Below are 71358 nucleotides of genomic sequence, written 5' to 3' on the forward strand. Positions count from 1 at the left end.
TCAGCAGAACTATTGATTTTAATTATTAGATCTATATAAATGAATGGTGTGGGCCATGTACATCGATCTAACGCAAAGGAAAATAGATTTGTTATAGCTTCATCCGTACATATAGAGTACAAAAGACATTGGATAGTAGTCTAAAAAATCGAGATTCATTTTTCTTTCTTGAACTTAAAAAAATTAAGACTCTGATCGGTCACAGTTTTGCCCCCATCGACATTACTCGGGACACTATCAGTGTGACGGGGAAAATTAGCTTGGGACTACATGTGTGTATCACATATGGCCGAGCTAAAAGCTTTATCTACCAATTATTTTAGAAACTTAAAAGTTAAAAACTATTTAGTATTTAAACTATCATGGTTGTATAAATGGCTAATTCTTTCAAACAACAAAGATAAAATAGGGTAAGCATTGGAGGCTTCATATTTAGGATTATGCAATATAAATATAATCACTAAAGGCCTAATGCATGTTAGCTAAAATAAAATCACAAAGTGACCATTTGCATTATGTATATTCCTAATGTTTAATCATAAATTTTAGAGTAAAAATATTTAAATCATGACAACAATCATACCACACTACATAATAATCACACATGTGGAGTTATTTTTCGCAACGAAATTATGTTCATGCTAAGTTACATGGAGTCTCACACACTCTACACGAAATAATAAACTATCTCCCACACTGCGGAATCAATTTAGACTCGAGAAGGCTTTTTAGTTGAAATATATATTGTGTCACATGCACCCAAGGCATCCATTAATAAACAATGAGACAATCAAGTATACAGAGAAAAAAAGCAGGTGCATCTCAACAAAGGATACAGTAAGTTGTAAAATATGTAGCCAATTTGCTACATACCAAAAGGAACACCAAAAGTAACTATCAAGTTCTATTGATTGTTGGCAAACAATGATATGGGCACAAAGATTTGTATATACCATTATTTTCATAACCAATCAATGTGAAATGACAACATTAAGCCACTTTTCCAACTTTTTTAATTGAATGTACAATTGTGTTCATCACACTTCTAATCAGATGATTTCCGCGAGAATACTTTTCACATGTTCCTCAAATGTGTAGCCCCCTATGTGATGAGCCTTTTGCCTCGGACTCACCGGCTACCTTTAGAAATGACTTTTGTAATGTTTTTACACATAACTATTTTAGTGGAGTACTTAACCCACAAGGTAGCGTTGAAGCTTTTACACAGTGAACTATATTAGTGGAGCACTTAACCCACAAAGGTAGTATTGAATCAATCTACTCCCTTGGCTACAGGGAAAAAAGAAAGCTCATTTTACATCCTAATGATATTTTATTCTTTTAAACTTTTTACATAAAAGTAATATTTCGCTTTGACACATCAAGAGACGAAGGTCAATAATAATTAAACGAATACACAAAATTCGACGGCTTGCATGTAAATGCCTCTAAGGTGTCAATACAAAATCAATAGCATTTCTTATAACAATATGATTAGAAATTTCCTACTAATTTTTATTTTAAGACTCATATTGACTAGGTATTTTTTTCTTAAAAATACTGTAGGATCCTACGTATGAGAATCACTATCTAAGATATGTATATTTGATCAATTTAAGAAGGAGATAGCAAGATGGTAAAAATTATATATTTATGAGAAATTAAAGTTTCTCAAGATTTTTAAAGAAAAAATACAATGAATATTCCCTCACTTTAATTTAAACTTATTTTTGTTAGACCTGTTTTCGCAACGAAATAAAAACATGCCCGCGCAAATGCGCGGGCTACCTTCCTAGTTCATAGAACAATTATCCTTCATAATACTTCCTCTGTTCCATAATATAAGGGATTTTCAGTTTTTGCTTGCACTGTTTGACCACTCATCTTATTCATAAAAATTTTGGAATTTTTTTTGACTTACTTTATTATCCAAAGTACTTTAAGCACAACTTTTCGTTTTTTATATTTGCACAATTTTTTTTTGAATAAGATGAGTGGTTAAACAATACAAATAAAAACTCAAAATCTCTTATATTATGGGACGGAGGGACTACTAGTTGCAATATTTTTTATAGTTTTTTATATTATCTGTTAGTAGATGTTTTTATATACCTGTCAGCGTATGTTTTTTATGTGTGATGGGATGTGTCGCCGCGTCATCGTGCCTATCTGATCTTTCTTCAGTGTTGCATGCATGCATCATCCTTTTTTCCTGCGACCAAGGGAAGGCTGATCTGAAACTGGCGTGGCACCAGCCGTGTTTCATGTAAACATATCGCAGATAGCGCAGTACAACAAAATTAATCGAGCTAGGTAGGGCATAGGATCGGGTCGATCGAGGCGAAGACTTATCAGAAAATGATGGCCCGGCAGCATCGCATTCGTATGATGGCCTACCTAGCTGGATGGATTATGCCTGGATGCGGCTAATCGATCGGTGGCAACAACTACTCCTCCTCCGATTAATTAGTCCCAAAAATCTTTGAGAAATTTAATCAAACCAATAATGCACTGAGCCACTCACCTGCCTATAAAAGACGAGCCTCGCCGCGGCCGTCGGAGAGATCAGCGAGCAACACAACCGCCACACCCAGCTAAGCGCCGGTCGACCGATCGATCGATCGATATGGGCTCGCTGAGAGGAGGCGGCGGCGGCGGCGGAGGAGGAAGAGGAGATTGCAGTAAGCAGGAGGAGACGGAGAGGGTGATGAGGAGCGTGGACGCGGAGGAGGCGTGCGCGCTGCTGAGCTCGGGGAGGCACCAATACCTGGACGTGAGGATGTGGGAGGACTTTGACAAGGGCCACGTCGCCGGCGCCCGCAACGTGCCCTACTACCTCTCCGTGACGCCGCGCGCCAAGGAGAAGAACCCGCACTTCGTCCAGCAGGTGGCCGCCCTCTACCACGCCCACGACCACATCATCGTCGTAAGTATTTAATTTTCCATCCTCTTTCGATCTATAGCTGTTCTTCTACTGATCCAATTAAGTGCAATATTGCTGGGTAACAATTTAGAGATTATGGATTTTATCATTTATGTGGTATTGTGGTGGCGGTGATGATGCAGGGTTGCCGCTCCGGCGTCCGGTCCAAGCTCGCCACGGCAGACCTTGTCGCCGCGGTATGTACGCCCCTGCCTTGCCTTGATCTACAAATTTCTCAGCTATTCAGTGAAGGAATTGAATTGAATATATGCGCACGCAGGGATTCAAGAACGTGAGGATCCTTGAAGGCGGCTACCTCTCCTTGCTCCGCGCTGCTAATCAACAATAACCGCACCCGAGCCTGATTTTTTACCTACAGATCATGCCCACTAATTATATAATACTACGGAGGAGTACTACTTTTTCTTCGGGGGTGATTATATACTAATACTATACTTGTCGCTCGCTACAGATTATTGAGATGTGGCAGCTTGATTATTGCTCAAGACAAGACGACGATCGAAGCAGAACATAGTTCAAGATGTTTCCGATCGATCCATCCATCGGTTGAATGTATATGCGACTATATATGTTCGGTCGGTCAAAATATGTAAATAAGTCGACCTTAATTGCTTGAGAGAATTGATGGAGCACTATACCGACTGTTAAAATTTTCAATGAAAAGCTAGGTAAAATAACTAGCTTGAGATAGAGGTGTTTTGGGGATACAAAGGTGAAATGGAAGCGGAGATCGGGAATCTCCTTCCCAAATTCCATTTCTCCAATCCCAATTCCCTAACTTCTTCTTCCCGATCTCTGCTTCAATTTCACCCAATTTGTATCCATAAAACACTTTTATTCTCAGGTTTTTTATTACCTCATTGTCCGCTATCACGGAACCTTATATTAATGCTGGTGGCTCCGTACAAGGCTCGCTACTCCTTCCACAAGGTTCACTATTTCCGCTGCGAACCATTTTGTGGAAGAAGTGACAAGCCCGTACGGGAGTAGCGGTGGCGACTCCCATCTTCTCTCCCGGCGTGGTGGCCATTTGGAGCTCAGGGACCACCCCTATCTAACCGCACGGAGCTCATGGGCCGTCAGGTCTAGCGGCCATGCTGGATCCGGCCAGGTGCAAGTGCGATGGCTACTCCACCATGCCAATGACAAGTAGGAATTGCAACGTGTGAGGAGTTGGTAGAACGTCTCTGCATAATTCTCTTTGCCCTTTTACATCAAGGAAAATAATAAAATAACAATAGGATGCATGTGTATATTAGTGTGATACACAGTATATTATACGGAGTTTTACATAAATTTGGTACTAAATTAAAAACTACGTAAGGTTTTCGGTAGTTATTTTCGTCCGTCTCTTTTTTTTCGTTTTTTTTCTTTTTTTCGCTGCTTTTCTTTTTTTTTCTGTTCCGCTCGCTTTTTTTCGCTTTCTTTTTTCTTTTTTTCCTTTTTCCGTTCCGCACGTTTTTTCTTAGCCTTTCTTTTGTCCTTTTCTCATCCACCCTTTCTCTGTCCCTGTTTTTTTTTTGCCATTTTCTTTTTTTTCACCTTTCTTTTTTTCTATCCACTCTTTTTAGTAGCTATTTTTTTACGTTGCTTTTTTTCATAAGCAGGTAAGGATTCATTTTTTTTCTCGGCCGGTTATTTTTGGCGGGACCAAACCCTAGCACCCGCCGTCACTACGATCTTTCTTCCCTTGCTTTCCCTTCTTCAATTAATTGCAAAAATCGATTTCCCACTGCTCCATTATTTTTCCCATGATTTTTCCTTTTAATTCCGCCTTAATGTACTGGATCGAATCTCCAATTAAAAGTCACCGTTTTTATCCCGAGTTTATGAATATGCTCCGATTTTGATAAAAAAACTAAAAAAGTAGATCGAGTGTATCAAAAGCCCTCAACCAATTCTGGGGAGATCGAGAAAAATTCGATCAAATTTGATGGGAGGATAGATTCTAGCATTATACGGACACGAGACAGTCTTCCGGATATTGAAGACGTAAGTCAGCTCTGTGAGTCTTTTAGAGATTGAAGACGGTAGTCAGCTATGTGAGTTGGGCCTACACCTCCACTGGGGTAGGTTAAAGAGAGACAGGCTAAGGAGAGGAAGTTAGCAGGTTAGGCTGAGACTGAAAAGGAAGGAATAAATAAGCTTTTAGCCCAAAACAAAGAGGATAATGTGTGCGATCCAAAAATGCTTTTACCCGTTACAACGCACGGGCATTTTTCTAGTCCGGTACTAAATTTAGAAAACTATATTAACAATTATAGTTATTTGTTGTGAACTTGTAATCTCCGTTAAGTATGAATTTTGTTAACTTCTAAACATGATATTTGACTATTTTTTTTCATAAAAGATAAGTACTACCTCCGTTTGTTAATATATGACGTTATTGGCTTTTTTATATATGCATTTGACCATTCATTTTATTCATAAAATTTGTAAACATAAAAAAGATATAAATCATGCATAAAAATATTTAATGATAAATTGTCACAACAAGATGAATCATTAAACATATTTAAAAAGTCAAAGTCAATGACATCATACATTAAAAAAAGCAGACTACAGATGATCATATATTTTTGTTGGGAATCACTTTGCCATTAGACACACTCAAATGATTGCTGGGTCGATCATTGAAAAAGGGGACCTCTTCGAATGTGTTTGGTTGGAGGAATGTGATGGGTTGAGTTGAAGCGAACCCGTTTTTAGGGTGTTTGATTTGGAGATAAGTGGAATGGCAGTATGGATGGCTAGTTTCCCTAACGTAGCATCCCAGTCAACATGAAGAAAATAAAAAAACATGTGTGAACCCACATGTAAGTGAGTCAACATGCAACCGGGCCCACAAATACAGGGTTTCTTATCGCTCCAATCTCATCTCTCTCATCTATCCTCATTTCTTTCCATCTCTCTTCCCTCTTCCCCATCTCTCGCTAGGGCAATGACCATTCGGGGTAGGGGTGGTGACGGATGGCGCCGGTGTAGGGAGGGGCGTCGATGATGCTTCCCCTTGCTGTGGCTGAGGCGGTGGGAGAGAGGAGACAAGGCAACGGCGGTGGAAGAGCCAACCAAAAGATGCTCTCATGGCACAGGCAGCTCGGGTTCATCCTAGCCGCCGCGCTCCACCATGCTGCTCAATGCGTCCTCCTTCATCGGCCATCCCTCCTAGGCCATCATCTAGCTCCACTCAATTAGGTACTGCACTAGTGGATGGCACGATGTCGCGGTAGTGAACGTCATCTTGTCGAGCCGGAACACCTTCACCCCCTCCAAATCTCCAACAATGACGAGCACCCGGTCATGCACGAAGATGACCCGAACAATGGCGACGATGTAGCCGATGCCGATGTCGTCGCCGCACTTGAGGTTTTCACTGGATAGCGACTCGGGGTCCGGGTCTTGCTCCACTGCGAACCGTGCGCACTGGTTGTTGTCGAAGAGTTTCACGTGGCTGGAGATCATGTTGGACCTCACCGGCGACGAGGAGTTGGTGCAGATCGGGATGATTCCGTAGCCCTTGAGAATCTGATCCCATATGCTGCGAATTCTCTCGGTGTCATCACCGTGTATACGAAGTTGAACGGCACGAGCTCGTCTAAATCCACCATTTCATTGCCTGGCACTCCCCAGAGCCAGCGAGCACATTGACATCCTTCCGGTAGGGATGCAAGCGGGTTTTTTTAGCCCGCTTATCTCACTGCTAGCCTATTTTTTCTTCTAAGTTTTGTACTACCATATGAGAAATGAACTAGCAAGCGGGTAGCGGGACTACCCACTTGCATCCCTCTCCTGGCATGGAGGAGTGAGGAGAGTGGAAGTAGAGGAAGGAGGTTAGAGGCCACTTGCATGTGGGTCCCATATATGTTTTATTTTTATTTTTCTGACTAGTATAATCCGGTTTTACATGTTGAGGGGTAAAGATTTTTAGTATTGTGGATCAGTGATATGATTGATTTAAGGAAAAAGTACACCGAAGGTCCCTCAGCTTGTTATCGGGATACAAAAACGTCCTTGAACTGCAAAACCAGATATGCGGGGTCTCTTAACTATGCAAAATCTGTCACCCGAGATCCTTCGGTGGTTTTGACCCCGGTTTTGGTCTACGTGGCGGCTGAGTCAGCATGGGGCCCACGTGGGCCCCGCATGTCAGGTGTCCACGTCAGCCTCCTCTCCCTCTTTCCCCTCTTCTCTCCCTTCCTCATCTCTCTCTTTCTCACTTCTCTGCAAGCGACCGGCGAGGAGGATAGCACGACGGGCAGTGACTGGTGGGGAGAAGGGCAGCGCGCGGTGGCCAACTGGGACAAGGGGAAGGGAGAAGGGGCGGCGCCGGCAGCCGATGGGGACAAGGCGATCGACGGGGAGAAGGGGCGGCGTGCGGGAGGAGGCGGGCTGCCGATGACGGCGCCGCGGCCGCGTGGAGCGTCGCCTGCCGCCTCCGCTTCCGCTCCACTCCGCTTCGCTCGCACGCCGCCTGCCGGCCGCATCCTCCCATCAGCGCTCTCCGCCGCGGAGAGATCGAGTGCCGCCGCATCTTCGACGGAGAGCCAGACGAGGCCAACGGGCGCGAGGCGAGAGAGGAGATCCGGCCGACGACGCGGTGACGGGCGAGGCCGAAGCTGGCGCCGCCCGAACTCCTCCAGCGCCGCCGACGACGCAGACCCCGGCCGCGCGTGCAGCCGTGGGCGCCCTAGCGCCGGCATCCCCGCTCTGCGAGTCCATCTCGAACGACATCCACAACTGCTCCGGCAATGTGTGCATGTACGAGGCGTCCACCAATGCCGGGGACACCGGCGGCAAGGTCGGCACCGACACCTTCGCCGTCGGGACGGCCAAGGCGAACCTCGCGTTCGGGTGTGTCGTGGCGAGCAACATCGACACCATGGACGGGTCTTCCGGGATCGTCGGGCTAGGGAGGACGCCGTGGTCGCTCGTCACCCAGACGGGTGTCGCCGCATTCTCCTACTGCCTGGCGCCACACGACGCCGGGAAGAACAACGCGTTGTTCCTCGGCTCCACCGCGAAGCTCGCCGGCGGCGGCAAGACCGCCTCGACGCCGTTCGTCAACATCTCCGGCAATGACCTGAGCAACTACTACAAGGTCCAACTCGAAGTGCTGAAAGCCGGCGACGCGATGATCCCGCTGCCGCCGAGCGGTGTTTTGTGGGATAATTATGAAGTGAAATTTTGTGGTGTTTTGCTTGAATTTCAGGTTCTTTTGTCGAGGGTGAGCTTCTTTGCTTCGCAAGGATCAGATGTTGCACAAGACGATGTCCTTGGGATGTACAAGCAGACTGCTGATGCCGTCATGTGCATTCTCCTGCCGGATTCAGAGACCGCCGCTTTCACAACAAAAGGTAAGTTCCATGATTCAGAAGCTTAAAAAAAACAATCTCAGGTTCACCATTTGTGTAGCTGGTAATAACAATGCAGTAGTAATTCAGATGGCTTGCAAAATTTTATTTCAGGTGGTTTGCTGTATGTTGCTGAGTGGAACTCACTCCAGCACCCGGTGGCATCGGCGTTCCTCGCCGCCGTTTACAGCGACTACATGCAGAGCTCCAGGAAGACGGAGCTAACCTGCAGTGGGCAGGGCTTCTCGCCGAGCGACCTGCGCAAATTCGCCAAGTCCCAGGTAGTAACAAGATTCAGAATTGTCCATGATCCAGAGTTCACAATTATTCAGACTAACATATGTTCAGAGAGAACATAAATGTTAAGAAATGCAGTACGTAAATGTGATCACGCACTGATCAGTGATCTTTGTTCTTGGCAGGCGGATTACTTGCTGGGCAGCAACCCGATGAAGATTAGTTATCTGGTCGGGTACGGCGACCGGTACCCGGAGCGGGTGCACCACCGCGGCATATCTATCCCGGAGAACGTCGACACCGGCTGCGACAGCCACAAGTGGCTGGAGACGTCCAAGCCTAACCCAAACGTCACCACCGACGCGCTCGTCGGCGGTCTGTACAAGAACAACAGCTTCGTTGACGAGCGCGACAACGTGATGCACAACGAGGCCACCACCTACAACTGTGCCCTCGTCGCCGGCTTGCTCTCCGCCCTCGTCTCCACCACCTCCCTCCAGCGGCAGCACCGTACTGCAGGCGGCGGTGGCGGCAGTGGCGGTGGCGGTGGTGGTAGGCGACGCCCCACACAGCCACGGCGCCGTCATCAGCAGCCCGCCTCCTCCCGCGCACCGCCCCTTCTCCCCGCCGGTCGCCTTGTCCCCATCGGCTGCCGGCACCGCCCCTTCTCCCTTCCCCTTGTCCCAGTTGGCCAGCGTGCCGCCCTTCTCCCCGCCAGTCGCCGTCCGTCGCGTCATCCTCCTCGCCGTCAGCTTGCAGAGAAGTGAGAGAGAGAGAGATGAGGAAGAGAGAAGAGGGGAAAGAGGGAGAAGAGGCTGACGTGAACATCTGACATGTGGGACCCACATGGATCCCACGCTGACTCAGCCGCCACGTAGACCAAAACCAGGGTCAAAACCACCAAAGGATCTTAGGTGACCAGTTTGCATAGTTAAGGGATCCCACATATCTAGTTTTGCGGTTCGAGGATGTTTTTTATCCCGATGATAAGTTGAGGGACCTTCGGTGTACTTTTTCCTTGATTTAATAGGGGTGAAAACGTATAAGGGATTCTCAAAAAAAAAAAAAAACGTATAAGGGAGTAAGTAGACTTATTCGTTTGCTGAACAAAAGAGGAACCACCAATGGGCCTATCTGCTAACTTCACTAGGCCATGGCCCATTCACTGCATCCAGTCTTCCTCTCCAAATCGGTAGCGAGCAACCCACCACGGCACCACCAGCAGCTCTCTTCCCCAGTTCTTCTCCTCGATACATCTATTCATCCATCCATTGCCGGCGAGGCGACACACACACCAACAACTCCGCCGCCGCCGTCGTCAACCTCGCCAGCCCCGGTAAGCCCCAGAATCGAGTCGGTATGATTCGAGTTTCCACGAGCATATGTTCTGCTCCAGCGGGGCCGTTGGCTACCAAAGCCCCGAATATTTCTGCGGGAATCCGACCGGCTTTCTGAGTTTATATATAATTCGTAATTTCATATGGCTTAGGTTATTGATTAGACGCTTCGGGGTCGCGGAGATGAACTGCGAGACCTGTCAGCTGAAGGAGCTGGTCAGATCCAAATTCCACCACTTTTTATTGTTCTTTTCGTTTTCTTTTTTTTCTTTCATGGAATTATTGGTGTGGTTTTTGTGTTTACTTTTTTTTTTTTGTTGTGCTGCTTTGTTTTGGGTCGCAGGAACTGGAGCCTCGGGAGATCAAGGATGTGCTACGATGTGAGTCTTCTCTTCCCCATCTATATCTCCTTACTTTTCTTAAGGAGTGCCCCTTTGTTTCGATCTGCAGTCCCATGAAATCGTTGTTTTGGGTTGAATTGTTTGTGGACTAAAATATTTCTGTAATGTTGAGAATTTCAAATCATAGTTGGGATGTTGAGTATGTTGCATCCGAACACTTCTTCCTATTTGCATAATGGAAAATTATTGGATGAATGATGTATGAGCAAATGAACAAAGAATTGGATATTTAGTTAGTGTTATTGTTAGGTTACTTATTACTTGGGAAAATTGTAACCACATTGGGATTTTTTTTTGTTTTGCAACATATATATACATATTTGTTTACTGTTGGATGGCAGTACCAAGTTCACAGCTTTTTTGCACCTATGGTTTGTCATGAATTTTGCGATAAGGATTTGTGAAACTAGTGTTTATAGTTCTGCACTTCTGCTGTTATACAGTGTAATTAGATTACGCCATGATCTGATTTCATTAGATACTGTTTGATTTCATTAGATCATTCCGTAAAACAGATGATAACCTAGTTCAAATTCCTTTATGCTTTGAGGTTTGAGCGGCATGGAATCCTGTTATAGTGTTATGCTGTTGCTGGCCACCGCATAACTCAATGAACTTCGCTTTTGTTCGGGCTTAATATTCCGTTATCATTGTTCCACCTAAACAAACAAAGTAATCTTCCATTACACGAGCAATACCCATCCCATTTTGATTATTTGTTAAGTAATAAACTGAGAAGTCGAGAGCAGCTTATCCTTCCTAGCATCATCTAATCTTTGCTGATTGATATGCTGCTTTTGGCTGTGCTGCAGGCATTTTGCATACCATATTCTTCCACAGAACCTTGAGCCTTGTTCGGCCCAAAGACTTTGATTGTGATTTCTTTGAGATTACCTATGTGAGTATTTATCCTGTATAAAGGTCTTGAACTATTTAATGTACTGAATCTATTTGGGTTTTCTATCTAATGTTTGCTGGCACTAAGCACATTTCATGGCTATCAAATGAAGTATGAAATTTATTACCTACTGCAATTGTCTAGCAAATGAAGTATGAAATTTATTTCCTACTGCAATTGTCTAGTACTTGTAGCAGTGAAATATAGCTTAGCAATTCGAATATCCTATCTGTGCTTTATGTTTGCTGCTGATTTGGTCTTAATTATTGCGATTGTCCACCCTGAACTGTGTAGCCTTGATGTTGTTAACAGTGAGATGTTATCACTTACTCCTATCAGAATAGGAGCTACATGATGTTAAGATATAATTAGATATTTAAGGTCCAGGTGTGACTGACACGTCACTGATGCATAATTAGAGCAAAAGAGCCATGGAAAAGATCAAACCAAAGATAATACAAGATTAATCTGTCACGATCCCAAAACGCCGGCGACGATGCTCGCCGGAGATTTCTAGAATCGGAGTAGAGGAAGAAGAGAGAAGCAGAGCACGAGGATGAAGAAGCAGAGGACGGGAATAGTTTTTCCTTTTTCTTTTCATACCCTTCAGTTCGATTACAGACTGGCTCATATAGGCCACACACGCAACTCACCAACCCATCGGTCCCACCCGTCCGAGTCTCACAGCTTTACATCCAACACTTCCCGTCTTTGCTTCTCTATTACAACTTTCAATTATACGCTTTCGCTGTCAAACAGAACCACTATAGCCCGTCAGGCAACAGCCGTGACAGGTTCCCCCCCACCAATTGGAGCTTGTCCCCAAGCGACAGCATCAGGAAACCTCGTGCGCACAACATCATAGTCCTCCCAAGTGGCCAATGCAGGAGGAAGAGAACCCCACTGTACAAGAACCTGAACAATAGCTGCATTACCCTTCTTTACCAGGCGGCGCTCCAACACAGCAGATGGAATCAAATCGGCAATATCCAACTGAGCAGCAGTAGGCAATTGAGCAAACACCGGCTTAGTATCAGGCACAAATGACTTCAACTGGGAGACATGAAACACCGGGTGAATGAGGCTGTCAGCTGGTAACTTCAAACGGTAAGCAACTGACCCAACAACAGCCAAAATCTCAAATGGACCAAAGTATTTGAAAGCCAATTTTGGAAATGGCCGTGCAATCACTGAACGTTGAGCATATGGTTGTAACTTCAGAAGTACCAAATCACCCACTTGAAAAGAACGAGCAGTCCTCTTAGCATCAGCAAACTGTTTCATCCGGTTTTGATCCCTGGCTAAATGATGCTGTAACATGGTAGAAAACAACTCCCTTTCTTTCAACAAGGCTGATACTCCAGAAGAATCATCAATATCATCAGAAGTCTGTTCAGCATCATCAGTCAAAGGAGCCGGGAGGAGACCATAAGTAGGATCAGTGCCATAGAGTGCTTTATGTGGAGAGCATTTCAGAGCCGAATGAAAACTTGTGTTATACCAATACTGAGCAAGGGGTAACCAAGAAGACCACTTAGTGGGAGCTGAAGCCACAGCACAACGCAAATACATTTCCAAGCATTGATTCACCCGCTCAGTCTGACCATCAGACTGAGGGTGATAAGCCGTGGTAAGATTCAGAGGAATTGCAAAACGTTTGAACAGATGTTGCCAAAAGTGACTGGTAAAAATCTTGTCTCGATCAGAAACGATAGACTTAGGCATACCATAAAGAGAAGCCACTTTACTGAGATAATTATCAGCCACTTGGACAGCAGTGAATGGATGCTTTAAGGGGAGAAAGTGTGCATACTTCGTAAAGCGATCCACCACCACTAATATAACATCAGAGCCCTTGGACAAAGGTAATCCTTCTATGAAATCCATAGATATATCCTGCCATGCACCAGTAGGGATAGGCAATGGTTGCAACAATCCTGGGGACGAACAGTGCTCATGTTTGGCCTTCTGACAAACCACACATTGTTGTATAAACTCTTCTACTGAATGCTTAAGACCTTTCCACACAAACAATTTTTTAACTCGGTGATAAGTAGCCATTACTCCAGAATGACCTCCAATAGCAGAATCATGAAACGAAGAAATGATTTTAGTGTGCAGGGCAGAGTTAGCTCCCAACCAAATACGACCTTTCTTTTTTATTAACCCATGAACCAGAGAAAAGCCACTTGCATTAGGTGACATAATAGCCAATTCAGTGAGTAGAGACTGAGCTTGATTATCCACCACATAAGAATTCACCACCTCTTGCACCCAAACAGGTTGTGCTATAGAAATGGCCTGTAAGGAAAAGAAATGCCCCACCCGAGAAAGTGCATCAGCAGACTTATTTTCAGCACCTCTCTTATACTGAAACTTATATTGTAAACCAATGAGCTTAGTCATAGCCTTGCGCTGTAATTCAGAACCCAGTAACTGATCATCTAAATGGCACAAAGATTGGTGATCAGTCCTTATGACAAACGGCCCCCTGAGTAGATAAGGTCTCCATTTATCAATAGCCATCATTATTGCCAAGAACTCCTTTTCATAAATAGACAGCTTTTGATTGTTAATCCCCAATGCCTTGCTATAAAATGCCACCGGGTGTCCTTCCTGAGACAGAACAGCCCCAATACCCGTAGAACAAGCATCTGTTTCAATTGTAAAAGGCTTGGCAAAGTTGGGCAAGACTAAAACAGGAGTGGAGCTCATAGCAAGTTTTAAAGAATCAAAGGCTTTTTGAGTGTGTTCAGTCCAAACAAACTTGACGTTTTTCTTAAGAAGTACTGTCAATGGCTTAGCCAAAATGCCATAATTCTTGACAAACTTCCTATAATAACCAGTCAAGCCTAAAAATCCCCTTAACTCAGTAAGATTAGTCGGGACAGGCCATTGCAACATCACCTTGGTCTTTTCAGCATCTGTGGCAACACCAGCAGCTGAGATGATATGACCCAAATATTCCAACTGAGGAGCAGCAAACGAGCATTTAGATAGCTTTGCACAAAGTTGATGTTGCTGAAGTAGCTGTAGCACACATCTCAAATGCTTTAAATGGTCAGTCCACGACTTACTATACACCAAAATGTCATCCATAAAAACGAGCACAAACTTCCTCAAATAAGGAGCAAAAATAGAATTCATTAAACACTGAAATGTGGCTGGAGCATTAGTCAATCCGAAGGGCATAACTCGGAATTGAAAATGTCCATGGTGAGTCTTAAAAGCTGTCTTAAACTCATCAGATTCCTGCATCCTTATTTGATGATAACCACTGCGCAAATCGAGTTTAGAAAAGAACTGAGTGCCTGCTAACTCATCTAACAACTCATCGACAATTGGCAGAGGAAACTTGTTCTTAATAGTGAGATCATTCAACCTTCTATAATCAACACAAAAACGCCAAGAATTGTCTTTCTTCTTAACCAACAACACAGGAGAGGCAAAGGGACTGCAACTTGGGGAAATCAGACCAGCTGACAGCATCGTAGAGACCTGCCTTTCAATCTCATCTTTCTGAGCAGGAGAATATCGATATGGCCTGGCATTAACAGGGACAGAATTAGGCAGCAAGGAAATAACATGATCTAACACCCTGTGGGGAGGCAGAGTATTAGAGTCCTGAAACACAGACTGAAACTCTTGCAGTAACTGTTGTATTTCAGGAAATGTAGAGGCTGAATTGTCCACTGACTGAGAGGGTTCCACAACAGCCATTGCCCAGATATCATTTCCTTTAGTCCACTTCATAACCTGAACAGCAGAAACTTCACTGACAGGCCTTAACTCATCTGAAGTCTGTATGCCCTTCAAAGTAATGACTGAACCGTTATAAGAAAACTGCAACTGTTTTGCTGCCCAATCACATGTCATTGGACTGAATTGTGTTAACCAATCCATCCCTAACACCAAATCATAACCCCCCATAGGCAGCACCCTCATAGGAAATGAAAACTCGTGTCCCTGAACCCACCAAGCAAACTGAGGAACCTTGGCCTCACAACAAAGAGTTTCTCCATTAGCCACTCGAACAGAAGTAGGCTGAATAGATTCAGTAGACAACTGCAATCTGTGACAAAGGCCAGCATCAATGAAGCTGTGAGTGCTGCCAGAATCCACAAGAATAATAATCACTTGATTTTGAACCAAGGCACGCAACTGAACTGTATGAGAGGGACAAGTACCCGCCATAGCATGCAAAGACAGACTAATACTATCACTAGAAACATCCAAAGCAGTAATAGCATCCAACACTTCATCAGATAATACTTCAGACTCCTCCTGAACATGCAAAGCCTTCAACTGAACACCCTCTTGTTTAGCACACACATGACCAGGAGCATACTTCTCCCCACATTTAAAACACAAGCCCTGAGCCCGCCTATACTCTTTCAGTTGCTGTGCTTTCCACAATTCACCAGGAGCCAACTTCAGCTTATCAGTGCCCCTAATAGCCACATGCTCTTTCTTATAATGCCCTTTCTTAGTGCCAGTCCCCAACTGAGCAGACTCATGTGCCAAAGCAACCAAATAAGCCTGAGAAACAGAAGTAGGCTGTTGTGCCTGCACTGCAGACCTCAACTCATCTTTCAATCCCAACAGAAAATGCCTAATCAAAAATGTATCAGACAACAGTGGATCATAAAGCCTAAGCTGATACACCAACTGATTGAACTTAGAGCGGTACTCAGTCACCGAACCCGTTTGTGTCAACAATAACAGCTCATCCATTTTCACACTTTCCAAATTGACTTCAAATTCATTTAAGACTGCTGTCTTCAGGGATTCCCAATTATGCCAGCCCGTCTCTAACTTCCAAGCCTGGTACCAATTTGCTGCATCCCCAATCATATTCAGAGAAGCGGCAGAAACTTGAAAACCCTCAGTGATTTGATAAAACCCAAAATAAGTCTCACAATTATCCAACCAAACCCTCACATCGGTGCCATCGAAACGGGGAAAATCCATCTTAGGTGTCCACTGGCGTCTAGGCGCAGAATCCCCACCCTCGGAAGCAGACAGCGAAGGGGAACTGGATACCTGCGGTGGCCGACGCCCAAACGGTGGTGGTGGTGGTGGTGGTGGTGGTGGTGGTGGTGTCAGCGAAGTGGTCGCCGACGAAGCCCCCCGCGGAGTCTCCAACAACGGTGGTTGCCCGTGCGGAGTTGATGGCGCCGCCGAACTCGGAGCCGCCGCCGCCGCCTTCAACACGCGCGCGACTTGACTCTGCTCTTGTTGAACTTGCCCTAATGACGTCATCGAGAGATCCATCTTTGCTTGAACCCGATCCAGTCTCTCCCCATGAGAGACAAGCTTGGCGTCGATCTCCTCCAAGTGCTTGGTGATCACCTCAATGTTCTCCACCTTCCCCGCCAGTCGCGTCAACACCTCCATGACACGCTCCTCCATCGCCTCCATCGCCGCCACGACTTGACGCACCTGCACACTTTGCTTAGCCGGAGCCGTTGCGTCACCTCCTCCAAACCCGGCGAACCAGACGCGAGATTGACGGCGGCGCAACCCAGAGGGCGGCCACCAACTCGGCCACAGGAATTACCACCAGACGGTCGAGAGAGTGCGAGGGAGCAACAGGACCGAAAGCTCTGATACCAAGTTGTCACGATCCCAAAACGCCGGCGACGATGCTCGCCGGAGATTTCTAGAATCGGAGTAGAGGAAGAAGAGAGAAGCAGAGCACGAGGATGAAGAAGCAGAGGACGGGAATAGTTTTTCCTTTTTCTTTTCATACCCTTCAGTTCGATTACAGACTGGCTCATATAGGCCACACACGCAACTTACCAACCCATCGGTCCCACCCGTCCGAGTCTCACAGCTTTACATCCAACACTTCCCGTCTTTGCTTCTCTATTACAACTTTCAATTATACGCTTTCGCTGTCAAACAGAACCACTATAGCCCGTCAGGCAACAGCCGTGACATAATCATAACCATATAATGGTTTATCTTAAATATATATTAGCAATAGTCATGTCTCTTTTATGGATGTAATGCCTTCTATTCTCATTCGTGGTAGCTTCAGATGAGTGTCATGGCACTTGTTTATGCCTTGAGGCACGCAGATAGCTTGTGGCAAGCTGTATTACTTCTTAACCATTATGAGCTTACCTGCTCTATGGTTGCTGATCACCATAAAAATTATATCCAGAGAAGTTCTGAATTGTTGCATTAGACACCTCTCTCATTGTCTCGTTTTATTGTATTGATTTATCTGCATGACCCAACTCTGACCATGAGGTGGTTCAGCCATCCAGAGCACATGCTATGGTTTATTATGACCTTTACACCATACGACCTAATGACCTAGGCTAAGATAACCCAATGCATATCCTCCATTACATCCACCTTCATGTCAGGCCAAGACTTTGTCTCATGCTTCTGGCCCATTGTGTCATTCAGGCCACTCTATTGACTGATCCACACATGTACTCCATCCGTTTTTTAATATATGATACTGTTGACTTTTGTTACAACCTTTGATCATTCATCTTATTTAATTTTTTTTTGCAAATCTTAAAAATATAAGTAATGCTTAAAGTTCTTTTAGTGATAAATCAAGCCACAAAAAAGAAAAAGACATAAGCTTAAATTTTTTGAATAAGTCGAATGGTCAAACATGATATAAAAAATCAACGGGATCATATATTAAAAAGAAAAAATGGAGGTAGTATAATGTAGGTACAGGCCAATCCATGCTGTGCCACTCAAAATTACAAATGCCATTAAATGTCATTCGCTCCAAAAATCTGAAAATTCTCAGCTCCCACCTCATCAGCTCAAATCTGCATGGTGCATATTACAGACTATAGCTTATCTGCACCCAACTGGCTTTTTTTCTGACAAAGCCATTACTGGTGTTATATTATACTCTCGCTCCATTCGCAATTGATCATCCCATTACGTTTGTGCAGCGATACCAAGGAAAAAATAAATCAAGCAGTAGTTATCATCCATCAAGCATGTAAGCCACAATGCTGAGCGCCAGTTCAGTGGCCCGCGCGCATGGCCAATTAACTTTGCGGGTGGATTTAACTAATCTCGCAATAATCACTCAGCATTAAATTCATGCATCATGCAAGCAATAAAAAAGGAGCGACGGTTTAATTAATCCCCGGATAATCTCTCCGCATTAAATCCATGTGCAGATGCATGAGATAAAAAGAGAAATATGCTGGCTTCCAACGTTGTGCAACAATAAAACCAGAATTTTTCTTTTCAATATGATGATCAACTGCGAATGGAGGGAGTATGTAGGAAAAACGTACAGAAGCATGAAAAAAAAAACAAAAATGTATGTGGTAAATCTTGCAATACTTTTCGCACCCCCTATGCCCTATTGCCAAGCCTCTTGCACTGTGCCATCAGATAGATGATGATTCTCTTCTCTTCAGAAAACCCTTGCACCCATCAATCAGTATCACCGCATGGATTTGAATTCTGCATTCATGGGTAACCTACTAGGAATCTGGTCAGCAACATGTTTCTTGGTCGACTGCTGACCTGATAAAAATGGATTGTCATTATATTTTGTATAATGTTAAGTCTTTGTGCCATGTATAAGAACATTTAGAGTATCACTAATAATGAAGTGTCTATCCAAAACCTAACTATCCATGTAAAAGATTTCATGCTGCCTTTCGCATTTTGGTTTCAGTTTCACTGTGTAACATTTACAAACATTGGTACGAGCTTGTTTTGTTTCTACTTTTAACATAATTGCGAATAGTGATGTTTGGGGCATCCTCCAAGATCTGAATGATTATCTGTTACTACCTTATGCGTGTCTTGTGTGGTCTACAATATGTTTTTGAGAAATATGATAGGAAAGAACCAACTGAGTTAAAAGTGAAGTGTTTAGATTAGATGTTCCTTAAAGGATCATAATCTTATGGCAAATTATGCTACAGGACACTGTGACTTCGTGGTTTTAGCAGTAGGATACCGCACGAAGTGACTTTTGAGGGAAGACACTCTTGAAAGTGGGATATTTGCTGGTGGACAACGGACAACACACCCATTAAAATAATAATTTTCGGTTGAAGAGGAGAGAGAAATCGTGAATGACAAAAAATATCCTTGGAACCACATGTCAGCTCTTCAATCTCTCTTCTCTCTATCCCCTCCTTCCACACTTCTTGGTCGGTTGGCGCGAGTCAGGCCGGTGCTGATCTCTTGATCCAGGCCGGCGCTGCCGCCTCCTTCCGCTCCTCTCTGATCGGCAAGCAGACATCGGCAGTGGGCGGCGTTCATTCTTGGTTCATCGCCCAACGCATGTTGATTCTTGCAACACCCGGTTGGCGAGGGATTCTTGCGACTCCCGGCAAAGGAGCTCCCCGATGGTTCTTGCTGCGGTAGAGCTCCTGACGGCAGCAGCGGTGTGGTCCCCAGCAGAGCTCCCGGCGGCACAGGTGTCGCCCGCGGGTTCTTGGAACTAGGCGCCCCGTCGTCCACGACAATTCTTGGCACGGCGGAGCTTCAGCGGCAGAGGCGGTGTCAACTCCATGGGTTCTTGGCTTGGCGGAGCTTCGGGCGGCGTAGGTTTCACTAGCAGGGATGGCTGGCCGGTGCAAACCAGTGGTCGCTGCGACAAGTTCCTGTCTTGGCGGAGGCATGAGAGACAGCGGAGTTCTTTGTGGCCAGAATGGAGGGGAAAGGAGGACAGTTCTTGGTGGCAAGAAGAGAGATGGGAAACCTGACATGTGGAAGGGTATTTCAGAACTTTCACGCGATTTCGGTCTCCTATTCAACCAGAAAAGAATATTCTAATGGATGCGGTGTCCATGAGCTAATTTCCACATTTACATAGTGATTTCCCCCAAAAGTCACTTAGTGCGGCGTCCTATAGCTAAAACCGTGAAGTCACGATATCCTATAGCAAAATTTGCCGTAATCTTATTTGGCGTTGAGGGGATCGGATGTCTACTATTGGTCTAACGTGGATAGGCTGTTTTTCATGGATTCACAAATGCTTCATTATGCTATGAGGTTCCTTAGATTTATTATTATTGTTGTTGTTTTGTGTAGGTACAATGTGGACTTCCTGAATTAGAAAAGGAAGTTGATGAAAAGATTAACCAGTTTGTTGCGTGGGTAGAGAAACATCCAAATCGGAGTAGTCAGGTTGCATTTCCCATCTCTTTGTTCTGCAATTTTCCACCTTCAATGCTAGACTTGTATTATCTATTCTCCAATTTAATTAGCATATAAGATGAATATGTCAGGTTTGCCTCTCCTTTTTCGATGAGAAAAACAAACTCCCAAGCTGGTTTGGCAACAAAACAGAGCGTATTTATTGGGAACAGTGGTTCATAAATTTGCATGTAATAAGCCCAAAAAGGCATGGCAAATCACATAGCTCTAAAGCACTAACAAATATTGGAGGTAATTTTACTAAAAAAACACTTTCATCATCTTTCACAACGATATCCTTAGTTTCCCACTATGGTCACATGTGATGCACCATTACCTTAGGGCAAGCATTGGAAGAGAGTAGCTCAAGACGTGCTGCCTTGGAATCATCAATTCATGAAGTACTATTCCAGATCATAAACTTTGCCAATGAGAAAAAGGACCATATTCCTCCAATCCCTGATAGAATATTCAATCATGAGATCTCCATTCCAAGGTATGTCCTATATATGTCTCATGATAAGAACTGTCCATATTGGTCCTTTTTGTTGAGATTCTTTACATATATCTGGATCCCCAGGTGACACGTTTTCCTTGGACGTGTTGACAGCTCCTCGGATTCTATGTTTGGATGGAACACGGATGTTCTTAGGAGAGTGTTGAATAGTGGGCATCCATACTCCCTCTAGCTCAAGATGGCCAATGCTGCCAGTTATCATCACCTTTAATGCTCATAAGGAACAAAGTTTGTGTACATAATCATGTGTGTATTTCATCTGGCTTGTAAATATTTAGGCTAATTTGGTTCTTAGTTTATCAGTGTCGCACGTTCCATAGAGAAACAGGTTCTGAGTATTGTGCAGTAACATTAGATGGTTCATTGTGACGGGATAGAGGTTACTGTCAATTGAAATGTGTATCCCTCTTGCAGTACCAATTGATCTTGTTAGTACCAAGCAAAACCTTGCATTATACTGCTATTACCTGTAAATAATGAATCATCCCAGTTGAAAACAAGCTTGTAAATGTGTATGCGGCGTTAAAGGAAAATACAGTTCTGCAAACATGTACACGCCGTTGGATCAAGAAGCAACAGTCAAGATTGCTTGCTGTTGATCTGCTACTGCAGTAGATTGGTAGTAGTCATAATATATCCTAATTATGTTTTTGTTTTCCTTTTTTATCATTTACAAAAAATGGTTATGAACTCTGTCCTTACTCAATTGACAAAAAGATGTAGATCTTGATGCCAGCTGACGATCCCCTCTCCTTTCTTTTCCTTTCTATTTTCCATGTTGTCACTTTTCTTGAGGGCAAATGCATAGGAATATGCTCATCACAGTTTCTACCTAAGGTAGAATATTCCAGTGTTGCTGACAAGGATGGCTCAATCAAAATAGGAAACCTGCTGCCATGCAGGTGTTGGCACTTGGCAGTCAAAATTTGCATGGGCTTTAGAATTCGTCTTGGTAGATGTACTAGCTTGGATCAGCCTCGGAGACTGGTTAATTTGACTCGAGCGAGTTTAATAATATAGTCTCCAAAAATTAAAATATCATCTATAATCAATCTAATAGTTCACTTATACAATAGTTAGTTGTAGATATGTACTGCATAATTACTATCTACTCCATCTATCTCTCTCACATAGGGGTGTTTAGATCTCACATAGGGGTGTTTAGATCCAGGGGTGTAAAGTTTTGGTTTGTCACATTGGGTATTATATAGGGTAAGCATGGGGTGTTTGGGCACTAATAAAAAAAACTAATTACAGAATCCGTCAGTAAACCGCGAGACGAATTTATTAAGTCTAATTGATCCGTCATTAGCAAATGTTTACTATAGCACCACATTGTCAAATCATGAAGCAATTAGGCTTAAAAGATTTGCCTCGTAAATTAGTCGTAATCTGTGCAATTAGTTATTTTTTAGCCTATGTTTAAATACTCCCTCTGTTTCAGGTTATAAGACTTTCTAGCATTGCTCACATATATATATATATATATATATATATATATATATATATATATATATATATATATATATATATATATATATATATATATATATATGTGTGTGTGTGTGTGTGTGTGTGTGTTAATGAATCTATGCACACGTATATGTCTAGGTTAATTAACATCTATATGAATGTGGGCAATGTTACAAAATCTTATAATATGAAACGGAGAAAATACTTCATACAGGTGTCCAAACTTTCGATGTGATAGAGTGTAAAATTTTTGCGTGGGAAATAAACATGGCCATAGTTTGTTGGAGACCGTGTTGTAGCTAGCTACTAATCTATAGCCCAATTTTCTTCTCTATCCTCCAAATAAGCATAAATATAATATAACAACTTGTATAGCCCGCTTACCATCTTATTGTACTCACTCTAATAGAAGGGTCCGCGTGGCGACACGTCGCGCACGATAATAGACGCATTAACTTGTTATAAGTAGAAAAAAATACGTTGATAAAGATAAATCGTATTTTATATTAGTAAAAAGCAGTACAATAATAGAGACAACTAAATACAAACCGATAAACTAATAAAGAAACTGCACACCGCAAAATTTGCAAGCAAGTTCAGGACATATCTCAAATTTGAACATATCCTGCACTTATCTGTAATTTTGCACATGGACATATCATTTTGAACGAATCACATGGACATATCTTAAACCGTGTACACATCCAGATCATATGATCATATCTCATGATTATAACGTGTTCCAAAAATTTACAAATTTCATACGCAGAAGTTCTGTTCACTGAACCAATATGTTCATAAAGAGCATGAAACGTGCATGTATCTAGTCAAAATCATCGGGGACAGACACATGCATGGTAAACCATAAGAGACTTGTACATATAGGAAAAAGAAACTACTATACGTAATATTATCCTCTGTTCAACAGGGGCATAGGGCACATGCTTGATTTTAGTAGAAGAATCCTAGAATTTAGAACTTTTAGTCTGAAGAAGTTTCTGTTAAAATATTCTACTCTGTTCAACACGACCACACGCAGTTCAGAAAAAATCATTCGAGCTGCACTGATGAACCAAAAAAATTCGCTATCCAACGAAGAAATTTCAGAAAAGTCATGGAAAACCTTCCTCCCACGTCGCTATCACGCTGGCGGCTCGGGGGCGAAACCCTAGCCGCCCACACCGCCGCAACCCCGCCCTCTTCTCCACCTCGCCGCCGCCGGAGCTCGCCGGCAGCGAGCCGGGAAGGCGACAGCGACACCAATCGAGCTCGGTGGAACCCACCTCGGCACAAGGAGGATGGCGTGAAGCCGACACGTCCCTTAGCGGCCGGAGGCGGAGACGGCGGGGCGGCGTGTGGAGGCGATGGATCTGGCACCTCTGAAGCCGGATCTGGCCCTCCCACGCCCGGATCTAGCCGGCGCGGCAACGGCAACCCACGTGCGGCGACGGCGCGATGGCCCGAGCGGGAGCGTGGCGGCCGTGGTGGCGGCCGGCTGAGGGCAGTGGAAGACCACTCGGCGGCGGGGCTACTGCGGCAGCGTGGCAGCCCGTGGTGACGGCGTGGCGGCCCGTGGTGACGGCGCGGCGGCTACAACGGTGGTGGCATGGCATCGGCGTGGCGGCCGGAGTGGCGCCTGCGGTGGTGCAGTGGCTAGAGTGGCGCCGGCGTGGCGACCGGGAGGCTGGGCGATGGTGGTGGCGCCAGCACGGACGCCACTGGTGGTGTGGTGGCAGTGCGCAAGCGCAAGGGAATGATGGCAGTACAAAGGGAGCTGGCGGCGGTGGGTCATCTTCCTCATTGCCGGTGGGCACCCTCGTCCTTCCTAGAGCTTCTCCCCTTTTTTGCGGGGAATTTCTAAGTTGGATTGAAATGACAGCTGGTTAACAGGGGAAACTCAGGCCTTCGATGAGACGTCCTCCAGTTCCGGGTTCTCCTTTTGCCAAAATCAACGAGGAGGCCAGCGGGTGGTGGGACGGAGGAGGCCTGGGCTAGCTTACAGGGGTGGCGACAAGGTGCAGCATCTTGTGTGGAAGTTGATCGGTGGAGGGGCGCCGGTGCGGTGTGGTGGAGGCCTCATGTTGCCACTGCCAGTGCGGTGGTTTCTGAGCTGACGGCCGACAAGCTTCAATGCAAGGTTGCAGGGGCTTCAGGCGAAAGCCTCGTCTGGTGGTTCATTAGGCCGGCAGCGGCTACGCCTTTGGGCGTCGTAACCCTCCCTTGGGGCGCTGTCGAGGATGCCTCTCTTCCTTAGCGAGTTTCTTTGGATGAAAACCACATCTTCCTTAGATGGGCGTGGCGGTGTCCTTGATGTCGTGACCTCCTTGAAGGCATCGTTTTTAGAGTCTCATGTTTGTGGTGTTGTCGTAGGCCCGGCGACGATGGCCAAGCATAGTGGGGGTTTGTGCTTGTGTGGTTAGCACATGAATTTTTGGTTGTGCACTTTGGTGTACTTCTAACCTCGACATCTTCTGTCGATTTTTTTTTATAACTTTATTCCTCCTTAATATACTCGGATGGCATCCTTCGGTTTTCCTGGTGAAAAATTTCAGAAAAGTGCTGCTACATGACAGGATGCGAATACTGCGAGTAATGATCTGCACCAAAAAAACCTTGAACACGAATCAATACTATAAAATTTCAAGAACACCTAGGGAAGCTCAGAAATTGTCCCGCCCGAATTTAGTTGATTATGAACTGAGCACTGCTCACTACGAAGCTGAAACCGAGCCACCAACCGTGCGTTCGTGGCGAGGAACGAAGCGGGCAGAGCTTGGCAGTTCCAGAATAAAGGGAGTAGGGACATTCCCAACCAGAATTCAAACAACAAAAAATCACCCAAAACTTAATGCGCACAAGCATCAACCTGAAATCACCTGGAACCAAAGTCAAATGAACCATCATCTGCTGAGATATGCACCTCCTATAGGTCATCATTGCAAAAAAGATGTTGTAATATGTTGCATTCTGAAGTCTAGTTTTGTTAAAATCTATAGACAAAAAAAAAAATCATCCAGAGCCTTCCAATCGAGCAAGATTCCGAACTGTTCTATTTCGAAGAATTTACTTAAATTGCTCCGTTCAACTAGACAACCTCAGAACATGAACTAAATCCAACAGAGAAATCCACTTGAACTGCTCTTTTCATCCAAAAAATTCAGAATAAGAACTTAGAACTGCTCTGTTCATAGGAAAACTAAAGGTTGACAGAAAATGCAAAAACTGTATTCCTCAAGAAGAAATTCCTGCGTCTCGAAACCAAGGAACTCCAATCCTCGCATGCATCTGGTAACACGTAAAAAAAAAAACAGAAGTTGCAATCCATCCCAAGGAGAAAGGTGCAAAAAAATAAAAAAGAAGCTCACCACCAATGTGTACCACTCATCTGCACAGGTACAACACAACTCGAGTCTGCCAGATGTGTGCGCCAGCGCCCACAACACGCGTACACTACACGTCTATGATAATAGTATTTTACTTTCACAAGTTGAGTTGAATTGTGATGGAAATGCACTCACCAATATATCTTCCAGTTTTAAACCACATTTTCATCTCTAATGTAGGGATTAAAATTTATGATTTTGTTGTCATATTTGAAATATTATTTTGGTGGAAAAAATTACATCACCATGTTTTTTTAACCCCATCATTACTGATGATCTATTGACGATCCCAATATTTGCCACAATCTGTTAATTGTGGTGGAAAAAAATACAGTTGAGGTGATGTATTTTTTTTTCATCATTAAAAGTCCAATCCCTTGGAGTATAATATAACATCCCTGTGTATAGAAATTATGCAAAGAATAGACGGCTTGTTTGGTAACTCGAGGGAAGGGGATTGGAAGTTTACACGAGGGAATTGATGATGAGATTAAGATGGGAATTTGATTTTTAATCCCAATATCTTGTTTGGTAGAGGTGATGGAATTGATAGGGAGTTTAGTTGGAGATTAGGTCATTAATAAAAACGGATGGCTGAAATTTGCTTAGATAAAGTAAAGGAGGAATTCCCTCCCAATTACCTGCCCCTACCCAGGTATTGAAAAGGAGGGAGCTCCTTCCTCAATTCCCCATCTCCATCCCACCAAAATTCTCATGTCTCCCAACCAAACAAAACACTTAATAGCCTCATCCCTCTAAACTCCCAATCCCTACTTAAAAACTCCCTCCAACCAAACGGGCCGAGATAGTAAGGAAGTGTTCATTTTATGTGAAAACCAAAAAGTTTACATGTTTCACATTGGCATAAAGAGATCAGGCAATTCATGTTCTTCACGCGTCCGCCATGGTATGCAAATCTAGATGCTAGCAGTGAACAAAGTAAGGAAATGTGACTTCAAAGTGCATATAAGCAAGGTTGTCAAAATCTCAATTCAGTCATATGATTTTATATTACTTTACTTTCCAAATTAAGATGTCTGATTCTACGATTTTATATAGGTAGAATCTACAATTTTATAATTTTAATGTATACAATTCTATGATTGTGATCTTACTTGGAACTTTCTATTCCAATTCAGGATTGCGATTTTAACAACCTTGCATATGTGTGTTTTTTAGAGAAGGGTATTTTTTACCCGGCCTCTACATCCAACCGGATATGTACGGCCATAACCTTGCATATGTGTGTGTGTGAGAGAGATTTCATTGATAGACGGTTTTCAACCGGTGCTAATTGTGGGTTTTGATGTGATGTATGATTATTGCCACATTATCTTTTATGCTCTAGTAATGTAAACCCTATATAGCCTAATGTAGCATTAGGATATTTATTCATCTGTACATTTCCCAAGAGATTCACTAACACGAACCTCATCTTTGCCTTAAAGACTTTGCCATAGCCTACTTAGAGCTTCTAATCATCAAAAACCACTCCAGCAAATTCCTACGGCTACTATGACATGGCTCAACTTAACTTCGTACACGGTACCATTACTACCACTTGAGGCATTGCAATTGGGTTATATTCCACAACCATTTACCATCCCTACACTCATCTACTTATTCCACGCTTGATTTGGCCTCAAGAACCATTTTTCACCGACGAGTCAAATTTATTTACCACATGCACATGCTAACATGGTTTCCGTTAGGGGATGTTGCATGCTAATTTACATGGTGTCAATTACAAAAGAGAATGAAGGAATGATACTTGTGTGTGATGACAAGGGAGCATGATGAACCCTAATTTTTTTTGAATTTTTTTTGCATGCAAATAAACAACTGTAGTTTTCAATAGTTTTGGTAGTAAATTTATTGTTATTAGGAATTTGGAGAGGCTAATGTGTCTAATAGATGGTTCCACTTTGTCGACATTTGAGATCGCGACTACGATATTTGAATGGTATGGGGATCATCGGTACCAGGGTATATGCGAGATTGGGTTAAAAGAGATGGAGACAAAGATTTTATACAGGTTCGGGCCCCTTATCTGACAGGTAATAGCCCTACATCCTGTTGGCTAAAGCCGATGTTGCTCCTTTATTCATCTGAATCACACAAATACAATATTTGGGATAACCTATCTAGCTGTCGTCGACTTGGCGGCTAGATAACCAACTCATAGTCGATGACAGGGTAGTCTTCCTCCTTGATTATGAACTTGTCGAGATCAGAGATAGCGCTAGATTCCTCTTGCCGGTCCCTGTAGGTACCAGGTGGGATCTGTCTAGGCTTATCTCTGACGCCGATATTTAGTGGCGTGTGTTGGCTCGTGTCTTGTGGCTTTGTGGCGTGCCTCCTCTCCTCCTAGAGGGGCTTGTATTTATACCCATAGGTGCCCCCTTGTCCAAGTAGAACTAAGGAGATTATAGATACGATTTGAGTAGTCCTTGTCGTTTCCATATAGAACTCTATTTGTCATACCTTATTTGGAACTCCTTCTATATACGAGATATGATTTTGTAGAAGACATGGTACATGGTGGGCCCTACTGAGTTTAGTCAACTACTATTAGGTATGTGGTATCCAGGTATCCATAACCATGAGACACTTGTGCTGTCTAATGGTGAGTTTGCAAGAGTATACCCTTGTTGGAGCAAAGATTGGCCAAACACCAAAGCGCTAGCCTGTGCAGATCACAATTGGATCGACTTGTGGTGATCCCCGCGAAACCAGGATACCTGGTTTTAGAAAATGAACTGTCCGGATTTCACAAATTCATCATGAAAACCTACGAACGCCTACCCGGGAGGGACCCCTTCAAGACAATCATTCCTAGGGTTGCTCTAGGGTCGGTATGCTACCTAGAGCACCTTCAATCGTTGTAGACATGAAGGAAGGACATAAAATAGGGCTTGGAAGAGTAAAAGGCAAAGAGAATACGTAAAAAAAAGCAAAGTAATTGTATTGATACGATTTTTTTGATAGGGTTCATTTGGTGTAATAATAAATGATCTACTGCATACCAATGAATATGTCCACCAAGCTTAATTATGCACCTTATAGGCCGAGGAGGGAGGGGCAGGGATGTGTTATGCAACAAAGAGTTGTTTAATAACTATGCATATGGAATAAATGTTGGGACAACGACAAATTGTTGCCATATTAAAAGTTTGTCACTAACTTATACGTGTTTATTTAAATTAACCCCATCCACATTAACTGTCCTATATGCGATGTATTTATTGTTATGGTGTATTAAATCATCAGTATATATAGTAAAAAACATAACAAAGAGTGCACGACTAATTTAAAAGATAAAAGAAAAAGTAGAGTAATTGGGCCACCAAAACTAATGATTTTCGCTACTAGATCGAAGCTCTAGCCTTTTTTTTTTTTTTGCCATAAGCCTGCTTGACATGTATCTTTTACTTGATTTTAGATGATCCTCATATTCCTTTATTTCTAAACTTCCCAAGCAATCAAAAGAATAGCAAATGTTCATCTTTACACAAATGAAAACTACCATTTTAGCTTGATTGTGTTCTTGGCCCATTCTAGGAAGCTAAAATTATGAGAAGTAGCCTTTTGGTAGCTAAATTTTGAGAATCTAGAATATATCTGAGGGAAGGGGATGCAGGAACTGCATTCTTTCATTTGAAGATAAAGGCGAGAAGCAGGAAGCTTCTCATTCCAATCCTTGAGCATGATGGCAGGATTGCCACCACCCAGCATGACATGCAAAGTTTGGCACGAGAATACTTTGCTGCAGTGATGTGCCCTGAGTGCAGTGACACGAAGTTGCTGCAATTTCACCATATTCAGATGGCAACAACTGATCTCTCCAGCCTCGACAGTCCTTTCACTGAAGATGAGATTTGGTCGGCTATCCGTGCTTTGCCTAATGAAAAGTCGCCAGGGCCGGATGGTTATACAGGCTTGTTTTACCAAAGATGTTGGGAGATAATTAAACCTGAATTGATCAGCGCTCTTGCTAAATTCTGTACCGGTAACAGTCAGAACTTGGAGAAACTGAATTCGGCAATTGTCACGCTAATACCGAAGAAGGACAGTCCTACCCTCCTCAAGGATTATAGGCCAATTAGTTTGATTCATAGTTTCTCTAAGATAGCTGCGAAGATTATGGCGCAGCGGTTAGCACCGAAGCTGAATGTCCTCATTCCATCCTCCCAAACTGCTTTTATCAAGGGACGCTGCATACACGAGAACTTTGTCTTCGTCAAAGGATTGGTACAACAATTTCACAGACAAAGGAAGGCTATGATGTTGCTGAAATTAGACATCTCGAAAGCTTTCGACACTGTCTCCTGGGGTTTTCTTATGTCGATGTTACAGTTCAGAGGCTTTGGTCCACTTTGGAGAAGATGGCTCTCGGCGGTTTTTCTCACTGCAGAAACAAGAATATTGATAAATGGTGTTCTGTCTGACACAATCAAGCCGGCGAGGGGGTTGAGGCAGGGTGACCCACTGTCGCCGCTGCTCTTTGTTCTAGTAATGGATGCCTTGCAAGCTATTGTTTCCCAGGCAAGGATGGCAAGACTGCTCTCGCCCCTCAACGTACGACAGAATTTGCCACCAATTTCAGTTTATGCCGACGATGCGGTTCTGTTTTTCCGCCCTACAGCTGAAGAAGCTCGAGTCATCAAGGGTATCCTGGAGTTGTTCGGGGCTGCCACAAGTCTCAAAACCAATTTCTCCAAAAGCGCAATCACTCCAATCCAATGTGACGAGCAGCAGTATGTGCAAGTTGAATCCATTCTCTCCTGCCGAGTGGAAAAGTTCCCAATCACTTATCTTGGACTCCCTCTCTCCACTAGGAAACCAACGAAGGCCGAGATCCAGCCGATCCTTGATAGGCTGGCAAAGAAGGTAGCCGGTTGGAAGCCGAAAATGCTGTCTATTGATGGGCGACTGTGCTTGATCAAGTCGGTCCTAATGGCGCTGCCGGTGCACTACATGACAGTCCTGCAGCTACCGCGATGGGCGATTAAGGACATCGAGCGGAAGTGCCGTGGGTTTCTTTGGAAAGGACAGGAAGAGATCAGCGGCGGGCATTGCCTAGTCTCGTGGCGAAAGGTTTGCTCACCCATCGAGAAAGGGGGACTTGGTGTCAAAGATCTTAATTTGTTCGGTCAAGCTCTCCGGTTGAAATGGCTTGCAAAATCCTTGGAGCAGAAGGATAGACCCTGGACCTTAGCAACTTTCCGTCCTGGAAGCGATGTGGAAGAGATCTTTCGATCCGTTGCTGAGCACATCATTGGTGACGGGGTGAACACACAGTTTTGGACAGACAATTGGACAGGGAAAGGTTGCTTCGCCTGGAGGTGGCCGGTGTTGTTTTCCCATGTGAGCCGTGCCAAGCTGACAGTAGCTGATGCCCTGATTGCTAACAGATGGGTTCGCCGATTACAAGGTGCCTTGTCCAATGAAGCTCTGGGTGAATTCTTCCAACTTTGGGATGAAGTTCACGACGTGTCACTGCAGCAGATGGCTAAAACGATCAAATGGAAGTTGACTGTTGATGGTAATTTCTCAGTGGCCTCGGCGTATGATCTATTTTTCATAGCGACAGAGGACTGTTCCTACGGGGACACGCTGTGGCACTCCAGGGTGCCGTCGCGTGTTCGCTTCTTCATGTGGATTGCACTCAAGGGCCGCTGTCTCACGGCGGACAACCTGGCAAAGAGAAACTGGCCGCATGACGCCATTTGCTCCCTATGCCAACACGAGAACGAAGACTGCCATTATTTGCTTGTGTCCTGTGATTATACGGCGGCGGTTTGGCGCAAGCTGAGACGTTGGTGCAACATTAACATTGCAATCCCTGCGGAAGATGGCATGCCGCTTGCAGATTGGTGGATCGCGACAAGACGGCGTTTTCAGAACACGTATAGGACGGATTTCGATAGTCTGTTAATGCTAATTTGTTGGCTTATCTGGAAAGAGCGAAATACAAGGATCTTTCAACACATCGCCAAGTCGGTTGACCGGCTAGCGGATGACATCAACGAGGAAATCGCAATTTGGAGGGCAGCAGGGATTTTCTCCCAGGCTAGCGAGTAATCCCGATTAGAGGCGGGACCTGCCCCATTTTTTCCTTTTCTTTCCGGGCTTGAGTTTGCTTGAGACCGGCGCGACATCCTTCATGTCGTTGTAATTAAAACTTTATTTCCCTCAATCTTAATAAAATTGGCCGGCCTACCTTTGGCCGTCCCGGCAAAAAAGAATCTAGAATATATAGCTACATATTCTCAAAATCGAATCTGGACTGTTTTGGAGAGTAGCCGCTAGAAACTTCCTAGAACAAAACCCTTATATTTGTTCTTTAAGTCACATCATACTTGCTGATGAAATCACTATCCATTAGTTACTCCATCCGTCCCAAAAATACTTAATCTAGGAGAAGATGTGACTCCTTCTGATACAATAAATTTGGATAAAGAGCTATCAGATTTGTTAGGATCACACATTTATTTGTAGGTTAAGTTTTTTTTAACGGAAGTAGTACGCATAAAGGATTGGCTTACCCAATTGTTAACCGGCCCGGCACTGGAACAGAAAGGTCTTGAACCCAAACGGGACGCCGAGAAGGCCCTTCCCTGACGAAAGCAAAGGGCTTAATTAGCTAGCAAGAAACCCAAACCGACCCGAGCCCGTCACGCGCCGCGCCCGTGACCTACCGTGCGCTGCGCCGCCTCCTCCCTCCCACCTCCCTTCACAAAAGCAGCGACCCCTCCTCCCTCCCCAAGTTTCCTCCCCACACCGCAACCCTTCTCTCTCTCTCTCTCTCCCCTCTCGACTTCTCTCCTCTCCGCCGCCTCCGAGTCCCGCCGCGCCGCGCGCCCGTCTTCCCCGGCGGCCGATGTGTCTGCCTCGTCGGCACGAAACCCTAGAGGTAACCCGCCGCGCCGCTCCCCGCCGCTTCCCGCCGCGATCGGGGGCCCTCCCCCCTAGGGTTTTCGGGGGACTTTTGAGGGTGGATGATTTGGGGGTGTGGGGGGCTTTGGGGGCGGTCTAACCTGTTTGTGGTTTCTGGTGCAGGTGCGGTGCAGTTGAGGGGTCCCGATCGGAGATGGCGGCGGCGGCGGCCATGGCGGCGCACCGGGCCAGCTTCCCGCTCCGGCTGCAGCAGATCCTGTCCGGGAGCCGCGCCGTGTCGCCGTCGATCAAGGTGGAGTCCGAGCCGGTGAGTCCCTCGCGCCGTTCCCCTGTTTCCTCGCCCTAGGGTTTTGATCGTCGGGGTTGAGGGGTTGTAGATGCGAAGTTGAGATGGTATGTAGGATCGAATCCTCCCTAGGTGCTTCCTCTAGGGTTTTGATCGGCTGCCTGTGTTGATGTGGCGTGCTGTTGGGGTGAGGTAGTTAGGCCGTAAGGAGTTTGCTCCGTTTATGATCGGTGTTGAGCATGGGGACCAGTGGTGTGGTGTGCAGGGTAGTTGTTACTGCTTTAGGCCATCTCAAATTTGGGTTTCCTTGGTCAGGGGTAGAAGAGACACCGGTTTGAAGTTTCTGGTTATCTTGCTTGTGCTGTTATTGTACTATATTGTAGTAGGGATACATGCTCGTGTTATTCTGTTACCTTGTTTAAGCATGTCTATGCCCCTCAATGCTTAGTTGCCGCTGCAGCCGTAATCTTTTAGGCTTAGCCGCTTAGGTATCCCCATTACATTTGTATTATCTTGTTATTACTACGGTGTCCCATTGGACATTTATTAGTTCAGACTTTCTTGCACTTGTAATTCCTTCTGCAAAACATACGAGTCAATACAGAATGCCACATCTAGCAAATTACTATGTTATCATTGATGCTTAGGTGCCCATGATCAGTACTTATGGACTTGTACTGGCCATTTTATAATGTTATTTTTTCATTCTGTTATTGCTATAGCTTTTTAATCCTTTTTTACGTATTTTTATTTCTGTGCACAACTGCACTTATGTTGACCAATCCTGTATCATGTTTTGGATAATGGCTTACTACATAAATATATGACGTTGGATAGTAGCCTCAAGATTGATGCATTGATTTAGTTCACTTGATATTACAGCTCAAGAGTTGAGACATGTGGTTTTGTGGATGATATACATTTGGTCTTTACAGTTATTTTAATTACATCTAAGTTTGTTTTGCACAATACTGGTTGAATGTCTCAACATTTTGCCTGATCTGTGGGTCTAAATATATAACAATGAGAATTTAATTGGAAGATATATTTATAATTCACAGATTCATTCATGAGCTTTGAATTTTAATCTCTTAACAATAATAGTATTTGCTTTTGAGATTTTAAGGAAGATAGACGAGTGTTAGGAACCTTGCACCAGGTAGAATATGAAGTGGATTTGGATGCTTTATCTCTGATGACTTGTTTGGTAACTACTTAGACAAACTATTGGTCTGTTCACCTTTTCAAGGAGATATGGCATACAGCTAACTATGTTGATTGGATTATCAATGTACGGGTTGTGTTGCATTTAGTAGACAATCATATTCTTTGAATAAATAAGTGCATTATATTTAAAGATAAAGTGGTTACATGTTGCATAAGGGCAATCATTTGTACCATTTTAGTATGCTTGCTGTTCTCTGAAAGTTTATTCTGTTTCTTGCAACACCAGCCAACATGATTGATCAATCATTTTTTTTGTGTTTGCAGCCAGCAAAAGTTAAAGCATTTATTGATCGTGTAATCAGTATTCCACTACATGACATTGCTATACCATTGTCAGGCTTCCGTTGGGAGTTCAATAAGGTGACTTCTTTATTAGAGAAGCTCTTACATGACTTTTTCACATCCTTACTTTCCTGTAGTTTCTTACTTCAAATATGTGGCCACAGGGAAATTTCCACCATTGGAAGCCTCTTTTTATGCATTTTGATACATATTTCAAGACACAAATTTCTTCGAGGAAGGATCTTCTTTTATCTGATGATATGGCTGAGGGTGATCCTTTGCCTAAAAATACCATCCTGCAGATTTTGAGAGTAATGCAGATTGTTTTGGAAAATTGCCAGAACAAAACATCGTTTGCTGGTCTTGAGGTAATCTGGTTTTAATGTTCTTTAACTTGATTTTCCAAATATTAGATGCAAGAGCCCATGCTTATTTATATGTTTTAATTTGCTATCTCCTTCTATCAGCATTTTAGGCTTCTGCTGGCATCATCAGATCCTGAGATAGTTGTGGCTGCTTTAGAGACACTTGCTGCATTGGTTAAAATAAATCCTTCGAAGTTGCATATGAACGGAAAGCTCATAAATTGTGGAGCTATAAACAGTCATCTTCTATCATTGGCACAAGGATGGGGTAGCAAGGAGGAAGGTTTGGGCTTATATTCTTGTGTTGTGGCAAATGAAAGAAACCAGCAGGAGGGTTTGTGCTTATTCCCAGCAGACATGGAGAACAAATACGATGGCACGCAGCACCGTCTCGGTTCAACTCTTCATTTTGAATATAATTTGGCACCTGCCCAAGATCCTGACCAATCCAGTGACAAGGCTAAGCCATCTAATCTGTGTGTGATACATATCCCAGACTTGCACCTTCAGAAGGAGGATGACTTGAGCATATTGAAGCAATGTGTTGATAAGTTTAATGTGCCTTCAGAGCACAGATTTTCCTTGTTTACAAGGATAAGATATGCCCATGCCTTTAATTCGCCACGGACATGTAGGCTATATAGCCGCATAAGTCTTCTTGCTTTCATTGTTCTTGTGCAATCCAGCGATGCCCATGATGAACTCACATCTTTCTTTACAAATGAGCCAGAGTACATAAATGAGTTAATCAGACTTGTCCGATCAGAGGAATTTGTTCCTGGACCCATACGAGCGCTGGCTATGCTTGCACTGGGAGCACAGTTAGCAGCGTATGCATCATCTCATGAACGAGCTCGGATACTTAGTGGCTCAAGTATCATATCTGCTGGTGGAAACCGCATGGTCTTGCTCAGTGTTTTGCAAAAAGCTATATCATCACTCAGTAGCCCTAATGATACATCATCTCCATTAATTGTTGATGCCCTTCTGCAGTTTTTTCTGCTCCATGTGCTATCTTCTTCGAGTTCTGGGACCACTGTTAGAGGTTCAGGGATGGTTCCCCCGCTCTTGCCCCTTTTGCAAGATAATGATCCTTCACACATGCATCTTGTCTGTCTGGCAGTGAAAACTCTTCAAAAGTTGATGGAGTACAGCAGCCCTGCTGTTTCTCTATTTAAAGATTTGGGTGGTGTAGAACTTTTGTCTCAGAGGTTGCACGTGGAGGTGCAGCGTGTTATTGGTGTTGACAGTCATAATTCAATGGTTACAAGTGATGCATTGAAATCAGAAGAGGATCATCTCTACTCTCAGAAGCGATTGATTAAGGCGCTGCTAAAGGCATTGGGGTCTGCTACATATTCTCCTGCAAATCCTGCTCGTTCACAAAGCTCAAATGATAATTCTTTGCCCATCTCGCTTTCCCTTATATTTCAGAATGTTGACAAGTTTGGTGGTGACATTTATTTCTCAGCAGTTACTGTTATGAGTGAGATAATTCACAAGGATCCAACATGCTTTCCTTCTTTGAAGGAACTTGGTCTTCCAGATGCTTTTCTATCGTCAGTGAGTGCTGGGGTAATACCATCTTGTAAAGCTCTCATCTGTGTGCCTAATGGTCTGGGTGCAATATGCCTTAATAACCAAGGACTTGAGGCTGTCAGGGAAACTTCAGCTCTGCGTTTTCTTGTTGACACATTCACCAGCAGGAAGTACTTGATACCAATGAATGAAGGTGTTGTCCTATTAGCTAATGCAGTGGAAGAGCTTCTACGTCACGTGCAGTCCCTAAGAAGCACTGGGGTTGACATCATTATTGAAATAATTAATAAACTTTCTTCACCTCGTGAAGATAAGAGCAATGAACCAGCGGCCAGTTCTGATGAAAGAACAGAAATGGAAACTGACGCGGAAGGACGTGATTTGGTAAGTGCTATGGATTCCAGTGAGGATGGCACTAATGATGAACAGTTTTCTCATTTGAGCATTTTCCATGTGATGGTATTGGTTCATCGGACAATGGAGAACTCCGAAACCTGCCGGTTATTTGTGGAGAAAGGAGGCCTGCAAGCACTTTTGACACTCCTGTTGCGACCTAGCATTACCCAATCATCTGGAGGAATGCCGATTGCTTTGCATAGCACCATGGTATTCAAGGGCTTTACTCAGCATCACTCTACTCCACTTGCACGTGCATTTTGCTCTTCCTTAAAGGAGCATTTAAAGAATGCCTTGCAGGAACTTGATACAGTTGCAAGCTCTGGTGAAGTGGCAAAGTTAGAAAAAGGAGCAATTCCATCTCTTTTTGTTGTTGAGTTCTTACTCTTCCTTGCGGCATCCAAAGATAATCGCTGGATGAATGCTCTACTCTCAGAATTTGGAGATAGCAGTAGGGATGTCCTGGAAGATATTGGACGAGTACACCGAGAAGTGCTTTGGCAAATTTCACTTTTTGAAGAAAAGAAAGTTGAGCCTGAAACAAGTTCTCCTTTAGCAAATGACTCCCAGCAAGACGCAGCTGTGGGGGATGTTGATGATAGCAGATACACATCCTTTAGGCAATATCTTGATCCTCTTTTGAGGCGAAGGGGCTCTGGGTGGAATATTGAATCACAGGTGTCTGACCTCATTAATATCTACCGTGATATTGGCCGTGCAGCTGGTGACTCTCAGAGGTATCCTAGTGCAGGGTTGCCCTCAAGTTCTTCTCAAGACCAGCCTCCCAGTTCATCTGATGCAAGTGCTAGCACAAAATCAGAAGAGGACAAGAAAAGATCTGAGCATTCTTCCTGCTGTGACATGATGAGGTCACTGTCTTACCATATCAATCATCTTTTCATGGAGCTTGGGAAAGCAATGCTTCTTACATCTCGTCGGGAGAACAGCCCTGTGAATTTATCTGCATCTATTGTATCTGTTGCTAGCAATATTGCTTCTATTGTGTTGGAGCACCTCAATTTTGAGGGGCACACAATCAGTTCTGAAAGAGAGACTACTGTTTCCACAAAATGCCGATACCTTGGGAAGGTGGTTGAGTTCATTGATGGTATATTGTTGGACAGGCCGGAATCGTGCAACCCAATCATGCTGAATTCATTTTATTGCCGTGGTGTTATTCAGGCTATTTTAACCACATTTGAAGCTACCAGTGAGTTGCTCTTTTCTATGAACAGGCTTCCGTCATCGCCTATGGAGACAGACAGTAAAAGTGTTAAGGAAGACAGGGAGACAGATTCGTCATGGATATATGGTCCACTCTCCAGCTATGGTGCAATTCTGGACCATCTAGTAACATCATCGTTTATTCTTTCTTCCTCAACAAGACAATTACTTGAGCAGCCTATTTTTAGTGGAAATATCAGGTTTCCCCAAGATGCAGAGAAGTTCATGAAGCTGCTTCAGTCAAGAGTTCTGAAGACTGTTCTTCCCATCTGGACCCATCCTCAGTTTCCAGAATGTAATGTTGAGTTAATTAGTTCAGTCACATCTATCATGAGGCATGTTTACTCTGGGGTTGAAGTGAAAAACACTGCTATCAACACTGGTGCTCGTTTGGCTGGTCCACCCCCTGATGAGAATGCAATTTCTCTGATTGTAGAGATGGGCTTTTCTCGCGCCAGAGCTGAGGAAGCACTCAGGCAAGTTGGAACGAACAGTGTTGAAATTGCAACTGATTGGTTATTCTCACACCCAGAGGAACCACAAGAGGATGACGAACTTGCTCGAGCTCTTGCAATGTCTTTAGGCAATTCTGATACGTCTGCACAAGAGGAAGATGGCAAATCGAATGATCTTGAACTTGAAGAAGAAACTGTTCAGCTGCCTCCCATAGATGAAGTATTGTCTTCATGTCTTAGGTTGCTTCAGACAAAGGAATCATTAGCTTTCCCTGTTCGGGACATGCTTTTGACTATGAGCTCACAGAATGATGGTCAAAACCGAGTAAAGGTTCTTACGTATTTGATTGATCACCTGAAAAATTGTCTGATGTCATCTGATCCTTTAAAGAGCACTGCATTATCAGCTCTTTTTCATGTCCTTGCTTTGATTCTCCATGGAGATACTGCTGCTCGGGAAGTTGCTTCAAAGGCTGGTCTTGTCAAGGTTGCTTTGAACCTGCTGTGCAGCTGGGAGTTGGAGCCGAGGCAAGGCGAGATAAGTGATGTTCCAAATTGGGTTCCTTCATGCTTTCTTTCTATTGATAGGATGCTCCAGTTGGACCCAAAGTTGCCAGATGTTACTGAACTCGATGTCCTTAAAAAGGATAATTCAAATACACAAACATCAGTGGTGATTGATGATAGCAAGAAAAAGGACTCAGAAGCTTCATCGAGCACAGGGTTATTGGACTTGGAGGACCAGAAGCAACTTTTGAAGATTTGCTGTAAATGCATTCAGAAGCAGTTGCCTTCTGCTACCATGCATGCTATTCTTCAGTTATGTGCCACGTTGACTAAACTTCATGCTGCTGCTATTTGTTTTCTTGAGTCTGGTGGTCTGCATGCATTGCTAAGTTTGCCCACAAGTAGCTTGTTTTCTGGATTCAACAGTGTGGCTTCTACAATCATTCGTCATATTTTGGAAGATCCCCACACTCTTCAGCAAGCAATGGAATTAGAGATACGCCACAGTCTTGTCACCGCTGCAAATCGTCATGCAAATCCAAGGGTTACACCGCGCAATTTTGTCCAGAACTTGGCGTTTGTTGTATATAGAGACCCAGTGATATTTATGAAAGCTGCCCAAGCTGTGTGCCAGATTGAGATGGTTGGTGATAGACCATATGTTGTTCTGTTGAAGGATCGTGAAAAAGAAAAGAACAAGGAAAAAGAGAAGGACAAGCCTGCTGATAAGGATAAAACATCAGGTGCAGCCACAAAGATGACATCAGGGGACATGGCTTTAGGATCTCCTGTAAGTTCTCAAGGGAAGCAGACTGATCTGAATACAAAGAATGTGAAATCTAATCGCAAACCACCACAAAGCTTTGTCACTGTTATTGAGTATCTGCTAGATCTGGTTATGTCCTTCATTCCACCTCCTAGAGCAGAAGATCGACCTGATGGTGAATCTAGTACTGCATCATCTACAGACATGGATATTGACAGCTCAGCAAAAGGCAAAGGTAAAGCTGTTGCTGTCACACCTGAAGAGTCCAAGCATGCAATTCAAGAGGCTACTGCATCTCTCGCTAAAAGTGCATTTGTTCTGAAGCTGCTAACAGATGTTCTTCTGACTTATGCATCATCTATTCAAGTTGTTCTTCGACATGATGCTGATTTGAGCAATGCACGTGGTCCTAACCGGATTGGTATTAGCAGTGGTGGGGTTTTCAGTCATATACTGCAGCATTTCCTTCCGCATTCTACAAAGCAAAAGAAAGAGAGGAAAGCTGATGGAGATTGGAGGTACAAATTGGCAACAAGGGCTAATCAATTCTTGGTGGCTTCATCTATTCGGTCTGCAGAAGGTAGAAAAAGGATCTTTTCTGAAATCTGCAGCATATTTGTTGACTTCACAGACTCCCCTGCTGGTTGCAAACCCCCAATATTAAGGATGAATGCATATGTTGATTTGCTTAATGATATTCTGTCAGCCCGTTCGCCAACTGGTTCCTCCTTGTCAGCAGAATCTGCAGTTACTTTTGTTGAAGTTGGTCTTGTTCAGTATTTATCAAAAACACTGCAAGTTATAGATTTGGATCATCCTGATTCAGCAAAGATTGTAACTGCTATTGTTAAGGCCCTTGAGGTTGTCACAAAGGAACATGTTCATTCGGCAGATTTGAATGCCAAAGGGGAGAACTCATCAAAGGTTGTGTCTGACCAGAGCAATCTAGACCCGTCTTCAAATAGATTCCAAGCTCTTGACACAACTCAACCCACTGAGATGGTTACTGATCATAGGGAAGCTTTCAATGCTGTTCAAACTTCACAAAGTTCAGATTCAGTGGCTGATGAGATGGACCATGACCGTGATCTGGATGGAGGATTTGCTCGTGATGGTGAAGATGACTTTATGCACGAGATTGCTGAAGATGGAACTCCAAATGAGTCCACAATGGAAATCAGATTTGAAATTCCACGAAATAGAGAGGATGATATGGCTGATGATGACGAGGACAGTGATGAGGACATGTCAGCCGATGATGGTGAGGAGGTTGATGAAGATGAAGACGAGGATGAGGATGAAGAGAACAACAACCTGGAGGAGGATGATGCCCATCAAATGTCTCATCCTGACACAGATCAGGAGGACCGTGAGATGGATGAAGAGGAGTTTGACGAGGATCTGCTAGAAGAAGATGATGATGAGGATGAGGATGAGGAAGGAGTCATTCTTCGCCTCGAAGAGGGTATCAATGGAATTAATGTGTTTGACCATATCGAGGTGTTTGGGGGAAGCAACAATTTGTCTGGGGATACACTGCGTGTAATGCCGTTGGACATTTTTGGAACAAGACGGCAAGGTCGTAGTACATCTATATATAACCTTCTTGGGAGAGCAGGCGATCATGGTGTTTTTGACCACCCGCTCTTGGAGGAGCCTTCTTCGGTGCTACACCTTCCACAGCAAAGACAACAAGGTATGCCTTCTTTCCTTCCCTGTTCATGTTGATTCTGTTCCATGTAATCATCCATTGGCAAACTAGTAAGCAACTGTCTGATTATTTTTTTTTGACTTTCTAATATGTTACTGATATACCTAGATGGTACCAATTCTGGCATACATCACTAATTCAAATTACCGTTTGTTTCAGAAAATTTAGTTGAGATGGCCTTCTCTGATCGGAATCATGATAATAGTTCTTCCCGCTTGGATGCAATTTTCCGGAGCCTGCGAAGTGGCCGGAGTGGACACCGTTTTAATATGTGGCTAGATGACAGTCCCCAACGCACTGGATCAGCTGCTCCTGCAGTACCTGAAGGCATTGAGGAGCTGCTGGTCTCTCAGTTGAGACGACCCACCCCTGAACAACCTGATGAGCAGAGTACACCTGCTGGTGGCGCTGAAGAAAATGACCAATCTAATCAGCAACATTTGCATCAATCAGAAACTGAGGCAGGAGGAGATGCACCAACAGAACAAAATGAAAACAATGATAATGCAGTTACTCCGGCAGCAAGGTCTGAGTTAGATGGTTCTGAAAGTGCTGATCCTGCACCTCCCAGCAATGCACTTCAAAGAGAAGTGTCTGGTGCAAGTGAGCATGCCACGGAGATGCAATATGAACGTAGTGATGCTGTAGTACGTGATGTGGAAGCAGTCAGCCAGGCAAGCAGTGGTAGCGGTGCTACTTTAGGGGAAAGCCTTAGAAGTTTAGAGGTGGAGATAGGAAGTGTTGAAGGGCATGATGATGGTGATCGCCACGGAGCTTCAGACAGGCTTCCTTTGGGTGATTTGCAGGCAGCTTCAAGATCAAGGAGGCCACCTGGAAGTGTTGTGCTAGGTAGCAGCAGAGATATATCTCTGGAGAGTGTCAGCGAGGTTCCTCAAAATCAAAATCAAGAATCTGATCAGAATGCTGATGAAGGGGATCAGGAGCCTAACAGAGCTGCTGACACTGACTCAATTGATCCTACATTTTTGGAGGCTCTTCCAGAGGATTTACGGGCTGAAGTTCTTTCTTCACGTCAAAATCAAGTGACCCAGACTTCTAATGAACAACCTCAGAATGATGGGGATATTGATCCTGAATTCCTTGCTGCACTTCCTCCTGATATACGTGAAGAAGTTCTAGCTCAACAACGTGCGCAAAGGTTGCAGCAGTCACAGGAATTAGAAGGACAACCAGTTGAAATGGATGCTGTTTCAATTATCGCAACATTCCCTTCAGAAATTCGGGAGGAGGTATATAGTTTGTTCTGTACCAGTCCCATTTTTCATTTCTTTGTCATAATGTGATCTTATGGTTGAGTTATTTTGCAGGTGCTTTTAACATCTCCAGATACATTACTGGCTACACTTACGCCTGCACTAGTTGCTGAAGCAAACATGTTAAGGGAGAGATTTGCTCATCGGTATCACAGTGGCTCCCTTTTTGGCATGAACTCCAGGGGCAGGAGAGGTGAGTCCTCTCGACGTGGTGACATAATTGGTTCAGGTCTTGATAGAAATGCTGGTGATTCTTCTCGACAACCAACTAGCAAGCCAATTGAAACGGAAGGATCTCCTCTTGTTGACAAGGATGCTCTTAAAGCTCTTATTAGGCTACTCCGGGTTGTTCAGGTAATATACCATTAACTTCTGTGTGTTCAACTGTGTAAAGTTCTCTGGAAAAAAAATCTTCTACTAACTTTACCCATTGTTTACAGCCTCTATACAAAGGTCAATTGCAGAGGCTTCTCTTGAACCTTTGTGCTCATAGGGAAAGCAGAAAGTCCTTGGTTCAAATTCTAGTGGACATGCTTATGCTTGATCTGCAGGGCTCTTCTAAGAAATCAATTGATGCAACTGAGCCACCATTTAGGCTATATGGGTGCCATGCAAATATTACGTACTCACGCCCTCAATCGACAGATGGTAACCTAACTACCCTTGTTTCTGTGTTTTTAATTAGCTGAATGGTGCTCTTGGTATCTAGGTTAACATTTGCCTGTTGAGAATTATAGTTGATATTGATTGATTTTCTTTATTGTGGTTAATAGGCGTGCCTCCATTAGTTTCTCGTCGTGTTCTTGAAACTTTGACATACTTGGCAAGAAATCATCCAAATGTGGCTAAACTCTTGCTATTTCTTGAGTTCCCTTGCCCCCCAACTTGCCATGCTGAAACATCTGATCAGAGGCGTGGCAAGGCTGTTCTTATGGAAGGTGACAGTGAACAGAACGCTTATGCACTTGTCCTACTTTTAACCTTGTTGAATCAGCCACTTTATATGAGGAGCGTAGCTCATCTTGAACAGGTTAACATTCTTTCTTGTTTTTTATTTTCTGTTGTGGCTCTTTATTAAAATTTCCAGTCATATTTTTATCCTAACCATTGGAACTTGTGTAGCTACTAAACCTTCTCGAAGTTGTTATGCTCAATGCCGAGAATGAAATTACACAAGCTAAGCTGGAAGCAGCATCTGAAAAACCATCTGGACCTGAGAATGCAACGCAAGATGCCCAAGAGGGTGCGAATGCTGCTGGATCATCTGGATCGAAGTCCAATGCTGAGGATAGCAGCAAACTCCCTCCTGTTGATGGTGAAAGTAGCCTGCAAAAAGTTCTGCAGAGTCTTCCCCAAGCAGAGCTTCGACTGCTATGTTCACTGCTTGCACATGATGGGTATAAACTTTCCCAATTTTGGTGAATTGCTTATAATTCATTTTTTTCTCCTATTTAATTCTATTACTTTCATAGTGTAAGCACATTGAGGAAATCATAAATGCAGCTATTGCAACATTACTTCTCTTCTCTTTAGTACTTGTGCATATGGTGGGTTTCAACTTACATTGCAGATTTGATTAAGTTTGATTATTCTCTGGTTATGTTGTTTAGGTCTTCATCAAATAGATGATAAGAAACTAGGCTGCTAGTTGCATCAGCATTTTCTTGTCCTTGGTTTCGTTCTTTGTGATCTGTGTTTCCTTTTAGAAACATAGATGGCAGAGCTGTAACTTTTTCATATATTTGTTTCTGCTATTATTTCTGTTACGACTAATAAAAGAAATGCTTGTGTTTGTCTTTCAGGTTGTCAGACAATGCGTATCTCCTGGTAGCAGAAGTTCTGAAAAAGATTGTAGCTCTTGCTCCTTTTTTCTGTTGCCATTTCATAAATGAACTTGCACATTCAATGCAAAATTTGACGCTTTGTGCAATGAAGGAGCTTCACTTGTATGAGGATTCTGAAAAGGCTCTTCTTAGCACATCATCAGCCAATGGCACTGCAATTCTTAGAGTTGTGCAGGCTTTGAGTTCTCTTGTCACCACTCTGCAAGAGAAAAAGGATCCAGATCATCCTGCTGAAAAAGATCATTCTGATGCATTGTCCCAGATTTCTGAAATTAACACTGCATTGGATGCATTATGGTTGGAGCTGAGTAATTGCATAAGCAAAATAGAGAGCTCTTCAGAATACGCATCGAATCTAAGTCCTGCTTCTGCAAATGCAGCCACATTAACAACAGGTGTAGCACCTCCATTGCCTGCCGGAACTCAGAACATATTACCGTACATAGAATCATTTTTCGTGACATGTGAGAAGTTACGCCCTGGGCAACCTGATGCTATTCAAGAAGCTTCAACATCTGACATGGAGGATGCATCAACTTCTAGTGGTGGGCAGAAATCATCTGGAAGCCATGCAAATCTTGATGAGAAGCACAATGCGTTTGTTAAATTCTCAGAGAAACACAGAAGATTGTTGAACGCATTTATCCGCCAAAACCCTGGGCTATTGGAGAAGTCATTCTCTCTGATGTTGAAAATCCCTCGCTTGATTGAATTTGACAACAAGCGTGCATATTTCCGGTCTAAAATTAAGCATCAGCATGATCATCATCATAGCCCTGTTAGAATTTCTGTGCGCCGGGCATATATTTTGGAGGATTCATATAACCAGCTTAGGATGCGTTCACCACAGGATTTGAAGGGTAGACTGACTGTTCATTTCCAAGGTGAAGAAGGCATTGATGCTGGTGGACTAACAAGGGAATGGTATCAGCTGCTATCACGAGTGATTTTTGATAAGGGTGCCCTTCTATTCACAACTGTTGGAAATGACTTGACATTTCAACCAAACCCTAACTCGGTGTATCAGACTGAACACCTCTCATATTTCAAATTTGTTGGGCGAGTGGTGAGTGATATTGCTCCTTGTTTTTCACTTTCAGCTTTGTGCAATTGTTGTTGGTTCTAAAAGTTGTCCCTCCAGGTTGGTAAAGCTCTATTTGATGGCCAACTTTTGGATGTCCATTTTACAAGATCTTTCTACAAGCACATACTAGGTGTCAAGGTTACATACCATGACATTGAAGCTATTGATCCTGCATACTATAAAAATTTGAAATGGATGCTTGAGGTAAATATTTTTTTCCCAGTACAATGGTTGATTCAGCTTCTTGATTATTAGGTGGTAATTTTCAGTTGTCTTTTTAGATGTGTAATAATGTATTCTCATTTCTGTGTACAGAATGACATAAGCGATGTTCTGGACCTCTCCTTCAGCATGGATGCAGATGAAGAGAAGCGGATATTGTATGAGAAGGCAGAGGTATAAGCCTATCTCTGTGTTTGTCTGTCTTTTCGCTGTTGCTTGTCTTTGCTTGAAACTTAGTCCTGAACCCATCTATGCAGGTGACTGATTATGAGTTGATTCCTGGAGGCCGAAACATCAAGGTCACCGAGGAGAACAAGCATGAATATGTGAACCGGGTTGCAGAACATCGTTTAACCACTGCTATTAGGCCTCAAATCACCTCTTTTATGGAGGGATTTAATGAGCTCATTCCTGAGGAGCTGATATCAATCTTTAATGACAAAGAACTTGAACTGCTAATCAGTGGACTCCCAGACATTGACTGTGAGTATCACCCATGATTTAGGACTGTTTAATTATCTGTTTTTTTATCTTACAGTTAATTAACTTGTTTTGTATCTCTCGCTTTCAGTGGACGATCTAAAAGCAAATACAGAATATTCTGGGTACAGCATAGCTTCTCCAGTCATTCAGTGGTTCTGGGAGATTGTCCAAGGGTTCAGCAAGGAGGACAAAGCCCGGTTCCTTCAGTTTGTTACTGGCACCTCAAAGGTACTTTGCTGATGATGCCTTGTGAAGTATTTTTTATTTAGAAGCGTTAGCCCACATGATTCTATCTTACTTGGTGATTCCCCGCGCTTTGCTACGGGAATTACTAAACATTTCTCAATATATTTTTTTCAACAATCAAGCTAGAAGTGAAAGGGAAAAAATAATAATGAAACATTAGGGTTTATCCATACTTATCATGAAACAAACAAATGGTATTTGCGCTTTGATGTGAAACATATTGATAAGTATATGTTTAATATTATAAAAATGATAGATTTGTAAAAATATTGTGCAAATAATGTGAGGGGTGATGATTGGATATGCTTGCATGTTGATTTGTAGAATTAAATAAATTGTAGATAATGTTGAAGTTAAATATGTAATTATTGCTCGTGGGTGATGATGTGGCATAGTTGCATGTTGAACGACTTAGTGGGCTATAACTTTATAGTAAGATAGGATTAGTCTGGTGTTCTCCCTCAAAGCTCACTAATTTTTTTACCCCGCCCATGTGATAAGCTGAGTTATTCAGCATGATTTGAGTATTGGCTGGCACATTCAATTCTTTAATGATAATCTTTTGCGTATTATATTTGGTTTCTTATTCTTTTGTGTTAAACTACTGTAGGTACCTCTGGAAGGTTTCAGTGCACTCCAAGGAATATCTGGACCACAACGATTCCAGATACACAAGGCCTACGGAAGCACCAACCATCTGCCTTCAGCACATACTTGGTAATCCATCTTCACTGCACTCACTTTTGACACTAGAAAAAAAATCATTTGGCACAATTAAGGGTTCAAAATCCTGCTGGTGGTTACCCTTTTTGTCCAGCTATAATGTTGTTTTATTTTATTTACTTGAGATCAGTCCTGACAACTCTACTGCCCTTGCTCACTGCAGCTTTAACCAACTAGACCTTCCTGAGTACACATCGAAAGAGCAGCTCCAGGAGAGATTGCTACTGGCTATTCATGAGGCGAATGAAGGTTTCGGATTTGGTTAATCAGTCACTCCTGCACCTGTGTGCAAGAAATTTCAGGGAGTAATGTACAGATACCGTCGGAGTTGCAATAGGCGAGGGGAATGTGCGCGGACTCTTACATAACCTGCTACTAGATTCATTTGTTGCCTGCATCAACCATCGGCGTTGGTCCCTGAAGACTGATGAGATTTGTTGACAAAGTACCGGCCTGCCCACGATGCTTTATAGGACTGGTTGCTGCGAAGGATGTGCAGGGAGGTGTAGCAGGAAGTGCTAGAAGACAGCAACTATTTGGTGTTCATAATATTTTTTTTCTTTCCCTTTTGGGTCTTTTTTGGCCATTGCCCCGTTAATAGATTTCACCTTCTCTATACATTGGACCTGTATGGAATTTTTTTCCTTTTTTATTCAAGTTTGTTTTTGGGGGGCATAGACCGGTGGAATGCAACATTAAGTAGAATGCAAGTTTTCCATCGCTATTGCATATTCAATGCACATTGACTAAAAGTGTCTGGAGCCACGGGCTGCGGCTATAAATTTTACTCCTAAGGTGATGTGTGTTCGTCGGTGACTTGTTCGTACGGTTATGTGTGTCTGTTTTGAGATGTGAAACTTGGCTTGGACCCTAAATTTGGCATAATAGTGCCGTACCACCAGTTCACCACTATTTGTTAGGCCAACACCATCTAATATTCGATTTCCGCTACATAGTACGCTACATTCAGTAATTAAGATCAAATCCTTCCGCTACATAATAACATAATCAAGCCTCGTAGGGCTCCATACTGCACCGTTTTTTGTAAATTTTTTTTGCTGCTTCCATGATTTGTCACGTGGGTGTTCAGTGCTATAGCTCCTCGAGTAGCCGGTTCCCCGGTTCCTTTGGCAGATGTGTTTTACTTTTTTTTTTCTACTTGTTTGATATACCTGTCAGCATGCAGCATGCTATCTCAGTCTTTTCCATTGCTAACGTGTTAGCACGCATGTTTGCTTTGTCTTCTTACTTTGCACCTATCGCCGGCAGGATGCACATGTCCCTGCACCGCCTGATGCACAGTCTTCTCCCCTTTTGAAATTTTCAAAAAAGTCCTCTGATTTGTGTATAATTCGCATGTCCCTGCACCGCCTAACATGCTGATATGTTTCTTTTAAAAAGACCCTCGTATTTAGAAAAAAATATAACGCAAAGAAGAGAAAATTCCACTTATAGAGGTAACGCTGTAAACATAAAAAATACGAGGTTTTTTTCGAAATACGACCACATATATATTCTTCTCCCAAACCTTATCCATCTACCTCCCACCTCCTCCCCCGCTCTCCGCGGCTGCTGTCCCAATGCGCCTCCGCGCACCCGTCGGCGCTACTGCGCCACTACAGGTGAGGGCCGTCCGTCGGAGCCGCCGCCGGTGCTCCCATCCTCATCCTTCCTTTACTTGTGGGGACGGCGGTGGCGGGGAGAGGACGAATGCGGTGCCTGTCGGAGCCGTCGCCGGTACTCCCTACCTCCTCCTCCTACTTGGGCCGGCGGAGGCAGTGGTGGCGAGGGGAGGGCGGGTGTGCCGCCGCCGCCGCCACATTCAGTAATTAAGATCAAATCCGTTAGCCTTAAGGCGTTGGATGTGGTATATCTAGCATACAGATGTACGAAGTAGGTAGATTAGCTACTACTGGCGAAACTGGTTATCTAGTCATGCGTACTAGTACATCTCTAAACTATCTATTAGTCTCTGCCTAATGCGACGTGTATATATATATATATTCGAGAGACAACCATTATGTGTACTAGTTTGGCACCATGATGGATGTGGTATTTCTAGCTTACAGATGAGCGAAGTAGGTAGCGTATGCCACATCTTAACCAGTGAAAAGTGAAATTCAAAGTGGACCGATAATGAGCCACATCATTTGGTAAATATTAACGGTTGGATTTACAAAAGAGAGTGAATGAATCTTGGACCATTGAAATAGATGGATGGTAAAAGAACAAATTCAAAAGGTTCGCAGAGATGAAGCTACTAGAAGTGGAAGTGGAAAAAAAGGAAGGAAAAAAACCCTTTGTTCCTTTCGCTAAGTTGAGCTATTTAGGCCATATTCAAAATGTATATCCATGTGATTAATTTTGTTTCTAGCAATTAGTTGTTAATGTATTTTAGAAAAAAAATTGCTACAAAGACATGCACATTCCTACCAATAATGAGTCATGGTCATCTGAATATATGTTTAATGATTTTCACATAAATTTAAAAACAAAATTTAAACTAATTCCTTAAAAACCTAAAAAAAAGACCATGAGACACAAAGGGTACGCACCAATAGAAAATAAGTGAAGGATAAAGGGTAATACAATGACAGACACGTATAATGACGATGACTCATACATGTTAAGTCATTTATTTTAGGGTAATTTGGAACCATGCCATTATAATTTTGCAAAGTTTGAGATATGCTATCGGTATCTCAATGACATGTAGGACCCACATGAGTCAATGACATGTGGGTTAGGATGGTATATCTCAAATTTTGTAAAATTATAATGGCATGATTCCAATTTTTCCATTATTTTTTTATCAGGGTTATACTATCACTCATCATGACCCAATATTTTACTAGCAATTAGAAAAGCGAGAAATAGATTGATACTTTCACATATCATATCAGGATGTGTAGAGTGGTGTAAATGCATGACATCATAAGCTAGTTAGGCGCCATGGACCATGGATCTTCGAGAGACAACCATTATGTCGCATCAACCATACGCATGCAGCTCCTTGTGAAGTCTGATCAGTATTCAGTACTTCAAGGATGTCTAGCCACATGCTTAATCTTCCAAACAAAAAAAAAAGGAAGAAGTTTTAGTTCAGTTTGCCGTGTAAGCTAAGCTAGTCTACCAGACAGTACATTGAAAAAACTCGTTTCTCCAATCTAATCTGCTGCTTATCTACGGTTGAACGTTGAAGGTAAACCTTCAATGACAAGCAAATTGTTCCCTCTTATTTCATAACGTTTTGAATAAGGTTAAAGTCAAACTTTTATAACTTTGATTATCAATAACTTTAAAAGTATTTAGTTTAAAGATGTTAAATGTGTCTTTAGCACAATCTCTGCCTTTCCAGATGCGCAGATGGTGGTCCATGCTGCAGGGGAAGGAGCAGCAGAGCCGTGGCTGTGGGCTACAGCGCGAAGGCGAATGCAGTCAGCACCGCAGAAGGCCTCTACCTTGGTGCTTGTCGCAACCCTTCGGCCAAAAATGACTACTGACCTGCTTCTACTTTGGTGCTTCTTGCCTAGGGATGGCAGTTTTGCCCATTTACCTGTGTTTTCCATTTAGTATCCATAGGTTTTTTATTGGGTTAAAACCTATACCCAATGAGCACACGGGCATGGGCATGGGTAGTCATTACCCATGCCCGCTTCGCCCGTTTACCCGCGAAACCAACTAACATGTGGGCCCTCAGTCAACTTAATATAAAAACCACCATCTAAAATTTTCCTCCTCCTAGCCGCCTCTCCTCCTCCCAGTCCTAGCCGCCTCTTTCTTTCGATTTTCTTTCGCATCTCCTCCTCCTAGGCTCCCAGCCGCCTCGGGCCTCAGCAGTCCGCGCCAGCCAGTCGCCGCCGCCGTGAGAGGACGGCATCCTCCACAGCCGCCGCCCGCCAGCTGCCGCCGCCGTGAGGGGACGGGAGCCGCCGTCTCTTGCCTCCGGTCGCCGCCGCCCGCCAGCCAGTCACCGCGGTCGTGAGGGGACGGCATCCTCCACAGCCGCCGCCCGCCAGCCAGGTGCCGCCGCCGCCTCATGCCTCCACGGCGCCGAGCCGCCGAGAAAGCATCAACAAGGTATTCCCCTTCTATTTCCCTTCTCTCCTCTAGATCTAGGTATCTATTTTTTCGATCTAGTCTTTCCTAACTTTGATCTGTTGTTTGTGATTTGATTGCTAGTGATGAACTTGTAAGTTGTAATGCTTGTATTAAACTTGGTACAACAGTACAACTGTACCCTTGAACTGATCTTTGGATGGGTAAACGGGCATGCCCGCGGGTGACGGGCATGGGAAGTACTCCTTGCTCGTCATGTAGTAACGGGTATACCCGTGGACATAAATTACCTCGTGGGCACGGGCATGGGTAGTCACTACCAGTGCCCCCGTCATGCCCGACTGCCATGAATCTTGCCACTGCCGACTACTTCGGTGCTTCCTTTATCTGCAATGGTGGCCAACATGGATGACATCATAGGTTGACCTCCGCGAACAGTTAGCGATCACCGATGAGGTGAAATGGGAGGATAGGAATGGCGACGAGAGATTGGTGACGTGGGAGGGTGGATGGGGACGGCATGAGATCAAATGAGAAAGGTAAAGTGAGAAAAGGACGACAAGGGATATATGAGAATCGAGGATGCCTGTTTACACCCAAATTTGGCACATAGGATTAAAATAGGGAAGATTGCCAAAATTTGGAAATCTACCGGTTTCCTCCGAGTGGGCCGGTCTGACCGCCATGTGTTGGGCGGTCAGACCGCCGGTTGAGGGCCGGTCAGACCGGCGGTATGTGGCCGGTCTGACCGGCAGGTCCGAGTCCGACCCTGTTTCGTCGGGTTTCGAGGTTTCCTTGCTCGGGAAGGCATGTTTCGGGTTTCCTTTGGTTTCTACCCCGAGTTGGACGTGGAGGAGGGCCTATAGAGGGCAAGACCAACCCCTATATAAGGGATAAGGCCGGTTCATTGTAAAAATCAATCTACAATCAATCAATCGAATCGTTCTTTTCATATTGCTTTTAGTTTCCTCTTAGTTTGTCCATCTTTGTCGGTTTGCGCCGTAAACCGTCCGCCGCCGCTGCGAGAGTGCGACATCTCTTTGTAGGTTTGTCCTGAAAACCTTCCGTTTTACCCACGAGATGGGTAGTTATCTAGAAATCGGCTCCGCTAGCCGGTTTAGTTATCAAAATCCATCTAGATTTAGCTCTTTGCTAGATCGAGGTGGTTGGCGACTCTAGGATCACTGCAAGACTTAAGGTGCTACAATCGTGCTTGTCAACTTGTCACAAAAAGTTACCAACACGATTTTTGGCGACTCCGCTGGGGACAGATCCGTTCATCGTCAACTCGACTTCGACTTCGCCATGACGAAGCCATCGTCCAAGACGGAGGTAGAGCCATCTCATGTGATACCGGTCACATTGGATGACTTTGAAGGAGAGGATCGTAAAGCTGTGGAAGAGTACATCAACGAGCTCACACGGGAGGCGTTGATGAGGTTGACTACTAGGACTCGTCAAGGCGTGATCATCAAGCCCGGGCCACGTCCCAAGCTCGCTCCCGACGTGGTAAGTAATGATGAGGTATCGCAATCTATCAACCAACAAATTGCATCTACAATAGATTCATCTATGGCTAATTTTAAAGATAGATTAGATATGATGTTTATGGAAAAGGTTGATGGTTTTTTAAGGAATAGGCTAGGTTCTCTTATGGATGATTATACATTAAAAGATAAAGCCTATGCCACTGTTGATCAATCTCCTATAGATCCAATAGGGTCTAAAACCGACGGGGCGGCGTTCACGGCCGGTCCGACCGGGCCAGACGGCCGGTCAGATCGTGACACAGCCGTCGGTCCGACTGGCCAGATGGCCGGTCAGACCGGGTATTATCCCGTCGGTCCGACCAGCCAGATGGCCGGTCAGACCGGGTATTATCCCACCAGTCATACCGACCCTCAGGCCGGTCAGACCGGCGCAATCGTCCCGATACAGGGAATTGATCCAATGACTAATGCTAGTTATTTGTATCACTTTAGAACATTTGATCCCCCTGTATCTACTGCCACCACTAATCCTCAAATTCCCCCACATATTCCTAATGCTTATAATGATATTTCTAGAGGGTATCCTCCCGATACTAGGCAAGGCCAATATAATCATATTGCGCCACAAACCCAACCTATTAGCCCACCAAACCCACCATTAAATCCACAAGGGCCTAATAACATGGAGGATATGATTAGTGATATTATGAGGAATAGATTCGGGATTGAAACTAGGAATCGTGCTAGAGCTTACAAAAAGCCATATCCTGATTATTATGATAATGTGCCGTTTCCTAGAAATTATAGAGTTCCTGAATTTGCCAAGTTTAGTGGTGAGGATGGTAAGACCACATGGGAGCATGTAGGTCAATTTTTAGCGCAATGTGGTGAGGCTAATGGTGATACTTTTAAATTGCGCTTGTTTTCTTTATCTTTATCCAGTAATGCTTTTACATGGTTTACTTCTTTACCGGCAAATTCTATTCATACTTAGGCTCAATTAGAAGAACAAATTCATGATTATTTCTATACTGGAGAAACTGAGCTTAGGTTATGTGATTTAACATCGGTTAAGCAAAAGTATAATGAATCTGTTGTTGATTATATTAAGAGATTTAGAGATGTTAGAAACCAATGTTATACTTTGAATATAACTGATAGAGATTTGGCCGGACTTGCTTTTAATGGTTTAGTTGCTCCTCTTAGAGAAAAACTAGATGGCCAACAATTTCTTGATGTTAGTCAACTCATGCAAAGGGCTCTGGCTCAAGAAAGCCGGGTTAAGGATAATAAAAAATTTTCTAGACCATTCGACAAAAAGCCTAATGTTAATGTAGTTGATTACTCTGATGCTAGTGATAGTGAGGAGGAGGGTGATCATGATATTTATGTTGCCGAATGGTCATGGACTAACAAAAATAAACCTTTTGTTTGTTCTAACCTAATGCCGACTCCTCGTAAAGATCGACAAAGTGAGGTTAAATATAGTTTTGATGTGGCCAAGTGTGATAAGATTTTTGATTATCTTTTGCAAGAGAAACAAATTAGATTACCTAAAGGCCATGTCATACCATCACAAGAAGAGTTAAAACGTCGAGCATATTGTAAGTGGCATGATTCTCTTTCTCACTCTACTAATGATTGCAATGTGTTTCGACGACAGGTTCAATCGGCCATAGATGAAGGACGATTGAAATTCACCAATGGCTCCAAGATGGAAGCTTGATCATGATCATTTTCCGGTGAATACAATTAATTTCAATGATAAGAAGGTGTTGATTTGGCCGGAGCAAGCCGAATCTACTAAGGGAAAGGAAGTGGTCATTGGTGAGCTAAGGCCTAAGATGATGGTGCCAAAGAAGCCGGAGGTTGGCGTTTGGAAGGAGAATAAAGGTGGAGCTTCAACTTCTAAGGCTCCTAGGAAGACCAAAGTAACATTCAATATGCTTTTGGAGAAGTATGAGAAGCAAGGTGGTGAGAATATTCGCAACAAAGGGAAAAGACCAAGATCACCTCCTAGGGAGCGATTTGGTCATTCACCAAGACGGTCGCATTCACCTTCGTATCATCATCCACAAGACATGTCATGGGGTCCCTATCCGATGCCGCCGTCGGGTTATCCTTATCCCTACTTCATGCCATGGGGGGCAACGCCGCCAATGTACAATCATATGCCTCCAATGCAATTCAACCAAGGGTGGGGAGGACCACGGAGGCCAATTCATGAGCGTTTGTCTTCGTTAAACAAAAGCTGATTTTATGGTAAAAATCGGGTTAATGAAGAAAAGAGGGAAGGAAAGCGCACCAAGGTGGAGGAAAGGACTTCGGAGGTGATTACTATCAAAATAGGGTCCCATGATGTGCCTATACCTTCTCGAGATGGAGTTGGAAAGTCTCCAAGCAAAAAATCCGAAGCCAGTACCAACCCCTCGCAGTCAGCCGGTCTGACCAGGCCTTCTAGCCGGTCTGACCGTGGCCATGTTGCCGGTCTGACCGGGCCATCAGGCCGGTCTGACCGCTGACCTGATGACGGTCTGACCGGCGCCTCAGACCGGTCTGACCGCGCGCCACACGTCGGTCTGACCGGGGCATCTGGCCGGTTTGACCGGTGGTCTACAGCCGGTCTGACCGGGCTCCAGCGCCGGTTTGATGAGAGGGCTGCGAAGGGCGATGTGGGGACTTCATCGTCTTCAAGTAAGGTTAATAGAGGACATTATTTACCTCCTGGAACAGTGCCGAATCCTAGATGGATGCCTAAGGATTTGACGGCTACGCAAAAGAGAAGGTTGCAACGTCTTCAGGCCCAAGAACTAAGAGAGAAAAGGGCCGAAGAGCAAAGGGATAAAAGGTTCAGTGAGTTGCGACCACCACCGGTGTGGAGGCCTAAGTCTACAGAAAAGGCAAAACCGATTGATGTAGAGAAGAAAGAAAAACAATCGGTTGACGAAGGAAAATCGTCTCCAAAGGAAGACATGGATATCAACATGGTATGTATGTTGCCTATGGAGTTTTGTGCTATGGATGAAGCCGAGGTTGCTCAATTCTCATTAGGTCCTAAAGACGCGGTTTTTGAGAAGCCCGATGAATCAAACCGTCACATGAAGCCTCTCTACCTCAAAGGCCATGTTGATGGGAAGCCGGTCTCTAGGATGCTAGTGGATGCAGGTGCCGCTGTGAACTTGATGCCTTATTCATTGTTCAAGAAGTTGGGGCGCGAGGATGATGAGTTGAAGAAGACTAACATGATTCTCAGTGGCTTCAACGGTGAACCAACGGGGGCGAGGGGTATCTTTTCGGCGGAGCTCACCGTGGGAAACAAGACGCTACCAACCGCTTTCTTCATCGTCGATGTGCAAGGTAACTACAATGTTATTTTAGGTCGTTGTTGGATTCATGCAAATTGTTGTGTGCCTTCTACCTTGCATCAATGTTTAATCCAATGGGACGGTGATGATGTTGAAATTGTTCAAGCGGATACATCGGCCGAGGTTGCAATGGCCGATGCTACTTTTGAGTGGCGTCATGGGAATATCCAATGCTTATCGGGGAGGGATCTTTCTAGTTATGATTTTATTAGTATCTCCGATGCCAAATTTGTACCTATCTCTGTAAAGCCGACTAGTGTAGCATGGCTAAGCCATATAAATTTGTATAATGAGTAAAGGGGCTAGTTTAGAGTGGTTACTGTCGCGTCCCAAAACGACCCTAAAATACATCCTCTAAATTATGCCTAGAATAATTAAAATACTTGTGAAAGCCTTCAAAAATTAAAATGTGCAAAGTTAAAAGTCAATTAAGGCTTGGAGGATTTTTGTATATTTCCTAGAAGCCTAAAATGTGTAAATAAATTTTAGTGGAATTTTCAGAGCACAAATAATAATTATTAAGAAATAAACAAAGTTAAAAATGTTTTATAAAAAGAAAAACCCTAAAAATCCCCCTTCCCTCTCTTGGGCCGAATCCGGCCCATTTCCCTCCCCCTCTCTCCTCTTCCCCGCGGCCCATCCGGCCTCTCCCCGCCCGCCACCCTCGCTGACGGGTGGGGCCCACCCGTCATCCCCTTCCTCCCGCCGCTCCCGCCGCCTCGCCCGCGCCTAGCGCCGCCGCCGCCGTGAATCCCGCCGCCTCCCGTCGTCCCGCGTGAAATCAATAGGGGGGAATTACTCCCCGTGATCCCCTCTCCCTTTCCCCCCATTTTCCCCTATCTCTACCTCATTCAAACGGGCGGATTTGCCCCCGCAAATCTCGCCGGCGCCATTGATGGCGGCCGGACCTCCCGGCCGGTTTCCTTCCTCCCCCGGCCGCCCTCTCCCCCTTCCAACCCCATTTAAACCCTCCCCGCACCTCCTTCGCCCGTTTCCACCCTTTGCCGCGCCTTCTCCTCGCCGGAATCGAGCTCGCGCCGTCGCCCTCTCTCTCCTCCGTCGCCGACGACCTTCGGCCGGCTCTCTCCACTCGTCGGGACCGTCTCCCGCCCCGGCGTCGCCTTTTCCGGCTTTGCCGCACCGCCGCCGTCCCCGTCCACCCCCTCGTCGAGCTCGCCGACCGCCGGAGCGCCGCCGTCCCCGTCCGCCCGAGCTGCGCCGCCGCCTTCCTCCGCTCCGGTCGCCTCGTTTCCCCCTTTCCCTCCCCTCTCTCGGCCGCCGCTCCGCCGTGCCTATGGCCGCCGCCGGCGACCATAGGGGCACGGGCGCGCCGCCTCCCGCCGGCCGTGCCGACGTGGCCGCCTTCGGGCGCGCCGAGCGGCTGCCGCGTGGGGCCCGGCCGTCAGCCGCCCGCGCCCTCGGGTGCGGCTGACGCGTGGGGCCCACGGCACCGGCCGGTGTGAGCCCGGGTGCACCCGGTCCACCGTGGACCGTGAGGCTGCCGTGTGGGCCCCACTCCCGTCGACCCGGTCCGCACGCCCCTCCCCCTCGGCTAACGCAATAAACCATTTTTAAATTAAAATTTAAATGAAGAAATTCGTAAATATTCATTTAAAGAGCATATAAACTTCAAATGGCCATAACTTGGCCATTTGAACTCGGAATTGGACCGTTCAAGTCTCTAATTTTTCCTTAGGAAGTCAAGAAACCATTTTTGTGCTTTGTTCCTGCTTGTTATATGAAGTTTATTAGAGTAAAAGCCTTTTTCTTTTCCGTTGGTCGTGTAGACGCTGCAGCTTCGGAAGATCCGCTCTTCGTGGAGGTTGAAGCCGACGTTTGGGAAAGCGAGCAAGGCAAGTCACATCATCTTTGAACATATTGGATCCCACTTTGTGAAATTATTTTGATTTAAATTAATGCATTATCGCTTTATTTAAATTCCCGCGTTATCACTGTTTTATTTAGCCATGCCTATTTACCTTTGTTATGACCTTATTATTGTTATTGTTATTATTACCTTGTTCACCCTAGAATAAACAAAACCCCAACTAGTGGGCACTCTACTCATGGTTCCCCTAGTATGAATTTAGGTAGATGCTTCGCCGATTAATAAGACAACATTAGGTGGTTTTTATAACTTTAGACTTTGGGAATATTCATATCTCTTGGACTTTATGGAATGGTTGGACTATTGTGAAATTGGATGCACACCTCTCCCTCTATTCAAAACTCTCAAAATGGTTTTAGGCTGGGCTTGGGGTGCATGGTTTTGATAGTAGCACCTCGGCCACATAAGGACCGGTCTTCGGGCCTCTGTTGCAAAGCACTACCGTACTTTCACATGTCTAGTGGGTAAGGCTTAGTTTGTGGCTCAGTCTGGTTATAAACAAAAGTACACGGATGGAGATGGACGAAGTCGGGGGTCGATGGACATCTCTAGGACAAATGAAGGCTACACGAGCTGCGGCCCGGTAGTCGAGATGTCATGGCACAGGGCTGGTGTCCTGCTGCTAGGGGCTCAGTCCTACCTACCTGTCCCGGAGGTTCCGGCCGTAGGTGGGGTTGGGTCGGTACTCTTGTCTATGGCTAGGATGGGTTGGAAACTATGTCATGTCTTCCGTCCATATGCCGTGGTGGTATGTGGCACGTGGTTGCACGTGAGGAAGACGTGTCTTGTGGGTAAAGATGTACACCTCTGATCAGAGTAAAACCTATTCGAATAGCCGCGCCCTCGGTTATGGGCAAGCCTAGCAATGTACCCAAGTTAGTGTTTTTAATTCTTAAAACCTGCTTAATAACTAAAATGTGGAATGGTTGGCCTGGGTTGGCTTGGGATGAGCTGGGACCCAGGGTCGGGTTGCTAGTTCGGTCTGAATCATCGTAGGCCTTGGGTTAAGGCAGGTTCGTGTGGGTTCACGGCCTTGTTTAATAATATTACATAGTTCTAGGATCGTGTTTTAAATTTGGCTTTGAGCAACTAAGAGTCTTTTAAATGCTGTTATTGCAAAACCTAACCCTTATACTATAACTCCATTGTACTCCTTTGCATTTATATTGCACTTGTGGGTGTGTCTTGTTGAGTACGGTGGTTGTACTCAGTCTTGCTCAATTTTTCCCAAACCCAGAAGAGGAGCTCCTGGATGATGAAGGCTTTGGTGTTTAGCTCGTGCCTGCCGTCAAGCGCCTGTGGTCGTCGCCCTAGTCTTCCGCTGTTTTTCGTTGTCTTCGTGTGTGCTGGGCCCTCGTTGCCCATGTAATAATTAACTATTTACGCTTCCGCTTGTTAAACTCTGAATTGTATCAACTTTTGGTGTACCTTGCCTCCTGGGACAAGGAATAATGCACGCACGTAAGGAACGCCCGTTGGGTTATTTCCGGTCGTGACAAGTTGGTATCAGAGCCTCCTTGACCCTAGGACGAGCCTTAGATCCCAAGCTTTACCAATATTTTTGAAATAAAAATCCTTTCTTATTTGTGAAAATCCTCTAATCTCTCTCCGTCTTGCTGCTTCATTTATCATCAAAAGCTGATCTCTAAAATATTTTTTTCTCTTTTGTCTTTGCTTGTAGATGGCCGGCAGCATCAACCGTCGTGGCCTGGACCTGACTGGCTTTGTTTTGGAGCTGCGGGGCATGTGCGTTGTCCTGGGGTATCCGCATGGAGTGGACTACCAGGGCAAGCAGCTCCCGGAGCAGGAGGGTGACGATGCAGAGCCCCACGCTGCTTGGGAGGTCACTGCAGTGATCCTCACTGGCTCACCCGAGAGGACTTCGTTGGCAGTCACCGCGGGTGGAGATTCCTTCTCCGCCGCTTGCCAGAACGCCGCACTCCTCGCCATCGGCACTCTTCACTAGCGCTACCCGGACAAGTTGCAGCACTCGCCCTACCGCTACCACCCTCGTCGCGGAGGAGCCCGCGACTACGCCACTTTCAGGGATGCTAGCTCGGAGGATGACGCTACCATCATGCACCTGGCGCGCATGGTGGAGGCGTACGACGCGGCCCGTATCGACTTCCATCATATGGTGCACCGTGGGATGGTCGAGAACAACATGAAGATCCTGGAGCTGCGTCAGGAGAATCTGCAGCTGAAGAAGGACCTAGACGCGGTGGAGGCGCAGGTGTGTCAGCTCAAGGTCGCCCAGGGAGAGGTCTGCCGTCCCAAGCGCCGCCGCGTCTGCCGCAGCCTGAAGATCACTGCCCGCAGGAGCACCTCCAGGCCTGAGCTTGTTCGTCAGTCCCTGGCGTGGACCTGCTTTGTGGAGACCCCTTGCGCCGAGCCCGCGCCCGTGGTTCCTCAGGAGGAGGAAGCCTCCGGCGTTGGTAGCACGGAGGATGCGGTGCTGCTCACCTTCCGCCCTGGCCCGTCGCAGAAGTAGACGAGCAGTTAGTAGGCTTGCGCGTGTGTTCTTCTCGTTTGTCTTCCGGCTGGAGTCGTGTGGGGCATGGCTATACCGGTGTGTGGTATGACTGTGTCGGAGCCTGTCTTTATTTTATTGGCTTAAGCAACCTGAACCTTAACGAACCCATTTTATAACAGTAATAAGTTCAATAATTTTGGTAGTCGTGGGTGGTTAGTTTTAATAGTCTGTTCTCTCTGTTTGCTGGTTCTGTGTGGGATATTTCAGATGGTGACAACCAGTAGAAGTGCTGCTACCGGTGATGGCAACCAACCCGAAGGTAGCAACCCCAACACCCAAGGCGGCCCACCTCCACCTCCTCCCCCGCCACCACCACCACCACCTGACACCAACCCCATCCTCACCAAAATCCTCGCCCAGCAGGCCAACATGATGGCTGCTTTCCTCCACCACATCCAAAATCCGCCACAGCATAATGCTCCATCTCCACCACCACCCCCGCAACATTCTAAACTCGCCGAGTTCCTCCGCATCTGCCCGCCTACCTTCTCTAGCTCCAATAATCCCGTGGATGCCTTGGATTGGTTGCATGCCGTGGGGAAAAAGTTAGACACCGTGCAGTGCAACGATGAGGAGAAAGTCATCTTTGCCACCCACCAGCTGCAGGGGCCCGCATCTCTATGGTGGGACCACTTCCAGGCTACGCAGCCAGAGGGGCAGCCTATTACCTGGGCCCGCTTCACCGCCGCTTTCCGGAGGACCCATGTGCCCGCCGGAGTCATGGCCCTTAAGAAAAGGGAATTCCGGGAGTTGAAGCAAGGCAACCGCTCTGTGATGGAGTATTTGCATGAGTTTAACAACCTGGCCCGGTACGCCCCGGGAAGATGTTCGGGAAGATGCCCGGTACGCTGGAAAAGCAGAAGTTCTTGGCAGGAATGGACCCTGAGCTGTCTGTGCGTCTGGTCTCCGGGGATTATCCGGATTTCCAGCGTCTGGTGGACAAGAGCATCCGCTTGGAAGCCAAGCACAAGGAACTGGAGTCGCACAAGCGTCGCTTGGCGAATTTCCGCAATCAACAGGGGGCTAACCAAAGGGTCCGCTACACCAATCCCTACCCAGGGGGATCCTCCTCGCAGCAGCAACAGCAGCAGCAACCACACTCCGCGCCCCGACCTCAATTCGTGGTGCGCGTCCCACAGCCGCAGCAACAGCAGAGTCAGCAAGGGACCCGTGCGCCCCGTCCTCCTGCGCCAGCTGTGCAGCCTGGTCAAGGCCGCAGAGATGCTCAAGGTCAGCAGCGTCTGTGCTTCAACTGCTTCGAGCCCGGGCACTTAGCGGACAAATGCCCGAAGCCGCGGCGCTAGCAAGGCCAAGCGCCTCCCCGCCCCAACAACGGTGGTAAGGACGTCGCTCGGGGCCGTGTGAACCACGTGACTGCTGAGGATGTGCTGACGACTCCGGACGTCATCGTTGGTACGTTCCTCATTCATTCTATTCCTGCTACCATTTTGTTCGACTCTGGAGCCTCCCACTCGTTTATATCTGTGCCTTTCGTGGGAAGAAATCAACTGGGGGTAGAACGGCTTAGGAACCCCCTGCTCATCACCACCCCTGGTGGGGATATGACAGCAAAGTATTACAGCCCAGCCGTTCCTATAGAAATCCAGGGAATCCCTTTTCCCTCGGATTTGATTCTTCTGGACACCAAGAACTTGGATGTGATCCTTGGGATGAATTGGTTGGCTCAATTCCAAGGTGTAGTGGATTGCGCAAGGCGCACTGTCACTCTGTACCGAGGGCCGGAACAACCGGTTGTTTTCTTTGCACCCCCAACCTCTGTCGGCAGTTCAGAACTTCATCAGATAGGACTGTCGGAAATCCCCATCGTCAGTGAATTCGGTGACGTGTTTCCGGAAGAACTACCCGGCATGCTGCCCAAGCGGGAGATCGAGTTCCGGATAGATCTTGCTCCAGGGACAACTCCACTATACAAGCGGCCCTACCGTATGGCCGCGAATGAACTGGCCGAAGTCAAGAAGCAGTTGGAAGAGTTGAAGGAAAAGGGGTACATACGGCCGAGCACTTCCCCCTGGGGTGCTCCCGTGATTTTTGTGGAAAAGAAGGACAAAACAAAGAGGATGTGTGTTGACTACAAAGCTCTCAATGAAGTCACTATCAAAAACAAGTACCCTCTTCCCCGGATCGATGATTTGTTCGACCAGCTTAAAGGTGCCACTGTCTTTTCAAAAATCGATCTTCGCTCCGGATATCACCAATTGCGTATTCGTGAAGAAGATATCCCGAAGACCGCGTTCACCACGCATTATGGACTGTATGAATTCACGGTGATGTCGTTCGGTCTGACCAATGTGCCTGCCTTCTTCATAAACTTAATGAACAAAGTGTTCATAGAATACTTGGATAAGTTTGTTGTGGTTTTCATTGACGACATCCTGGTGTACTCACAATCAGAGGAAGACCATCAGCAGCATCTCCGTCTGGTGTTGGGAAAGTTGCGGGAACATCAATTGTATGCCAAGCTTAGCAAGTGTGAGTTCTGGTTGTCCGGAGTCAAGTTCTTACGGCACGTGGTCTTTGCTAAAGGAGTTGCTGTGGACCCCGAAACAGTGACCGCCGTCACTGATTGGAAGCAACCCAAGACAGTCACTCAAGTCCGCAGCTTTTTGGGTTTGGCCGGGAACTACCGGAGGTTCATCGAGAACTTCTCCAAAATCGCTCGACCCATGACACCGTTGTTGAAGAAAGAAGAAAAATTTGTGTGGAGCCCGCAATGCGAGAAGGCGTTCCAAACTCTCAAAGAGAAGCTGGTTTCCTCGCTAGTATTAATACTACCGGATACTCGTAAGGACTTCCTGGTGTACTGTGACGCTTCGCGCCAAGGATTGGGGTGCGTGCTCATGCAGGAAGGCCACGTGGTAGCCTATGCCTCCCGGCAGCTTCGGCCTCATGAAGGCAACTACCCTACCCATGATTTGGAGTTGGCCGCTGTGGTTCATGCTCTAAAGATCTGGCGGCACTATCTCATTGGGAATCGCTGTGAAATATATACTGATCATAAGAGTTTGAAATACATCTTCACTCAGTCGGATCTGAATCTTCGGCAGAGGAGATGGTTAGAACTCATCAAGAATTATGATGTGGGAATTCACTATCATCCTGGCAAGGCCAACGTGGTCGCCGATGCTCTAAGTCGAAAAAGCCATTGCAACACTCTTGGCGTCCGTGGCATTCCACCGGAACTTAATCAACAGATGGAAGCCCTAAACCTAAGCATAGTTGGTCGTGGATTCTTGGCTACGCTGGAAGCCAAGCCTACCTTGCTCGATCAAATCCGCGAGGCTCAGAAGAATGATCCGGATATGCATGGGCTCCTCAAGAATATGAAACAGGGTAAAGCCGCTGGTTTCACAGAGGATGAACACGGAACCCTATGGAACGGAAATCGGGTATGCGTTCCAGACGACAGGGAACTTAAACAGTTGATACTTCAGGAAGCTCACGAAAGTCCCTATTCCATCCATCCTGGCAGCACGAAGATGTACTTGGACTTGAAAGAGAAATATTGGTGGGTTAGTATGAAGCAGGAAATTGCAGAGTTCGTGGCCCTTTGTGATGTGTGCCAGCGTGTCAAAGCCGAGCACCAACGACCGGCCGGACTTCTCCAACCTCTACAAGTACCAGAATGGAAATGGGACGAAATTGGGATGGATTTTATCACCGGACATCCAAAAACCCAAGGCGGATATGATTCTATATGGGTAGTCGTGGATCGACTAACCAAGGTAGCTCGGTTCATTCCCGTAAAGACCACCTATGGGGGGAACAAACTAGCTGAACTCTACTTCGCTAGGATCGTAAGTCTTCATGGCGTTCCCAAGAAAATTGTATCTGATCGGGGAAGCCAGTTCACCTCTCATTTCTGGAAGAAACTCCAAGAAGAGTTGGGTACCCGATTAAATTTCAGCACCGCGTACCACCCGCAGACAGATGGGCAGACCGAGCGTCTGAACCAGATCCTCGAAGATATGCTTCGCGCATGTGTCCTAGATTTTGGGAAGATATGGGATAAGAGTCTCCCCTACGCCGAGTTCTCCTACAATAACAGCTACCAAGCCAGCATACAGATGGCACCGTACGAAGCGTTGTATGGCCGCAAATGCCGGACACCACTATTGTGGGACCAAGTTGGGGAAAGCCAAGTGTTCGGGACCGATATCTTGAGAGAAGCTGAAGCTAAGGTCAGGACCATTCGGGAGAATCTAAAGGTGGCACAGTCTCGGTAGAAGAGTTATGCAGACAACCGACGCCGTAACCTGGAATTCGCAGTGGATGACTTTGTGTATCTCCGGGTAACGCCGTTGCGGGGCGTACACAGGTTTCAGACGAAAGGGAAGCTCGCACCTCGGTTCGTGGGTCCTTTCCGCATCATTGCTCGACGTGGAGAAGTTGCTTACCAGTTGGAGCTGCCCGCCTCCTTGGGCAACGTGCATGATGTGTTCCATGTGTCGCAACTCAAGAAATGTCTTCGAGTGCCGTCCGAGCAGGCCGACTCAGAACAAATTGAAGTTCGCGAAGACTTGACCTACGTGGAGAGACCAGTGAAAATCCTAGACACCATGGAGCGCAGGACCAGGAATCGGGTAATCCGTTTTTGCAAGGTCCAATGGAGCAACCACGCCGAGGAAGAAGCTACTTGGGAGCGTGAAGACGAGCTGAAGGCGGCCCATCCAGATCTCTTCGCCAGTTCTTCCGAATCTCAGGGTCGAGATTCCGTTTAAGGGGGGTAGGTTTGTCGCGTCCCAAAACGACCCTAAAATACATCATCTAAATTATGCCTAGAATAATTAAAATACTTGTGAAAGCCTTCAAAAATTAAAATGTGCAAAGTTAAAAGTCAATTAAGGCTTGGAGGATTTTTGTATATTCCTAAAAGCCTAAAATGTGTAAATAAATTTTAGTGGAATTTTCAGAGCACAAATAATAATTATTAAGAAATAAACAAAGTTAAAAAGGTTTTATAAAAAGAAAAACCCTAAAAATCCCCCTACCTCTCTTGGGCCGAATCCGGCCCATTTCCCTCCCTCTCTCTCCTCTTCCCCGCGGCCCATCCGGCCTCTCCCCGCGCACGCGCCGCGGGCCCGCCCGCCACCCTCGCTGACGGGTGGGGCCCACCCGTCATCCCCTTCCTCCCGCCGCTCCCGCCGCCTCGCCCGCGCCTAGCGCCGCCGCCGCCGCGAATCCCGCCGCCTCCCGTCGTCCCCGCGTGAAATCAATAGGGGGGAATTACTCCCCGTGATCCCCTCTCCCTTTCCCCCCATTTTCCCCTCTCTCTCCCTCATTCAAACGGGCGGATTTGCCCCTACAAATCTCGCCGGCGCCATTGATGGCGGCCGGACCTCCCGGCCGGTTTCCTTCCTCCCCAGGCCACCCTCTCCCCCTTCCAACCCCATTTAAACCCTCCCCGCACCTCCTTCGCCCGTTTCCACCCTTTGCCGCGCCTTCTCCTTGCTAGAATCGAGTTCGCGCCGTTGCCCTCTCTCTCCTCCGTCGCCGACGACCTTCGGCCGGCTCTCTCCGCTCGCCGGGACCGTCTCCCGCCCCGGCGTCGCCTTCTCCGGCTTCGCCGCACCGCCGCCGTCCCCGTCCACCCCCTCGTCGAGCTCGCTGACCGCCGGAGCGCCGCCGTTCCCGCCCGAGCCGCGCCGCCGCCTTCCTCCGCTCCGGTCGCCTTTTTCGTCGTCGCCGTCGACCTAAGGTGAGCCGTGGACCGCCGCCTTGTTTCCTCCTTTCCCTCCCCTCTCTCGGCCGCCGCTCCGCCGTGCCTATGGCCGCCGCCGGCGACCATAGCGGTGCGGGCGCGCCGCCTCCCGCCGGCCGCGCCGACGTGGCCGCCTTCGGGCGCGCCGAGCGGCTGCCGCGTGGGGCCCGGCCATCAGCCGCCCGCGCCCTCGGGTGCGGCAGACGCGTGGGGCCCACGGCGCCAGTCGGTGTGAGCCCGGGTGCACCCGGTCCACCGTGGACCGTGAGGCTGCCGCGTGGGCCCCACTCCCGTGGACCCGGTCCGCGCGCCCCTCCCCCTCGGCTGACGCAATAAACCATTTTTAAATTAAAATTTAAATGAAGAAATTCGTAAATATTTATTTAAAGAGCATATAAACTTCAAATGGCCATAACTTGGCCATTTGAACTCGGAATTGGACCGTTCAAGTCTCTTATTTTTTTCCTTAAGAAGTCAAGAAACCATTTTTGTACATTGTTCCTGCTTGTTATATGAAGTTTATTAGAGTAAAAGCCTTTTTCTTTTCCGTTGGTCGTGTAGACGCTGCAGCTTCGGAAGATCCGCTCTTCGTGGAGGTTGAAGCCGACGTTTGGGAAAGCGAGCAAGGCAAGTCACATCATCTTTGAACATATTGGATCCCACTTTGTGAAATTATTTTGATTTAAATTAATGCATTATCGCTTTATTTAAATTCCCGCGTTATCACTGTTTTATTTAGCCATGCCTATTTACCTTTGTTATGACCTTATTATTGTTATTGTTATTATTACCTTGTTCACCCTAGAATAAACAAAACCCCAACTAGTGGGCACTCTACTCATGGTTCCCCTATTATGAATTTAGGTAGATGCTTCGCCGATTAATAAGACAACATTAGGTGGTTTTTATAACTTTAGACTTTGGGAATATTCATATCTCTTGGACTTTATGGAATGGTTGGACTATTGTGAAATTGGATGCACACCTCTCCCTCTATTCAAAACTCTCAAAATGGTTTTAGGCTGGGCTTGGGGTGCATGGTTTTGATAGTAGCACCTCGGCCACATAAGGACCGGTCTTCGGGCCTCTGTTGCAAAGCACTACCGTACTTTCACATGTCTAGTGGGTAAGGCTTAGTTTGTGGCTCAGTCTGGTTATAAACAAAAGTACACGGATGGAGATGGACGAAGTCGGGGGTCGATGGACATCTCTAGGACAAATGAAGGCTACACGAGCTGCGGCCCGGTAGTCGAGATGTCATGGCACAGGGCTGGTGTCCTGCTGCTAGGGGCTCATGTCGTCCGTCCATATGCCGTGGTGGTATGTCGCACGTGGTTGCACGTGAGGAAGACGTGTCTTGTGGGTAAAGATGTACATCTCTGATCACAGTAAAACCTATTCGAATAGCCGCGCCCTCGGTTATGGGCAAGCCTAGCAATGTACCCAAGTTAGTGTTTTTAATTCTTAAAACCTGCTTAATAACTAAAATGTGGAATGGTTGGCCTGGGTTGGCTTGGGATGAGCTGGGACCCAGGGTCGGGTTGCTAGTTCAGTCTGAATCATCGTAGGCCTTGGGTTAAGGCAGGTTCGTGTGGGTTCACGGCCTTGTTTAATAATATTACATAGTTCTAGGATCGTGTTTTAAATTTGGCTTTGAGCAACTAAGAGTCTTTTAAATGCTGTTATTGCAAAACCTAACCCTTATACTATAACTCCATTGTACTCCTTTGCATTTATATTGCACTTGTGGGTGTGTCTTGTTGAGTACGGTGGTTGTACTCAGTCTTGCTCAATTTTTCCCAAACCCAGAAGAGGAGCTCCTGGATGATGAAGGCTTTGGTGTTTAGCTCGTGCCTGCCGTCAAGCGCCTGTGGTCGTCGCCCTAGTCTTCCGCTGTTTTTCGTTGTCTTCATGTGTGCTGGGCCCTCGTTGCCCATGTAATAATTAACTATTTACGCTTCCGCTTGTTAAACTCTGAATTGTATCAACTTTTGGTGTACCTTGCCTCCTGGGACAAGGAATTATACACGCACGTAAGGAACGCCCGTTGGGTTATTTCCAGTCGTGACAGTTACAAAAGAGGGTGTAAGAATATCGGTCTACAAAGAACGATATTGGAGAAACCGTTGAAGATTTTGATGAAGTGGAGAAGCTTGGACAAGGGTTTACATTGGCCGATCCATTGGAAGAAGTAGATATAGGTGATGGAACTAAACCAAGGCCGACTTTTGTAAACAAAAACATGAAAGCCGATTATAAGGTTAAGGTAATCGAGCTACTTAAAGAGTATGTTGATTGCTTTGCATGGGAGTAACATGAGATGCCGGGTCTTAGCCGTGAGCTTGTTGAGCATCGGCTTCCAATTAAACCGGGTTTAGGCCTTGTAAGCAACCACCTCGTCGTTTCAATCCTTTATTATATGACCGAGTCAAAGAGGAGATTGATCGGTTATTGAAGGCGGGGTTTAAGTCCCGGTGGAGAAGAAGGGGAGTGGTAAGATTAGAGTTTGCATAGATTTTAGAGATTTAAATAAAGCCACTCCTAAAGATGAGTATCCTATGCCTATAGCCGACATGATGATTAATGATGCCTCGGGTCATAAGGTGATTAGCTTTTTAGATGGTAATGCCGGCTACAATCAAATCTTTATGGCGGAGGAGGATATGTACAAGACGGCTTTTAGGTGCCCGGGATTTGTTGGTTTGTTTGAGTGGGTTGTCATGACTTTTGGGTTGAAGAATGCCGGTGCAACATATCAAAGGGCAATGAATTTAATCTTTCATGATTTGCTAGGTATTATCTTAGAGATCTATATTGATGATATTGTTGTCAAATCGGATGGTATGGAAGGGCATATAGCCGATTTGAGATTAGCTTTTGAGAGGATGCGCCGGTATAGTTTGAAGATGAACCCACTTAAATGTGCTTTTGGTGTGTCGGCGGGGAAGTTCTTAGGATTCATGGTGCATGAGAGAGGAGTTGAGATTAATCCTAAGAAGATAGAAAAAATTCGTGATTTCAAAGCGCCGACATGCAAAAAAGAATTTCAAAAGTTGCTAGGTAAGGTGAATTATTTGAGGAGGTTTATTTCTAACCTAGCGGGTAAAATCGATGCTTTTGTTCCTATACTTCGCTTGAAAAAAGAAGCCGATTTTACTTGGGGGGCAAAACAACAAGAGGCGTTTGATGAGTTGAAGAGGTATTTATCTACTCCATCCATTGTGCGAGCGCCTAAAGCCGGAAAGCATTTTCGGTTATATATTGCCTCCGAGGACAAAGTCATTGGTGCCGTTTTGACGCAAGAGGAAGATGGCAAGGAATATATCATTACATATTTGAGCCGCCGTCTTTTGGATGCCGAAACGAGGTATGTTTTTATAGAGAGACTTTGTCTATGCTTATACTATGCTTGTACCAAATTGAGGCATTATTTGTTATCTAGTACATGCATAGTTACTTGTCAAGCCGATGTGATTAAACACATGTTGCAAAGGCCAATTCTAAGTGGGAGAATTGGCAAGTGGGCATATGCTTTAATAGAATATGATTTGGCTTATGAACCATTGAAAACTATAAAAGGCCAAATTGTATGTGATTTTATAGTAGACCATCATATAGATGTTGCTTATGAGGGAGAGGTTTGCTTAGTTGAAGTTATACCTTGGAAGATTTATTTTGATGGTTCTTCTTGCAAAGAAGGTCAAGGCATAGGGGTAGTTTTGTTTTCACCTAATGGCATGTGTTATGAGGCATCGGTTCGTTTGGAAAATTATTGCACAAATAATCAAGCCGAATACAATGCTTTATTGTTCGGCTTACAAGTTATGGAGATGGTTGGAGCTAAATATGTGGAGGCCTTTGGTGATTCGGAATTGGTGGTGCAACAAGTCGCCGGAGTCTACAAATGCTTGGACGGATCACTAAATAGGTACCTTGATTCATGTTTAGATATTATTGCCAATTTTGATATTTTTGCTATTAGACATATTGCTAGGCGTGATAATTCTAGAGCAAATGACTTGGCACAACAAGCATCTGGTTATAATGTGAAAAAAGGGTTATTTCTGATATTAGAAGAGCCGGTGCTTGATTTTAAATCTTTGTGCGAAATTGGAAAAATTGGAGACCAGGGGCGGTCTGACTGGCATTGCACGGCCGGTCTGACCGGTGACCAGGGGCGGTCTGACCGGCCGCATGCCGCCGGTTTGACCGGCGATCCCGAGCGGTTTGACCGGCCCTGCGTGGCCGGTTTGACCGGTGTTGGGCAGAAAGCTGGGGGGCACGCTTCAATCGATTTGGAGGCCGAATTAATTGATAATTCGGACATTTATGCCCAAGATACAGAAGAGGATTGGAGAATTCCTTTAATTCAATATCTAAAAGATCCCACACTTAAGGTTGATCGGAAAATTCGGCGGCAAGCATTCAAATATACATTGCTTGATGGGGATTTGTATCGCCGAAACATAGATGGTGTCTTGTTGAAGTGCTTAGATGAAGATCAATCTAAAGTGGCTATGGGAAAGGTGCATGAAGGAATTTGTGGAACTCATCAATCGGCCCACAAGATGAATTGGTTGCTTAGAAGAGCGGGATTCTATTGGCCGGGGATGATTGATGATTGCTTCAAATATTATAGGGGATGTGAGGCTTGTCAACGGTTCGGCAATGTTCAATTGGCGCCCGCCGCCGTGTTGAACCCTATAATCAAACCATGGTCGTTCCGAGGATGGGCTTTCGATTTCATTGGTCAAATTTATCCTTCGTCATCAACGGGGCATAGGTTCATGCTGGTTGCTACGGATTACTTCACCAAGTGGGCCGAAGCTGTGCCTTTGAAGAATATGACTCATACGGAGGTAATTGACTTTATTTTGAAGCATATTATTCATAGATTCGGTATTCCGCAAACATTAACTACGGACCAAGGTGCTTCTTTTATGTCTAAGGAAGTGAAGAGTTTTACCGAATCTTATGGTATTAAATTGTTGAGTTCTTCTCCTTACTACGCTCAGGCTAATGGTCAAGCCGAGTCGAGTATAAGACATTGCTAAAGCTAGTAAAAAAGAAGATTGAGGA

The 71358-nt window shown here is 45.2% G+C and overlaps 3 protein-coding genes and 1 long non-coding RNA gene across 4 annotated transcripts; all 4 read left to right on the forward strand.

Annotated features, from left to right (window-relative positions):
* The first annotated feature begins 2561 nt into the window (after positions 1–2561).
* Positions 2562–3814, forward strand: LOC4352104 (thiosulfate sulfurtransferase 18). Its single transcript, XM_015762721.3, has 3 exons — positions 2562–2926; positions 3067–3120; positions 3204–3814. Exons 1-3 carry the CDS (start codon positions 2627–2629, stop codon positions 3270–3272), a joined length of 423 nt encoding a protein of 140 aa, XP_015618207.1. The 5' UTR covers positions 2562–2626; the 3' UTR covers positions 3273–3814.
* Positions 3815–7559: 3745 nt separating this feature from the next.
* LOC4352105 (endoglucanase 18-like) lies at positions 7560–11298 on the forward strand. Its single transcript, XM_015762680.3, has 7 exons — positions 7560–8042; positions 8154–8298; positions 8410–8576; positions 8718–9868; positions 10022–10085; positions 10213–10249; positions 11083–11298. The coding sequence occupies exons 1-4, from the start codon at positions 7701–7703 to the stop codon at positions 9297–9299; spliced, it is 1236 nt and encodes a 411-aa protein (XP_015618166.1). The 5' UTR covers positions 7560–7700; the 3' UTR covers positions 9300–9868; positions 10022–10085; positions 10213–10249; positions 11083–11298.
* Positions 11299–20210: 8912 nt separating this feature from the next.
* Positions 20211–21255, forward strand: LOC112937450 (uncharacterized). Its single transcript, XR_003240073.2, has 4 exons — positions 20211–20309; positions 20411–20570; positions 20661–20814; positions 20929–21255. It is a non-coding gene; the product is annotated as an uncharacterized lncRNA (long non-coding RNA).
* An 11203-nt stretch (positions 21256–32458) lies between these two features.
* LOC4352108 (E3 ubiquitin-protein ligase UPL2) lies at positions 32459–48032 on the forward strand. The gene is made up of 17 exons (XM_015763919.3): positions 32459–32607; positions 32754–32898; positions 34369–34464; positions 34551–34754; positions 34854–41334; positions 41509–42599; positions 42678–42977; positions 43064–43271; positions 43397–43653; positions 43746–44020; positions 44426–45533; positions 45609–45755; positions 45867–45947; positions 46031–46256; positions 46345–46484; positions 47113–47219; positions 47389–48032. The coding sequence occupies exons 2-17, from the start codon at positions 32785–32787 to the stop codon at positions 47489–47491; spliced, it is 10938 nt and encodes a 3645-aa protein (XP_015619405.1). The 5' UTR covers positions 32459–32607; positions 32754–32784; the 3' UTR covers positions 47492–48032.
* The last annotated feature ends 23326 nt before the right edge of the window (positions 48033–71358 follow it).

Source organism: Oryza sativa, chromosome 12, assembly GCF_034140825.1.
Source record: "Oryza sativa Japonica Group chromosome 12, ASM3414082v1".
Taxonomy (NCBI): domain Eukaryota; kingdom Viridiplantae; phylum Streptophyta; class Magnoliopsida; order Poales; family Poaceae; genus Oryza; species Oryza sativa.

Bases quoted from the DNA above. Each gene is read 5' to 3' on its own strand.
- LOC4352104 (XM_015762721.3), top strand. From the start codon at position 2,627: ATGGGCTCGCTGAGAGGAGGCGGCGGCGGCGGCGGAGGAGGAAGAGGA. The intron at 2,927-3,066 runs GTAAGTATTTAA...GTGATGATGCAG, and splicing joins CCCACGACCACATCATCGTC to GGTTGCCGCTCCGGCGTCCG. The intron at 3,121-3,203 runs GTATGTACGCCC...ATGCGCACGCAG, and splicing joins CGGCAGACCTTGTCGCCGCG to GGATTCAAGAACGTGAGGAT.
- LOC4352105 (XM_015762680.3), top strand. From the start codon at position 7,701: ATGTACGAGGCGTCCACCAATGCCGGGGACACCGGCGGCAAGGTCGGC. The intron at 8,043-8,153 runs GTCCAACTCGAA...CTTGAATTTCAG, and splicing joins ACCTGAGCAACTACTACAAG to GTTCTTTTGTCGAGGGTGAG. The intron at 8,577-8,717 runs GTAGTAACAAGA...TGTTCTTGGCAG, and splicing joins GCAAATTCGCCAAGTCCCAG to GCGGATTACTTGCTGGGCAG.
- LOC4352108 (XM_015763919.3), top strand. From the start codon at position 32,785: ATGGCGGCGGCGGCGGCCATGGCGGCGCACCGGGCCAGCTTCCCGCTC. The intron at 34,755-34,853 runs GTAATCTGGTTT...TCCTTCTATCAG, and splicing joins CATCGTTTGCTGGTCTTGAG to CATTTTAGGCTTCTGCTGGC. The intron at 46,485-47,112 runs GTACTTTGCTGA...AAACTACTGTAG, and splicing joins TTGTTACTGGCACCTCAAAG to GTACCTCTGGAAGGTTTCAG.